This window comes from Vigna radiata, unplaced genomic scaffold, assembly GCF_000741045.1.
Source record: "Vigna radiata var. radiata cultivar VC1973A unplaced genomic scaffold, Vradiata_ver6 scaffold_171, whole genome shotgun sequence".
Lineage (NCBI taxonomy): Eukaryota > Viridiplantae > Streptophyta > Magnoliopsida > Fabales > Fabaceae > Vigna > Vigna radiata.
In genome coordinates this window covers 171151-240145 of record NW_014542551.1, presented here as the reverse complement: position 1 = coordinate 240145, position 68995 = coordinate 171151, and the positions used below count along the sequence as shown (strand labels likewise).

Below are 68995 nucleotides of genomic sequence, written 5' to 3'. Positions count from 1 at the left end.
GTACATGTTTTTATATGCAGGTCTGTTTTTGTGGTAGTGGATATCACAAAAACAGACCTGCAATTTTAAAAAACTGCAGGGGAATATGCCGCGGTTGTGACCNNNACCGCGGCATATAGTGTTTCGTTTTAATTTTTTTTTTTTTAAAAGAGACAAATGGCCGCGGTTAGTGCAAGAACCGCGGCATATAACTGGGTCTTTTGCCGCGAGTGGACAATTTTTTTTTTTTAAAAAAAAAAGGATTTAGGCAGCGGTTCTTTGGACAACCGCGGCATATTACGAAACTTATATACCGCGGTTGTAACCGCGACCTAAAGTCTTTGACTTACTACCGCGGCTAAATATGCCGCGGTTCGTAAACTGCGACCTATAGTGAAAAATAACCGCGGTAAAAGCCCCTCGCTGCACTAGTGGTTGCTAAAGGAGACGAGTTTAGTCTTAATCAATGCCCAAAAGAAAGTTTAGCAATTCAAAAAATGCAAAAGATTCACTATGTTTCAGTGGTAAGGAGTCTTTGATGTATGTGATGGGTGTCTCACCCCATGCAAATTTAATGTGCAATATAGACTAGGAAGTGACTCCTAGGTCGTCTCTCAAGGACCAAATGTGGTTCGAGAATTAAGTCAAACACGTAGTGGGGGGGGTTGTTGAAAAGTTTGTGAATGCGGATAAACAAAATCAAAACACGAATGCAAACAACAATGTAAACACATACGCAAACAGAAAGGTAAACAGAAATGTAAAAATGGAATGTGAAAACGGTTGGTCATTAACTCAATCATTATGCTTCCAATTACAGATTAACGACAAGTACACACTACTCTAATCCAAATCCAACACGAATCACCCAACTAAGCGAAGGCTAATTCGGTTTTTAGAACTGCAAACTAAGCGAATGCAATGCTCAAATCCAATCAGTCATGCATCATACAGTCTAATCAAATAAGCAAAGATTTAACACTGATTAGGCACATAACAGATTAAATATTGAGCCAAATCAGAGCAGCAGCATGGCATAAAAGTGCAGAAGTCTCATGAATAAACTACTCTAGCTTTAATCCAGCACAGCTAACCGACTAAGCGAAGGTTAATCATGCTATCATAATCGCGAACTAAGCGAACGCAATACACCTATTCCATCCAATGTGTTCTATACAGATTGATCAACTAAGCGAAGATGCAATCACCAACTGGGCAACTAAGCGTATACTCGTTGCAAGAACATAGTCAGATTTCATAGAATGTCAGGCAGAGTAGAATAATCACAAGAACAGTCCAATAAATCTCAAGGAAACACTGTAATTTTGCTACTGGCCAACCCAACTAACTTAAGCTAACATTGCAACTAAATTAATAAAATCATACAGAATAGACAACATAGTAAACGGAAACATTAAACCGAACAATGCAATAGATAAATATTGAAATGCAATTAAAGTTGTTAAAATGCAACGAGTAAGCTAAACATTCAAAACAATTCATCACTGAATGCTACTGAAAGAAAAGTGCATTAACAATAAACTAACTTGCAACGTTGAACTAAAAAAGTAATTGACATGTGCATTGTAATTTGGAAACATCGTGCAACATAATTTCAATGCAATTGAAAAGTGAATCATGCTTCATTACAAGAAAAGAAAATTTTGCTTCTGGAATAATAAAAAAAACATATAGTTGCTCCGCTTCTCAAATAAAACAAAATGCTTTTTTTTCCAAAATTAAAATCACCATCATAGCATAAAGAAAGATAAAAATGCATTGCTTTCTTCTCAAAGGAAAGAAACATGAAAATGACATCGTGAGCCTCTATCTGGCTGGACGTGCTGCACCATTCAAGCCGAGACACTTCAGCTTTCTCCAAGACAAATCAATGCTTGTTGTGTGCTTAAAAGAAAAGGTTGGCTGCTGCAACCCTTCATCGCAACCCTCCATGCTCTTCTTCTCCGAGTAATATAATGTGTTAGAAGTCCTTTTGTAGTTAGCGACTCTCCTTTTTTAATGAGGATTAACCACCTTAAAGTGAAGCCCCACCTTCAACCTACTGGACCGTGTGTAGCTGGACCGTGGGCTTTTCTTTGTGCACCTCTTCAAGCAGCTGCTGAACGTGTGTCTCGGTTGTAAGTGGTTGCTGCTTTTCTCCAAGCACTTCCAATTGCTTTTGGATTGAGTGAGAGCTGCTACAGGATGTGTGAGCTGATTCCTTTGCTGCCAGGTGCTCTAGCCCAATTGATTGCTCATGGGCCGTGAAGATGTGAAACTTTTTTATTCAAGAAGCTGGACGTGTTCTGTGGACTTGCTGGACCGTGAAGGTTGATCTCCAATTCCAGCTGCAACCTATTAATTGCAGCCCTTCTTACGTGGATATGCAGCCCTTAAATGAAGATAAATAAATATGCTATGTGCCTTTGCTTTTGGCCGTGGCAGCCAACGGCTTGATGAAGAAAATGGATGAGCTACACTCACTTAATTAATCACTGTTTGCTTCAAAAACCATGCACTGTCCAGCTCCCTTTTTCCATGGGCCATGATGTGCTTTCAACCATTCCAAGTACAAAATACAGTCCGTGATAGCAAGCTTATGGGTCATGACACATTTTCCTTTAGCCCAAGTGATTCATTCAGCGTGCACGACGAATCAGTACATGCTTTTTATTGCAAACATTTTTTTTTTCTTTTCTTCCAAATGTCCCAAATTGTATTTCCAAAATTTTTCCTACAATTCATAATGCAAATAATTAGCTCAGATAATTCAAATTAATTAAAATTAGAATTTCCAATCAAATTAAGCACAATTAGCAAAAACGGAAAAATACCGGACATTTAAGCACAATTCCCTGACTAAATACAATAAGCTAAGTGAAGTCAAGAAAATATTGACTCATTAGTATGTCTAAGGATGTATGCATCCGGATATAGCATACACTATTAGGGTTCTAGGCAGATATTTAAGCTATTCATGAATGGATCTTTGGAAAGCAGCCAATAAAGTTATGAATTTTTTCAAGAGAACAAAAGTTTGTAAGCTCACATATAGAAGGTCAGACCAGTAAGAGATCATCAAGTATTTTGACAATTTTGTAGGATGCCAAGATAGTTTTAAGATCCACTTCAGGTTACATTTTCATGCTAGTTGGTGGTGTAGTTTCTTGGCCTATTACCAAGCAAACTCTTATGGCTTTATCCACTATGATTGCAGAATTTGTAACAACTTATTAAGCATCAAATCAAGGTATATGGCTGATTTATGTCACAAGGCTACGTATTATGAAAGGAATTGAAAGACCAATCAGGTTATACTTGTTGAGATTGTTGACAACAAATTTCTATATCAATCTAGTTTTTGATGATGACAACACATTGCTTAATAACAAGTACATGTTGTTGCTGCATTACATGTTCTTATGCTGATTAAACTATGACATCTGTTGAACATGTGTATGTGTATGTACTATGTTACATGTTCTTGTGTTGATTGATTAATATATTTCTGGAACATGTGTATATGCTTTACTGTGTTGTGTGCTATGCATCATTTCATATGTTTTACTTCACATATTTTAAAGCAAGAAATCACAAACACTTTTACGAACTTATTCTTGTGCTACAAAGTTCTAGTAAAGTCGACTACATTGCTAATGGATTAGACTATGCTAAAACCTTTGTACAGATTTTGAGAATCAGTGCTATGTGCGTTTTTGAGAAGAAAAGAATTTCAAAGTGTTTAACTTTGTGACATTCGACATTGGATTTTACATATTCGACTGTATCTGTTGTTTGTTTTGGAATTCTGTTATGCTCTTGCACTTTAACGGCTATATTTTTAAAAGTTAGTTGAGCATTGATGACTTGGTCAACTGTATTAAATGAGTTATGTTATTTGTTGACCATAGGCTACTATGTTGACTAAACCATTATAATTGTATAATACAGTCGACTAAATTAGTAGCACATTCGACTGAGAATCTGACTATTTAATAGAAATTTATGAATAGACTGAACACTAGTTTGTTTACAAGACTTTTGATGGTCTAACAATTTCATTTCTATTTCAGATTTCTCGTTACTCCAAGAATTCTCCAAGAAGACAGTGGTGATTTTTCTTGAAAGAGATTCAAAGAGGAGATTCAATTGTGCGTTCATTGGTTGATTAACATTTGCACAAGAAGGTGCTTCTGCTATTGATCGTGTAGGCTTGGCATCTTGTGAAGACTGCTGGAATTTATCTGATAGGCTTGGCATCCTGTGAAGACTGCTGGAATTGGACCTGTTGTGATATAGGGGGATAGTTCACTTTGAGGATTGTTCAAAGTGGTGTTGTAGATTGCAAAAGAGGGGATTCTTGCTGCAAGTCTGATTGTGATGTGCAGCTATATTTTGGTTTTGGGTTAGAGAGGAGATTTATATTTTTGACGTGGAGGTCTTCTATAAATTCCTTGTTGTAAAAACCGCAACCATTATAGTGCATTTGCTTCCTGGGTTGGAAGGACACTAGATGTAGGCATTGTTGGCCGAACCAGTATAAAAATTTGTGTTTGCATTTCGCTATCCCTTATCTTTTACATTTCAGTCGACTTTATTCTTTACGCAATCAACTACTTAATTCCCGCTGCATACATATTCTGATTACTTGCAATTCAAGAAATTTCAAAAAGCTTTATACTTTAATTGCAAGATTGCGAAAAGAAAATGTTTTTGAAACAACACCAATTCACCCCCCTCTTGGTGAAATAAAGAAGCCAACCTGCTTTCCAACAATACTGTGACATCAAATCAGTTCTTAAAGAAAAAGTATAAAGTGGATGGATTTCCATAGAACACTTAAGGGACAAACTCCTTGATAATATATCCTCTAAATAAGGCAATTACACTCAAGGTCTTTCATGAGCATATTGCTTATTGATAACGGTTGAAAAACCGTTATTTTTATACTTAATTTTGATATCAAATGCACCTTTGTTGACTTAGAAACTTGCTTTGACTCATGATTTTTCTTTAGTTTTGTGAGTAAAAGAGTTGAGGACATGTTTTATGATTTTATCATTAAATTCTCTTGATTTTGTAGGTTTTTGGAATGAATTGAAAGAAAGGTTGAAGTATCAAATGGTGAGTGTTTCTCCCTCCACCTCCTTGGTCTTGTCCTGCACCTCCTAATTTAATTTTAATTCTTACTGTACCCCTATACCATTAAGGCCTTTCATTATTTTTATAAAAAAATTAGAAGAGTATGCCGCAACTCACAGAACCTTACACCCCCTTTCTTCATCCATTTTACTTGTCTTGCTCTCCTCCTCTGCTAAGACCAAGTTTTTAATCTGCATTTTCTACCATCTCTCTGTTGTTGTTGTTCGTGTGGAGTTTTCGTAGCTGGGTACTACTTCTTCTTGTTTTTTCTCGGTGCAGGTTAGTCATATTCCTCTCGTAGAATGTTGCTTGATCTGTTTTGTATATGAATCTTTGTGTATATATATATATATATATATATATCAACTATGCCAAAATTGATAGGCGGTGTGTGCGAATGGGCGGGAGGTGCGTTCGAATAGGATTGGCAGAGTGTGAATGGGGTGCCGCATATCGAACCGCAAATCGCATTGCGGTTAAGCTGTGCCGCAATACGAACGGCAGTTGGGGTTTGGAGGGTGAGTTTTCGAACCGCAAATGGCCTTGCAGTTAAGCTGTGCCGCGGTACGAACGACGGTTGAGGTTTGGGGGTGCATTTACGAACTGCAAATGGCCTTGCGGTAAAGTTGTGCCGCAATATGAACGGCGGTTGAGGTTTGGGGGGTGCGTTTTCAAACCGCAAATGGCCTTGCGGTTAAGCTGTGCCGCAGTATGAACGGCGGTTGAGGTTTGGGGATGCGTTTGCCGCACCTGGATTGGCGTCTGAAATGGTTTCATTCATATTCACCGCATTTCGAAATGCGGTTGCTGAAAAAAAGGCCGAGGAACCAAAAATTGTCCACTTTCTTTCCTATTTTTTCTCACCTGGCTCCACCAATTTCTTTTGGAGTTTAAGATGGTCATTCATCACGGGTCCCACATGACCACCACCCTATTTTCCTTTGTTGCCTTTTCATTGGCCATTTCAAATTTTCCTTCATCCTTACAAAATCTCTCTAATCTTAAATTTTTTATTAAATGGCTTCACTTGACCAGAACAGGGTATGCATGCCAGAGTTTCCAAGCACCCACTAATTTATACTTGTGTTATTCACTATATATCAATCAAAGAATCACTTCAGTTTTTTATTAACCGCAATACGAGATGCGGTTATAAAGTAAATGCAAGATGAAGTGCAGTAATATATACTTTGACTTTTATTAATAGAAGGATAAATATGTATTTTGGAGGTGCAGGGAGAACGTGGTGAGGTGCAGGGAGAAACACTCTCAAATGGTTGGAGTGCAGAAAAGTCAAACAGAGTGCAAAAAAGTCAACCAGTCAACCAGAAAAGTCAACTAGAATACTGAAGAGTTGACCAGAGTTGACCAGAGTGTTGAAAAGTCAACTAGAATCCAAAAAAAGTCAACCAGAACGTGATTTGATATATTTTGTGCGATTTTTATGATCTGTTTGGCTTAGACCTATTTTCTGTTATTTTTATGTCCTATTTACAGGGCAGAACGTCTTAGGGTTTAGATCTTTTGATGGCTTAGGCACAAAAACACACTTTTCACCCCTTTGGGGGTAGATTCAGAGATGGTGACAGCTCTTCTTTTCTCCTTTTTAGGGTTTCTATCTCTTCCATTCCATTATTCACCTAGTTTCTCCATGACAATGGAGAACTAACCTTATTTGTTGTTGAGGAAAGATGTAACCTCTAAACTCTCATATATTGAAATTCTTGTTTTATTCACATGCTTGTATTATCAATAGTTTGGGTTTTCTTATCCGATTTTCATGCTTGCATCGTTTAACTCATTTGGTGTATTGATCTTTGATTTTTTCGATACGGGAACATACGGGGAAGTCTCGAACTGATAGGAATTCTCTTGGTTAAGCAATACTACCTAGGAATAGAAGTAGGACGGCCAATTGTTTTAAACTTCTATTTATCATGCGTTATTAATTACTTAGGGAGACTAGGAATGGTAAACTAGTAATTGATAATAGGCTCTCTACACCGAGGAATCGGGTTTAGAGTAGATTAGAAAGCTGCATGACATTGATAATAAAGCGAATTTAATAAGAATAGTAGATATATGAGAGTGATTAGGTGAAATCTGAACCCTAGCAACAAATCCATCTCATATTATCAACATCATTCATCCACTTTTGTGTGTAACCTCAATTGATCAAATTGCATTCATGTTTATTTTTCCGTATTTTATATTTAAAAACCCCCCAAAATATTGTTCTTATATTCTTGATTGGTTAAGCAAAAGCACAACAATTTAGTGTCGTGAGTCTCTTGGGAAAATGATATGCGGACTTACCGTTTTATTATTACTTGATACGATCTGGTAGACTTGCCAGGGAGTTAACACTTATATGGGTGTTTTACAGTTTGAGGAATCTTTGGTTCAGTGGGAGTTAGTCATCTTTGTGTGTTTGTGTTCTATGTTTGGTTTTCATGCATGCATACATTTTGGTTTATTAATCTTAGATTACACTTTGTACATTAAGGTTATTGTATTGATCTCATTGAGATAAAGTAAGGACCAGTTGAAAATAGACGTGTACAGATCACCTTCACGTAACTTTTCATGCTACACATTTCATTATGTATCCATGTCATTTGGTTCCGTCAGCATTAGTGATCACTACTGGTTTAGTTGCAATTGTTGCAATTAAAATTGCTTTGGTTCTACATGCAGATATAATCAATGGACGGGACTTTGGGATATACTCAAGGTATATAATGGCAATTTTGAGCTCATAAAGTCTAACACATTTGTAAGGATTTATATGGATTTATATATTTATGACCAGTGGGAGATTGTTAACAATTTGGGTCACTTATATATATAAGTAAATATTAAATGTGTTAGGGTCATTATATTTTATTAGCCAACTTTATAAAGTGATCTAATTAAGATAAATATGGCTAAGGGTATATTTGTCATGAAAGGTATTATGTAGAGACCAACAATAATTATAATTTATTGAAGGGGCCAAATTATAATTATTGAAACTAAAGAATATTAACTATCAAAGGTTATTTAAAGGGTCATAGTCCCCATCTATGAGCACAACTATTCATTCCTGTTTCTTTCTCTTTATCCCCATCAGAAGAGAAAATCTAGAGCGAACTAAAGGGTGCTCTAGAGAGAGAAAATCATGAGTCTTTTACTAAATAGTTTCATCCAGAGATAGATAATTTTAGATTTTGTTGTTAAGTAGAGGCCTAACTATTTTGCAATAGGGTTTAGAAAGATTTAATTTTGTTAAAGTCATGTTTTTTTGTGAATAAATCATATATTCTGTTTCGATTCTTATATAGATGCAGAAGTTGTTTGATGTCAAGAAGAGCCAACGAACATGGGTGGATACACTTACATTTTGCCCCGACTTGTATCTTCAAAATGAAAGTTGTGAATAGAGGAGGTTATGACGATGTGAAATATGTTGGTCGTGCTCCATCTGCAGCCACCGCCACCAGTTTCCTCAAGGTTCACCAGAAGGGGCAGGCTGAGATTGCTGAGAAAGCCTTTCAATAGGAACCAATTGATTTCCCTTACTGAAAAATGCATCCATCTTTTTTCAAGTGATAATAATGCATTTGATTTACTTTATCCACATAAGGGTGGAAGGAAGCTAACTTCATACATTTGCTTGATAGTCTACTCTTGATCGAACTGTTGTTTATTTTATTTAGCTATAAAGTTTAATAACGTTGGGTTTCCAACCTTAGAAGTTTTATGTCCAACAATTCAATTGATAATGTGATGTCTATATAAATCTTATCTCGTTTCTTATAGACAATAAGTAAAGCTTATCCAACATATCGAGAAACAAATATCATTTGAATATGGCCTCTTTAATTTTTTGGAATGACCTGCAATATATAAGATAGAGAAAAATTCAGGCAACTTTTGAGAATGAACGTTGATACTTTCATGAAATAAGGTTTCAGCTGTAGTATACAATATGTGATTATCATTAGTTGGTAATCGATTATTCTAGAGACAAAATGAGTTTTTATCTACTTTCAAAACCTTTATTATAATTTATTATTTTAGGTGTTAATTGATTATTGTAGAGTTTTTTTCCAAAACGGATTTTAAATCATACAATACATGGAATTAAGGTTAAATAACACCTTATACATAAAACTACTAAATTACAAAAGCTTTAACACGAAACAAGTCTTCATGAAGATCTTCTTGCAACATGAGCACTTGAGACTTGACTGAGATATCATCAAAACTTCTAAGCTTCATCTTTATGCTAACAACAATATGCATGGAAAAATAATTAAACACTCAAAATGCTAAAAATCACTCTTGAAACCAGATTTAGCGAAACTTGACAAGTTAAAGTTCATCAACTCTTCAGCAAAAGTGCAATTATGGTCTGATACGTAAGGATGAATTATATGTAAAGTAGATGTCTAGAACCTATTTGAACCAATAGGAATATGCACGAGAAGTAGTGCAACCCTGTACAGAGGAGACTAGACGTAACTCAGCTGGAGCAAACCCATATAAAATCTCTTGTGTTATTCTCTCTTCTCTTTATTAAACAATCCTCTTAGAAAACCTGCAGTTGAGTTTTACATTTGAAAATATAAGAACTTATAGATTAAACGATCCTTTAGTCTTAAAGGAAGTTCTTAGGAACATTGTAGTAGACATATTCTAAATAGCATGACGATTTTATCAATGCATATATTTCAAGTCGAGCGTCTAAGCTTTTGAAAGAATATTTCACGCGTTCGATAATGTGCTATATTAGAAAGGTTGCGAAAAATGTTTTCCAAAAATACTATTCAACCCCCTTCTAGTTTTTTTCAAGTACTTCAGCTTTTGTCATCAAGCGCTATTTTTATCAAAGAGTTATATTTATCAAAATGTTGTAGCAGATTTGCTTAAACGATTGAAAAATATTTATTTGAGAAACTGTAGATTGAACAGAACATTCAAGTCAAGTATTCAACAACTTATATAAATCTTTTAACCCTTGACAACGCTATTAAACTATCTATTTGGAAAAAGGTTTTCGATAACATTATTTAACCTCCCTCCTTTTAGTGTTTTTCAGGTACTTTACCCACCTCTGATTATTTCGAGTTCCATTCAAGTCAAGTTATACCTGTAGTGCTTGGTCAAGAGGGTCCTTCTTCTTCTTCCTCAATTCATGGGCTTTTAATAACTCAACTAACTTGTCCACTATAAGAGTTGTTAGATCCTTTGTTTCTTCAATGGTGACCACAATTGTTGATAGGGGGAGCTACGTGAAAGCTAAACCCAAACCCTTGTGTATTTTTGATGATGACAACAACAGAAATGTTTTAATAGTTTTTTGCACAACAACTTAAATGTTTAGATATGTTTATATGTTTGTTTATGCTTGAAGTGTTTGGTTTGCATACTTACTATGGTTATACATGAGTTTATATTTGTGGTATGCATATTCATAGTTTTGAATGATAAAACTCTTTGTGCAATGCATATATGTATGAATTAATCGATTACAATTTTTATGTAATTAGTCAGATTCATCATATATCAGCAAATGTTTAACTGTGGAAAACTGCAAGTTTTAACCGATTACATTATATGCATAATCGATTAAAACTCGTGTCTTTGCTAATACCTGATTGCTAAGTGTAGTGATGTGTTTTCAGTTGTAAAAGTTTCCAAAATTTCTTAAGTGTTACACTTAACCAATTACACGGTTTTCCTAATTGGTTAAATCATGTGCATTGTGAAAATTGCTATCATGTTAAGTATTAACTACCATAACAGTCATATTTTGAATTGTTTTGACTTACATTAATTGTGAAATCGATTAAATTAAATGTGTAATCTGTTAAATGTGTTTTAATGTAATTTTGGTATAGCGGTATTAATTGTTTAACCGATTAATTAATATGGTAATCGATTAAAGTGCGTGAGACTTGAAAAAACTATATATTGATGCATAACTCTCTGCATAAAGAACTTTTGATCTTTCATCTTTAATATTTGACAAAGTGAGTTGAGATAAGAATTTGCAGGGTTGTTTATTCTCCAAGAATTAAGAAGCATTTAGTTTGGAAGATTCAAAAGATTCTTGAAGGAATTGATGTATGCTTTCATTGGCTTATCATCATCCGCACTCTTAGGTGTTCTGAACTAGATCAATGTTGATTTTTGCAATCTGTGGATTGTGGTTTCCCTATTGCCGGTGGTCAGGAAGAGAACATGATTGAAAGAGACTGGATGTAGGCATTGAGGTTGAACCAATATAAAAATATTGGTTTTTGTCTTTCTATCCCTTATCTCTTTTATTGCATAACATTCTTTATTTGCTTGTAATTCAAGAAAGTGCTAAAGATTTTCCAAATGTTTAGAAAAGAACAAATTGTTTAATACGAACCAATTCACCCCCCCCCCTTCTTGGTTGGGAAATAAGGCCTATCTTTTTCTACAACAACATTCTTGAAATCATCCATCAACGGTCTCAAGATCATTTCTGCAACCCGGTTAAGTGGTATTTCTTCTTTTTTCATTCTGAGCTGGTTGGTCACTTTCTGCACCCGAGTTATGAACTTGGAAACCCCCTTCTTTTCATCCATCTTCATACATTATTTTTTGATAGATTGTACTCGGACTTGCCTCATGTGGGTGTCTCCTTTGTATGTAACCTTCAGAATTTCCTAGGCCTTCTTTGTTGTCACTACATTCACTATTTTTTTAGCCCTGATTTGTCCACTACATTGTACAGAAAATACAACATTGATTCATGTCTCATGCGTGTTTTCTTGAACATAATGGTTTGTGTTGTTGTTAGGTGTTCACCCTCCTCAAGTTCCTCATACCTTTCTTCTACCATATCCCAAACATCCAGGGATCTCAATAACACGGTCTTCTATATGTACCGTAATTGGTCTTTTTCGTCAATTGTGGCACAGTCCTTCCATTTATTACATTTTGCATCTCTCACTCTCATTTTCCCAAATGCTCAAGAACTCATTATTTAAGTCATAGTGTTTGACTCTCGCTCTCTTTTTTTTTCTCACTTGGTACTTAGAGCTTAAAGTTGTGATACCACTTTATAGAAAAATAGAATCGTGGTAGGTGACACATTATGAAAGAAGCACTATAATTTTTTGTTGTGATTTTCATTGAAACTTGACCGCCTTTAAATAGATACAAATAGGACTTTGGATCAAGTAAAAGGAATAAAAACTAAAAACAAAATATCATCGGACTTAAAATAAAAACTACATAATTTATCTTTGTCTCTAACAATAAAATAATTTTGCACCTAAATAATCAAAACTGTCTATCTTTATCAAACTAATATTATTGAACTCAAACTAATAAAATAAGACTCAGACAAAATTACTAATAAACCTTTACATGTTGGTATATAGGGCAATCACACAAGTTACTGTACCAATTTTCGTAATTATGTGATAGCACTTGCACATTACTATCAATTTGGGTTTCAAGTTGTGAATTTAAACTATGCATTTAATTTGTTAGTTAGATTGCTTTCTCATTTCATTGTTTCATTTCAAATCTATTATCACCATTGTATCTGCATTTTACTTTCATTCATTATTTTTTTACATTGGTTTAGCATCTACATTAGCATTTAAGCATTCTTATCAGAGCTGTCTATTCAGATTTAAATTTGATTTCTTGATTTGCATCCATTCATTACAAGTACATATCATATTCCATTCATAAATTTCATTTTAAATAAGCTCAAAGCATTGTTTGTAACACCCTAATTTTTGGATGTCAAGTTACTAATAAAACTTTAAAATTTTAAAACTCACAATACCATAACGAAAAACCAAATTTTATAAGTCTTTAAAATTAATAAAAAATAAAATATAATTCCAATTAATTACAAAAAAAATTCCAAATAAAATAGTTTATTCAAAATAAAATCATATGTTCCCTAACTCTCTTAATCAACTCGTCGCGTTATACAATGTCCAAATTATCTGCATAATCATCTACTCCCATATAAAATGATCAACACGGGTGAAAACCACAACCAGAAACATAAGAGTAAGCTCACTGAGAATCAATCATAAAGAGAGACTGATGAATCATTATTTTTTCTTACTCACTTAGTTTTCCACACCAAATTTAATTAGTGAATTATGCTTCACTATCTATTATTTCTTCAGTTTTACTATTTGGGTTTAATTTAACTATTTTTTCACGTTAGCAACCATTTTCCACCTCAACTATTTATTAATTTCGTTTGTATTTTATTTTGTAGTTTTGGACCAGATTTTAGACTTTGGGCCCATTTTCGATGAATTAGAAAAAGGCTTATTTTCTCAATCAGACTTTTCGGCCTAGGGTTAATGCCCATGCAGCCACAACTTTCATTTTCTATTCCATTATCTGTAAAACTCTTTTATGAGGTTTTTCTATTTCTGTTCGTTTTCCAATTTTAATTTCAATTTAGTTGTGAATCCAATTTCACATTTACTGTTCTTGCTTCAATTTCGTTTTTCAGTTGCATTTTCGTTCTTGTTTTACTTTGTTCTTGTTGTGTTTCTATTTTGATTCAAGTTTCGTTTTCCAGTAGTATTGCTTCGTTTAACTGTTGCATTTTACTGTTGTTCGGTTCTCTACTCTTTCATTTTGTTCTCTGTTTCGTTTCCAGACCTCATGCTTCGTTTTGTGTTTTTTCGTTTTCTATTTAATAGGAGCTTGAGTCTGTTTGGTTGGACACTAGGGAGGTTGCAATGTTTTCCTTGAGATTATTGTTTCGTTTTGATTATGATGTTCTTGCCTTGCACAATGTTTAATCATGTTTTGTGCTTGCAAGTAGGTACACTTAGTTTCCTAATTTGTTTAATCTTCGTTATTTGGTTAGAGGCTGCAGTTGCTTAATCTGTAGTGGCACAAAGTGATTAGATATTTGCGTCGTGGATGTTTAATTCGTATTTTTGAAAACTAGATTAACCTTCGCTTAGTTGGTTAATTCGTGTTGGATTAGAAGTGAGAGAACCGTGTAGTTTATTGTCAATCAAGGATAGGAAACATTGCAATTGAAATAGTAACCAATCGTTTTTAATCACGGTTTTAGTCTAAGTTAATTACTTTGTTAATTTCAATTCGTAATCTTGTTCAACCACCCCCCCACTTGTTTGATCTTTTGACAGAACCAAAAATTGGTCCTTGAGAGACGACCTATAAATCATTTCCTAGTTACTGCATTTAATCTGCAACATTAATTTGAGTCGATCGCGACATTCGACGATCAATAAGCAAAATAAAAGAATCATAAGTGTTAATTATGCATCATAACCAATCGACACACCAATACTAACACACTAACCACTTAAACACAGTTACACAACATTATCACAAACTCAGAGTCTATTCCTTGTATCCTACCATACCACCTATTCTCTTCCTGCATCCACGATCGAAAGAGTCGTCTATGGATTTGCTAGATACAACGAGACGATCTCACAACAATCTATCATATCTCCACACGAATACATTCACAAGGCAACATGCGTATACACAATTCACACACGAAAACAAATCGAGAATATAAAAACTAAGAATAACAAAAGTCAAGAATGTAAGCTCATCCCCTACCTCTAATCCAGCAAAGAGTTCTAAATCTTCTAACAGTTTGATTCCTAGACTTCTTTATTGACAAAAAATAATGCTCTATTCTCAAACCTTATTTTAGGATTTTCTATCTCTTTTTTATGATAATTAGGGTTTTTGTTTTAACATAATATAATTATAAGCATACCTATTTTTATTGAATTTATTTTTCTGAAATTTTATAAAAGCTCATTATCTTTAGAAAATAAATTTATTTCTATCTTAATTAATTAATTAATTATGATATGTCTCCAAATAATATGTTTTATAAAAATCCTGACTAACTCAGTTTTCTAACTAATTTACTTAAAACCTTCTAATTAAATTATTAACCCATTAATGTTAACTTTTATAACAATTATAACAATAATAAAATAATATAATTATATATATATATATATATATATATATATATATATATATATATAAAATCTTATAATTATCATAATCATATATTATTTTATATAAAAATTAAGTATTTATATAAACTATATTTAATATCAAGATTTATAATTTTTTTATTTTCATATAATAATATTTAAATGCTACAACATAATTATTCTTTTATACTTTATTAAAATAATAAATAGATAAAACTATAATCTAATTTATTTATCCACCAACAATTTTAAGACAAAATCCCAAAACAAATTTATTTTATTTTATTATTTTTTCTTATTATATACTTTATTTTATTATTATCTTCTTCGGTTTTTACATTACTTATATAAAACCTGCATTAGCATTCATTCATAAACACGAAATTGCCCTGGACTGCTTCATGATGCAATGAAGAATCCAGTTTTACTTTTCATGCATAACCTTCGTTTTTTAAATCCTTCCTTTCATTCGCATTGCATATTCTATTTTATTAGGACAGGCGAGTCCTATTTCATGCATGGATTCTCCAAAGTTCTCATTTTTAGTTTTTATAGAATTTTCATCAAACAGTTCTAAAAAATACTGTATCGAATTTTATTTCCTGCATTTGTAATTAACCAGGTACATTCCATTGTAGATTCATATTAGAATTAGTTAATCATCTGTCTTTTCTATTCATTGCTGTTAGCATCACATTGCATTAATCATATACATTGTATATGCATAATATTCTTCCATCTCTTGGACTGAGTTCATACAAGCATAACACTCATTTGAATCATTCATTGTATTATATTAGTGGGAAAATCAAGTTTTTGTTTAAATCCTAATACGACGTAGAGTTTAACAATCAATAAATAATAAATTTCATTAGTATAAGTTTCGGATAACTTTGATATCATCTTAAGAAATAAATTAAATGACTAACTTAGCTTTATAAAACAAATTTATAAGATAGAGTTTTCATTCATTTATATATTGTAAATCTGTATTATTTTTAGTCAATGTGATATTCAATTGTAGCATTGCTTGGACCGATAATTTTTAGTTTGATTGGGTTTTTTCTCGTACCACTTTATACTTGGTTTCTCTTTTATCATATTTGTCTTAGCAAATAACTGGCCTATAGCACATTCATTTCTACTCGGTATGTATGAGATGATATGAATATTGAGATTATGCGCAGACATTTGTTTGTGGATATGCTTAAGTTGTTGTTTATATTTAATCCAAGATTGAGTAAGTTTTTAGATCAATAATTTTGAACCAAATTCATCAAGTAGAACAATGTTTTTTTCTTTAATATTTTTTAGTAACTTATTGTATTCATTGATTTGTGTACTGATGTTCTTATCTTCAATCATCTTCCAATAATAATAGCTTTTAATAACAAATCATTATCTACCACATTTTCAATAGTGTATTTAAGAATAAATGGATCCAAATACATTTGAATTCCTTGTAGGAGAAATACTCATCCACGTCTTCAATAATGTATTTAAAAATAAAAGGATCCAAATACATTTGTCTTCCTTGTAAGAGCAATTCACATCGCACAGATTGTTAGATAATGCAATAAACAAAGTGTCATGATATCTTTATTCACACGTAACTAGTGTACAATATACTTTTGCAAAAGTACTGAAGTTGGATTTGGAAGTCGTAAGAGTGAAATTCCATTCCACACATGTCCAACAAAGCATACATACGTTCCTGCCAGCATAAAAAGTTGACCAATGAAACAATCAATCTAAGTTATAGCGACAATGTTAGGCTTCCTTGTTGTAATGTTAGTGTCAATGTTCATGATGTCTGTCTTGTTAGTCCCAGGTCCTTAAAATCATAGCAAACGTCAGAAGATATTATAGACATGAATGAACGTTGTCCTCTGTAGTATATTACATAAACTCCTAGGGATACAAAAACAGGTGGAACCAAAGATCACAAGAATTAACGAGAAAAAGAGTCATGATTAAAGATAGAAGATATCTATTTATGGAAAGTGAACACTCACTAGGTAACGGAAGAGACGGATGAATGTAATAGAGAAAGGAGAAGCAAGGTTCATGTTAAAATGAAAGCCAAGCGTCCCACAAGTCAACCTTCATGTAACGCAAAAGCAAAACGTCGTACAAACCAAGGGTCAAACACTCACAAGACCAATAACAAGAAAATATGGATAAGACTCCAAATATGTATATCATCCAAATACAAAAAGAAAATAAATAAGTAAAACAAATGGTACAAAGGACATGAACCTCCTTATGCACACGGGAAATAGAACAAGAACATCCACAAAAAGCTGAAATGAGAACCACAACTTTATGCGTACAAGACCCATCACTTTTCCTACCCTCTTCGAGTATATGAAGAGGTATTATATGTAAACCTTTTGAAAGTGTCAAAACTAAACAATGTAGTATTAGTTGGCTTTTATAATAACCAAAATGCGTAACAATATCTTGTCCTAGCAAGAGTCAAATACACAAAGCGCAGCCCTCTTACGAAAATGCTTTAACTTTTAAAGTACTCAGTTTGATGTACATTTTAGGGTTGGAAATATCCATGTCTTCCAACGGTATTCGCTGAGCCAAAGGATGTATACTCCGCAACGTCTCCAAGACATTAGATTTATGGACTCTAATTTGAAGTTGAATGATCTGTTCATAGATTGGGAGTGATAGATAAACAACAAGTGAATTTGACAATGAGCTAAGTTTATGTAAAGGAATGTCAAAGAACATGAGATTTCACTCAGTCATAACAGAATATGGAAAAGACATTGTTAAATGTGTCAACATTTATGTTTTCTATAAATAAAAACATGTCAACATTTATGTTAAATGTGTCAAAATCCCAGGTTCAATTTGATGACTATCAGCACAAAACAATAATTTCATCCCCTGTGAACGGAATTCCACAAGACAATGATTTATTTACTCCTGATTTTAACTTTCAAACTCCAATTAACCTTGCCCTCTGGCAGGGGGATGGATCTTGGTAATCGCAGTGGCACCTCATATTCTCCCAACGTNGATAAAGGTGATGGAAGATGCAGGTTATCGNNTGCAATGTTCACGCAGAGTTGTCTCGCCACCTTAAATTAGAATAATATATAAAAGTCAGTAGCATAGAAAGAATGAAGAAGAAAGAAGTAAAAGGAAGAAAGAAGCGTACCCTTCTAGGAATGAAAACATTTGGCATACATTTTGGTATTTTCAGACNTTTGATCTAAATATGATTTTCTTTGAAATAGATCCTAATTTGGTGATAAGACACTAATGTTTAATTAAATTAAATATGGTTTGCAAAAGAAATACAAAGATTTAACACCCGAGAAGAATGATCCAAAGAGAGTGAGAGAATTGGTTAAAGGTGATAGCCATGTGGCAAGCAGTAAAGAAAATAAAGATTTTCGCAAAAGTTCACGCATGGGGAGAGAGAGCATAAAATTGTGTGGATTCATTCAATGAGAAAGTGTGTGGTATGACCCTTCCCTCTGAAATCTTTTTCTTTGACCATTCTCTTTGTCCCCTTTTCTCTGACCTAACCTTTCTTTCTGGAAATTCCTTTTCAGGAATGGCTCTCTCCCAAATTGGCATCCCGGAGCTTATGACCTCTGCAGCCACTGTTTCATTGTTCTGTTTATTTTGTTGCTGTCAACTATTTTTTCGATTGCTGTTTCAGACCCTATTCTCTTCTTATTAATACAAAAGCATATTAAAATTCCCTTCAACTTTAGCACTGTTACATAAGACCTAGGACAAACATGGATTCCTTCAGTTTGAGAATAAGGAAGGATGTTAGAGACAACGACCAGCAAGATCTGTGCATAGCTATTAGACATTTGAGTCGCAAATGAGAATTATTTTCATAGAAATTCTTCATGTGGCAAATAAAGATTATTTTTAGAGGAATTCGTCATTTCCAACACTGTCATGTTACTTTTCCTTCTTTTCTTTTTCACATTACTTTTTCCTATATACCTAAACCGACCCTATTTCATTGATAAAAGAACAAGTAGATCTCTCTCCCTAGTTTTAGTACCATGGCAAGATAAGTAGTAGGGTAAACATTAAAAATATCACAGAAACTGCAATATAAAAAAGTTAGTTGTTAAAATTAAGTGAAGGCAAAGAAGGACAGGAGAAAATAGAAAACTATTTGATGAAATAAAAGACAGTATTAATTCCTGATTACACTGATATTAGACTTCAAATCCTAATTCAATAAGGAAACACATCATGAAAAGTGAAAACCATTCATCAGTGGTCGATATTCCAAAATATTTTTAAGATACAATAATAATATTATAAAATATTATCCCGATATCTAACAATCATTCTCTATTTCTGAATATCGACAAGGGTATACACTCTAACAGACGATACTCTTACTTTTAACTTTTTACTTATAGCTAATATCAGTAAAACATTTCAACTACAAAGAAAAAGAACAAATATTACCTCAGCCACAAGATCGTCTTTTGTCACAGCATAACGTAATTCCAAGGGGTCAGCTTTGGATTCACGTGATTTGGCCTTTTGAACATCAATTAACCTCCGCAAGACCTATTAGATCATCACATCCAGGCCCATATTAAAAACTTAAATACCAATTTGTTAGTTTTAAAATGATATACTATGAAACTATCAACTATACATTTCTATTTTTGAAACTCAGCAAATATAATTTTTCAGTATAATCACAAAAAATAGTCTAAATTGAGGTTTTAATCAGTAATACATAAAAGAAAATGTAAGAGCAGTAATCTGTATTCTCAGCAAATATTATAGAAAATGAAGTTAATTTCCCCAAGGATAGCAGAAATAGTCTAAAACAGCAATGAAAAGCTTTAAAGAGTAGACTACAAACCAGCTTAGCTTTATCAAGACGCAGTGCAGCTCTTTCATACTCTTTCATCTTATCTTCCTTTGATTCTTTAACTTCAGTGAGATCTTCTTGTTTTTCTTCCTCAGTTGGTTGATAGATCTGAATCATTTAAAACATAAAAAATCCAAATGGTGAATACAGAGAAGAAAGTTATGTAGACCGCCTATGCACCAAGAAAAGCTTAGAATATTGACAACATGAACCACACGGATTCACATAAACAGAGAAAGAAATGTAAAGGACACAGTTGTCTTNAGNATCAGATATCTACANCATTATCATATCATGAATTTAAAAATTTATTCCAGAACATAGTAAACTAAATAAAATTGAAAGTGGAAATCAATTTATCTAATGATGAATGGCATTGACCAGGAAGTAGCACATAAAAGTAAGTAAAACTGAGATTAATTTAAAAAAAAAAAAACACCTTGCGCTGCTCGTTGAGAAGATAAGCAAACTTATCAATGTTAGGGAAAGCAAGGAGCTTAGGCATTAGGTGGTTGCGAAAATATCCAGGGGCAACTTTGACAGTATCACCTGCCTTTCCCAGCTTATCTATGTCCTGTAAATTGGAAATATAAACTTTCAGAAAATTGAATTAAATNCAATCNCATTAAACAAGNATCACAACTAANGATAAATATTTACAGTTGTAAGGATGACTTGGAGCTTCCTCTTGTAACGAAGCCCTTGGGAAGCAAACAGGAGTGGGTTCACCACAACATTATCATAACTGATATCTCTAGATCTAATGATCTTCCTAACACCATGTCTTCCAAATTGAAGATAACCCATTCAGATTTGGATTCAGATACACAGTCACCTTTTTCCTCACTGCCAACATCCAAAGACAAATTACTATCAATATGACAGTTTCAAACCAAAAAAACTCATCTCTTCAAAACTAAACGCTTTGGTTGGACATTCTTAAGAATAACAACAGCAATGGATCTTCCCGTGCTATATAATTTCACATAATACTAATGTTATAAGAACCAAACTATAAGTCAAAGACAGTTGGATAACCAATCAAACAACAACATTGATGCCTCACTAGTTTGATATCCTGCCAGTTCCCAAAATATGGTAACCTTACACATTAAGCACACAAATATAATCAGTATCCGAAAACCAGATGTCCGCTGGTAATATTATCGACAGTAAATAATAACAAGAAAAAGTTCCATGCTTTTGTTTTTTATTTTTTGAACCTTGTTTTTGTTAAGTTACTTCAGGTGCAGACATGAAAACAAGAGGTATAGTTACTATAGCATCACAAATTCAACCATCAACCCATTAAGAAACCTTAGTTTATAGTCTATTTCTGAAACGTTCAAGCATTTCATCATATACATGGCATGTGAGTAAGCATGTTCATTAAATCCCCACAGTAAACATAACACCCTTAACTCAAAGCACCGACCAACTCTAGCATGTTCACACATTCTACCCAAACATAGATTGGAAACAAAAATAAATAACAATACAGCACTAAAGTTTGCCAACAAGAATAAAAACCGTCGAGAACACAGATATTGCTACGAACCACTTTAATTCTTCCTGGCCACGTGGAATGTGAGTTGAATTATATATTTTTTTGCGGCAACAGTAGCATTCGCGGGTCATGATATTCATAAAGCGATTAATTTCAAGACACTGATTCAGTGTCGGGTTTCGATGGCAACCAACTAAGATGAACTAAAGCATATTGGATCAATGGAGACTTACCGTAACCAAAGAACTTAATTAGGGTGTGGGAATTCAAAGCCCGAAACCTTCTTCACGGGGCTTCCGTTAACGCAGAGCTTTGAGCTGAAACTGAAAGGTTTAATGGTGGACCTGGTTATAGGGTTTAAAGATGTTTCATTGAAACTTCAAAAAGGTAAAGTCTCTGATGTTTACATGGGTAATTCTATGGGCATTTTATTTTGCAACGTCTACCTTTTTTTTAATTGTTTTTTGAAACTAATTTTAGAATATTTTTATGATAATTTGTAAATGTTCCAAAACTTTGGAATATATTAAGTGTATTTTAAAAGACATTATCATCTACTTGAATAAGTTAATTTATAGCGAGATAAACAAAACAAAAATATTTGCTTATAGGTTAAAATTAATTTATATTTAAATTAAAAATAAAATATAGATAAAATTATTAAAGAAAATTTATGTAAGTTAATTGAATTATATTTTACTTAACATATATGGGAAATTGTCCAAGGGTCCATTATTAAAATATCAAAAGTTTTATTATTTTTTAAATAATCATTAAATATTTTTTAACACTATATTTCCAATAGTTAGATTTCTTACTTAAATCACGTAAATGGCATAATAGATACAACATTCCATAATCAGTAAAACTTATACCTATTCTCTTACGAATAAAACTCATTCAGCATTCGATAAACAAATTCTATAGATATTAAATTTTTAACTTTCATAAGATTAGACCCGTATTCATTAAGAGAAAATATTTTTCATAATTACTAATACATATGCAAAAGTTTAAATTGATATTCACTAAGTGTTTAATTATCATTTTATACTATAAATATTTTCATATTTTAATGAAAAATAAAATGTCAAAAATCACACTAAAAAAGTTGTTTAAGTTAAAAACAATATAAGAAAAACACAAAAGAAACAAGACACAAAGTAGAATAGCAAAACTAAACAATTCATCTCTAATAATCCATAAGTATATTGCAATGTGTATCAAAACCAATAAACTAATTGTTAAACACAAATGATGTCAGCAATGGAAAGTGGAGAACTTGTCGTCGTCGTTGTTCGAGATGGTAAAGCTTCAATGGTGCACGAAAACTTAAATGAATCCATCAAAACTAAAAAAAAAAATCACAACTAAGCGATGAATTATTATTTTGTCCTATTCACTTAGCTTTTCGCACCGAAATTAATTATTGAATTGTGCTTAACTGTCTATTATTCTCTCAATTTTGCTATTTGTGCTTAATTTGACCAATAATTCATATTTTATTAATTTGAATTAAATGAGCTTAATTATTCCCATTATTATTTCCAGGACAAGTTTTTGAATTATAATTGGGACTTCAAGAGGGCTGCCACATCATTTTTTATTGTCCACATCAGCATTGTATTTTAATTTCGTTTTAATTTTGTTTCCTTTGTATTTTGGGACAGACTTAACACTTTTGGCTCATTTTTGGGTCAGACTTAACATTTTTGGCCCATTTGTAGTGTTGATTTACTGACCTAAGGTTAAGTGCCCATGCAGTCACTCATTCTATTTGATTCCATTCATTATGTTGAATGTGAACAATCCTCTCCTCTGAGGGTTTTTTCATTTTTTGTTTTCCAGTTTTAATTGCAATTTTGTTTTTTTGTTCTTGATTCTGCACTTTCATTTCAGTTTCAATTTCGTTCCAAATTTAATTTCATTTCTAGTTTTGTTTGCCTCTGCTATTTTGATGTTTGTAACTGGTTTTGCTATGCTTCAATTCATTTTCCGTTTCTAGTTCCATTTTTGTGTTTTTGTTGTTGCTTAGGTTTTTGTTTTATTGTGTTTTTCTCTATTTTGTTTTCCAAACCTAATGAAATGTCTGTGTTCTTCATTTTGTATTCAATGGTAGCTTGAATCTTTTGGGTTGGACGCCAGAGATGTTGCATTGTTTCCATAAGATTATTGTGTTGTCATTGTGACTCTATTCATCTTTCCTTGCACCATATATAAATTTTTTTGTGCTTCACAAGTTAGGTTCACGCTTAGTGATCCAATTTGTGTTCAATTAATCTTCACTTAGTTGATTAAAACCACATTGCTTAATCTGTGGTAGTGCAAATGTGATTAAATGGGTGCATTGCGTTTGCTTAATTCACATTTATGAAAACATTTTAATCTTCGCTTAGTTGGTTAATTCGTGTTGGATTAGGAGTGAGAGGAGCGGATAATTATTGCTAATAAGGGATTAGAAGCATTGCAATTGGAACTAGTGACCAACCTATCTTTAATTTGTTATTTAATTCTTCTTTAATTTGTGTTTTGAATTCGTAAATCTGCTCACGACTCCCCCCCCCCCCACTATGTGTTTGATCCTTTGATGGAACCAAAATTGGTCCTTGAGAGACGACTTAAGAGTCATTGCCTAGTATATTCCATTTAAATTGCACAATCAATTTGAGTTAAGCGTGACATCGACATCACCAAGGTAATGGAAACACACACATTTGAGGTAAATGGCCCAAAACTAACCTTTGCACTTTGAATCACACTCATCAACAAACTGTTCATTCACATAAAAGTGGTGGAGTTTTAAATCATATTTAGGACATTGATGCTACATGGAAAAACAATTTCAATTGATAAAAAACTAAAGAAAAATCCCATCCAAGGCAGTGGAAACACTTTCATTATAGGTAAGACTCACAAAACTAACCTTTGTTCTTCTTCGTACTCGTCAAAGAAGTTGTTGGTTCAAGTAGAATAGAAAGAGTGAAGAAATAGTGTGGCTGGTTCTGTTTTAGAAAATTTTTGCAGGCCATATGACATCGGATCACATGGAATCGATTGTCTGACATCTTATGTGGCTAAATTTTCATTTTTGCACCTAATATTTTAATGCATTTACCACATTTAGACATTGAATCAATCACCACCGACGTCTAATTTGTACTTTAGCAACTCAAATTGTTACGTATGAGGAGCATTGATGTCTTGAAGTGATTTTGATGATTATACTCTTGAAGACTCGAAGAATCTTTATTATCAATGTTAAAAGCATTCATTGTAGAAATCATTGTATAGGAATCTCTTTGCATTTGTAAAAACATTAAGAAGTTTCATATATAGTGATTCCTTATGTCAATAATTGATTATCCAAGGATATAATTGATTATTAATGGCTAAAATAGAAAAGAATTGTTCGCGACAATAATCGATTATCATAGGGGATAATCAATTATCACTGCTTGGTTTGATATTGTCCAAGGTTCGACAATAATCGATTATCATTAAGGATAATCGATTATCACATTTTCTAAAACCCCATAACGGCCTCAAATAATCGATTACCACTTATGGTAATCGATTATCACTGGCAGTTGGGAGCTGGTTTTTCACTTTCTGACCCCTGGCCTATATATACACCTTTCTTAAAACTTTAAGAGGTTAACTAAGCCTTTTGAGAATACATAATTGTTTTGAGGAAGTTCTCAAGCTTTGTAATGAGTTCAGTCAAGTCTTGTGAAAAGGAGAAGCTTGTGTTTAGTGAGTCTAAGGTCCAAGTTGTTCTCTTCAAGTTGATTGAGTTGGCTTCTTTCCATCGTGTGTCGAAGGAAAGTGTTTTCTATTTCTAAATCTTTGCATTACTTTGTTTGTAATCTGATATTGATTTTGAGTAAGAAAAGTTTATCATTCTTTATATTGATTAACGACTAGACGTAGAATCTGTTGATTCGAACCAGGATAAAATCATTTGTGTGATTTTCTTTAACTCCATAACTCTTGCTTATAAATTGTTCGATAAAAGTTGCGAAAGAAAATCATAATTTTTAAAAGAACTAATTCTCCCCTCCCCTCTTAGTTATTGATTGTATTCACGCTCTCTAAACATTCTGTTGCGCAATACCAATGTCAACAATTGGTATCAGAGCTTGCTTTGATAGTTTTTCAAATATTACGAAAATGGTTAGTCATAACCAAGTTTATGTTGAGGGTGCTTCCATCAACAGACCACTACTTTTTACTAGTGATAATTATGCTTTTTGGAAAGTCATAATGCAAATTTTTATGGGGTCTGTTGAAAGAGGCATATGGGAAGCAGTTGAAAATGGTCCTTTTATTCCAATGAGAACTGTTGATGGTGTTGAGAAAGAGAAACCTTATTTAAATTGGACTTTTGAGGAAAATAGAAGAGCTCAATTTGATAATAAAGCTCGTAATATAATATCTTCTGTTGTGCTTGAAGAGTTCTATAGAATTTCAATGTATAAGACAAAGCAGGAAATGTGAGAAGTCCTTAAAGTCACTCATGAAAGTACAAATGACTTGAAACGAGCTAGAAAGAACACATTGATCCAGGAGTATGAAATGTTTAGAATGCAACCTAGAGAAACAATTGCAGATGTTCAACAGCGTTTCACCCACATTGTCAACCATCTCACAAGATTAGGTAAGACATTTTATATTGATGAATTGAATGTTAAAATCTTAAAGTCTTTGGATAGGTCTTGGCAACCCAAGGTGACTGCCGTCTCAAAATCCCAAAATCTATCCCAAATGTCCATGGTTATTCTTTTTGGAAAGCTCCGCGAACATGAGCTTGAGCTCAACAGATTGACTACAGAAGAAGACCAAGGTAAGAAGAAGACCTTGGCCTTCAAAACCGAAGTCTCCAAAGGAAAAAGTTCAAAAAGGGAGGATGATGATTCTGATGATGAGGAGCACATGAGCCTCATGATAAAGAGATTTGCTAAATTTATGAGAGCAAAGAAAAAAGACAAATTCAGAAATGAAAAGAAGGATAGTCAAGGTTCCTCATCTAGTATAAAGTGTTACGGATGTCGGAAAGAGGACATGTCAAGACGAATGGTCCCAAAAGCAAAAGAAGCGAAGAAAAGAAAGAAAAGAGGTTTCCAAAGAAGAAGAAAGCTTATATTGCTTGGGAAGAAAATGACTTTAGCTCATCAAGTTCAAGAGACTCAAATGAGGAAGCAAATTTGTATTTAATGGCTGACCTTGATGACACTGCAAGTCAAGTAAGTGATTCTAGCTTTGAAACTAGTGAAATTGACTTACAAAAGGCATTTCTTGAATTGTTAAATGAATCTGAAAAATTGGATGTTGCACATGAGAAATTGAAAAGTGAATTTCATGATACTTAAATATTAAAAGGCATTAAATGAAGAAGTAATTCGAAGAAAGGTTAATCACTCTTTATAATGATTAATGACTGAACATAGAATCTGTTTATTTGAACCAGGATAAAATCCTTTGTGTGATTTTCTTTAACTTTATAACTCTTACTTATAAACTGTTTGATAAAAGTTGTGAAAGAAAATCATAATTTTTAAGAGAACCAATTCACCCCTCCCTTCTTGGTTATTAACTGTATTCACGTTCTTTGAACGTTCCGCTACGCGATATCAATCTCAACACAAATGTCTTTTCAGTTCAACTTCGAGCGAATGCAAGCAATTATTTGACGTCAAAATGGAGGATTTTTTACAACAAATGGGTATATGAAGTTGGTGGGTGGAATATTCAATGTCTAGTAGATGGTTTTATTTATAATAATGTCACTAATCATTTTTTATGTTGGTTTTTTGTGGTCTGACATTGAATGTGTGACATTGAAGGCCTTGTTTCACACTAATGAAGAGTGAATAATAGTGTGTATAGGTTCGAGCTACCTAAGGAGTACGAAGTTAATGCCACCTTTGATGTCACTTACCTTAGTCCTTTTACAGGTGGAACTAATGATAAGGCAACCTCCAAATTTGAGGTCAAATCCTTCTCAAGAGCGAGGGGATGATCACATACCTCTAGCCAATGGGCCTACAACAAGAGCAATGACCAAAAGGATACAATAAGATTGAGTTTCTTCAAAGCTTAGTAGGCCCAAGTTTATGTTTACATAGACTAAGGAGGATGTGAAAACTTAGTCTATGACTGTTTGTATTTTTTTTGAGCTTGTATTTGGGTCAAGTTGTATAGGATATTATAGGCCATGTATTTTGGCCTTGTTTGAGCTTTTGGGCCTAGTAGAATAATATAGCCCTAGAAATTGTGGGCTTTGTGTGTAAGATGTGTAAATTTAGGTTTTTTGAGCTAGCTTAGACCTTAAGCAACCCTGATTTTCCATCGAGTGCTTTCCATGTGGTATGTTATGTGCCTTCTACATGTGAGAAGAATTACCTTGCCACATAGGCAAGTCACACTAGAAACATGCTCTCTTTTGACTCCAAAATTCAAATATCCTTTTTGCATATCCCTTTTCTTTTGAAGAATCTTGGCACTCCTTTAATTCTATAAATAGAGAAATCCCTCTTGTAAGAAATCTCACGAATAGTAAAGAAACTTTAATGATATTTCCTCTCAACTTTGTGAGCCACCCTTAGGATAGGTTCTCTCCTATCTTGGCTTCCTCTAGCCTTCTTTAACCTCACTTGATTGAAATAGTTTGATCAATGTTTACCTCACCACTATTTTATGCTCGATATATGACAGGTTATCCTTAGTAAGTTTTTTTTTGTCCTGCTTTTTAGAACGGTTTCTACGACAATAAATATTACCATCATAACCTGGCTTTATAATATAGAAAAATTCATGTCATTCTCTTTCTCAATTTTTCTTCATTTTATTTTTATCTACTATAAGGGTCTCCCAAACATACCCTCTAGATTTAAAACTTAATATGCATATTCAATAAACCCAATATCCTATATTCGATAAATTCCATGAGAGCTTTATGTAATCAATTTTGCCCCGACTAATGAGTTGAAATACTTTTTCACATTTCACCAGTATTTGATAGTAGTCATTTATAGAAAAACTCCATTATTGAAAATTTTGCAAACATCCTCAAATAACATTTTTCTTATTGCTAGGGAGGGGGAGGTAAAGTAGAAAGAAACCATAAAGTAACATGAAAAAGGTTACATAGGACTTTAACCTCTCAATTTTTTGTAAAAAACAATAATAAACCTCTTCCACTATTTTCATGGTTTACTCCTTCGTAATTTGGTGCATAAATATTTTTATCTTTGTATATCATAACATCACATTGTCAAGGTATCAACAAAAAAAAGAATGTGCATTGAAATCATTAAAGTCTTCTGTACTAGAATGTTTATTACAACAATATGAAAAATTAGTAGCTCAGGAAGAATGAGAAGCCAATACAATATCAGTGACCTCAACAACCATGGCGCTTTGTTGACTATTAATGGTAGTCTCCTCTGCATTTGCTGTTATTGTGGTAGTAATTACACTTTTAATACTCCCCCATTGTAGTGTTGAACAAATCCATGTAAAAGATGCACTTGTCCATATATAGATTCTCCTCAATGGTGTCAATGTTACGTGTATATAGTTAGTGAATGTCTCTACATCATTCATGAACACACAAATCATATTATATAACAATGCTAAAATAGAAACAACAGCACAGATGCAAAATAGGCCAAGGAAAGGTTGAAATCCTGTCGATGAACCATCTTTCATTTTGCTTTCTAAAGTAGAGCAACTTGCATTGCCTCCTAACATCTCTTTTTCTAGTTCTTCTATCTCTCCACTCTCTATCACTTTCAGTAATGCCTCAGATATGTCGGTAGCTAGATTGGAACCCTTTGGAAATACCTGAGTAATCAAATGTACAATTTTCAAAAATAGGGAAAACTTCTTTTAAAAACTAGCATATGCAATGTTAAAAAAAGTGTCTAGTGCAAGTAAGATAATGAGTGCTTAATATTGGCAGTTAATACAAGAAAACAATCATTATGTTTAAATTTCAAGTTTCCCTTACAATTACCCTATTTTCCACTAGTACGAAACATATCATAAAATGGAAAGGGAACAATGAGGGAGAGAGACCCACAAAACCTATGCCACCAAGCTTGAAAGTGTTCCCTGCTTTGATGAGACCCCTGCATGAGTACTTTGCCAGAAATACCTTCGTATGAGGCGTACTAAGGAAAGCGGCTTCAATATACTTATTTTGAAAGGCCTTAGGATAATCACTTACGGAGTAAATTTTTCTGATGTTCTCTGGCTTGAACTTTAGTACCTCAGTCAAATACTTCACAATGAATGAATTTCCATTACAGCCAACCGGGGAATTTCTTTTCTGAAGGGTTTGGATATCTAAAACAGATGGCACTAGCTGTGAAAAAGTCATCATGGAAGTCAAACTTGCTGTGAAAGTACTAGTTGCAATGAGGATAACGAATAACCATGGTGCCATTACAGTTCGAGCCAAAGGGCTTCTAATTGGTTCTCCTGCACATTATTAGATTTGGAAATGCTCCAAGAATTAGGGATAGGATTGTGATAGGAAATCTTTGATTAGTATCATGTCATATGTATGGTGAATATTGCTGAGAAAACAGATATATCTCTGCATTTATTTTCATAAATTTATGCCACTATTGCTATCATTTTTTTTGCTTCTTTCTATGTTTGAATTACCATCTCAAGTACCTGAAATGAGTATTCACACACTCCAAGGAAGGAAATTTACTCTTATGAAGTTGAAATTTGTGTTAGAGGACTTACTGTGTGCATAGAATATTACAGTGACTAAAAACCAAAGCATGGACCCCAATCCTTTTAGTTCTGCATTAACTTGTCTCTCAATCAACCAAATGACCAATCCAACGAAAATGTGCAGTGTTGTCATCATCAACCACATCTCTTTCGTGAAGGCATCCAAAAACATCCATGCTTTCTTTGATTTTTTTGATTGCTCTAGAACCACCATGTTTAGGCCAGATTCAAGATATGGTTGTGAGAAGTCCACTAAATGATATCTGTATGCCATTATTGCTGTATCTCCGACAGCAGCATCCAATGTCTACTCCAGAAATAAAAGTTAAGATTTGTACTATGAAATACAAAATTGCAAAAGAAGAAAAAAAAAAGGCAAGAAAGAAGAAATGGGATTGTTGGTACTAGTTAATTGCTACCATACCTTATTGTAGACTTTCTCTACCATTTCATCATAAGAACCATTGAAGGGAACAAACGTGTATTTCAAGTCATAAGGCAAAGTATTAATGGCTGCTTTGAAGACATCAATTGAGAAACCGGTAACAGAAGTGTTATTTGTGTTTTGATCATATGTCACATTTACAAATTGATGAAAGACACCATTTGCAGGCACTGCTATTTGCAATGTCTTCTCCTCAGTGCTGTGAGTCCATCCCTTAGGAACAAACTGCAAGCCACCTGGCCAATAAATTGTACTTAAAACTTTAGTTGAAGCACCATGTGTCTTCATTATCTCTGGTAGCTGTTCTATAACAAGGTTTTTTGTCAAACCTAGTTCTGGAGACCATAATCCCAACTCTCTGTAACTTTTACCTATCACATTAATTATGCTGAAGATTGGTGGTTGTTGTAATTTTCTATTGTTGGAGAGATTAGTTCTAGATAATTGTTCAAGGTTAAACTTCCATTGTGAATTCCTTGTAGCCTGAGCAACAACCCAAGTTGCATCATAAGATTGTAGTGCAAAGACACTCGGGCTAATATTATCTTCTTCAGTGAACTCCAATGCGAACCTTCTTCGAAATTTAAACTTGAATCTCCTAAATTTCTCACTTGTTTCAATGAAATGTGTCTTAAATCCAATAACTCCTTGCATGTTAGAGATAACAGTTGAGTTAACCGAATCAAGAAGGCTAGCAACCCCATCTGGGATAACCCAAACAGAATCTTTTTCCATCAAACCCATTTGTTTTGCTTTCTCAAATAGTATGTTAGCCATCTCCAAAGAAGATTGCAGAATCAAGAAGACCCTGTTACTTTTTCTTTTAAGCTTTTTAAGCCCATTTTCAATGGTAGATTTTGGGTCTGAGAGGTAGGACAAGGAAGGGAACGCTAAATGATTATCAATCTCAGAGCCAACAAGTCTAAGAGAATAGGAAAGGTCAAGTAGCATTCCTGGATCAAAGGAAAACTTGTTATTGAGTTCATAGATTGCTGTCACCTTTCTCCATCTGAATTCTCCTACGATGGCTGAAATGCATTGCATATGAATCTTGATATCATTGCCAAATTGGATGAAGTGTGGCAATTGTGGAGATAACATCTCCATGTTGGCTATGGGGGAAGTTAGAGACAGTATAGGAATGTTCTTTATGGTGTCATTTAACTCACTTGCAATTGTTGCTTCATTGTGTGTTATTGTTCCAATGAGGGCAAGCACTTGCTTGTTCTGTGTGAGATTCAAAGCTATACATATAGAAAAGCATAACAATGTTACAATGTTTCATTTTAACAATGTCATAACTTTAAGCATCTACGTAGAAGAACAATAACCTTTGATTAGATGTTTGTGATCGATTTGTCATAACAACAGTCAGACAAAAGAACTCAATTAAAAAATAAATGAAAGTTAAAAAAAATCCATTGTTAAAAAAGAATCCAAAAACCCATTTTTTGCAATAGTAATTAAAATTTATCAAAAAATTTATTGAATTATGAAATAATTTAACCATTATATATCCAACTTGAAATTTTTCTTCGCTAATTAAGTTGGTCTGTAATGGAACAAACCTCAACCTGTTGTAAGCTCAATTAAATTCACACACTTATAATTAAATTAGGGTTAAATATTTATGAACGGTTGTGTTATTATTTATGTAACCATTACATAGTTCATCTAGTAGTTATTAAAAGGATATTAAAAAATTATGCAGGAACTAAGTCTTACAGGTACATTTTTTAAGTTTTATGTATACGGTTATATGCAAGGATGGTTCTTAAAGTATAATGCAAATTCTAAAATAATATAGAAATGTCTACGATAAAAGTATTAAAATATAATGTAAATTCTAAACAACTTAAACCAGCTTATGATATAGAAAAAATTAATAACATTTATATAAATAAAAATCTAGAACATTTTAAATAGTTTATAGCTAGAATTTTTTAAAATAATCACGTAGACGAGATGGATATATAAATATTTATGTACACAGTTGATGCATGTCAACAACTTACACAATTACAAAAATATATTACTTTCATATTCTATTATCTCCAAATTTTTCATAACCTCAAAATAGTTTCATGGCATTTAATGAAAGAAGGATGTGTTGTGTGGATTTTTTTGCCACAAAAGTATAGTAAATCCTTTTTTATAGATCCTTCAAGTAAAACAAAAGTTCTAGGACTTTCTATATTTTCGTTAGTTACATTTAATTCAAACATGACAGTACAAATTTCATGTATCTACATTAATTATAGTTTTTTATGATTATATTATGGTATGATAGTGAATAATAATCATATTTTTTTATTCTACTTTTTTTTAGTAGACAAAACAAAAAAAGAAAAAATAATCTATATGTAAAAAATCTATTTTGACACCCCTAAAATTTTATCCGATTCTGCCACTGGTGTTGATCATGCTTTTTATATATACGCTCTTCTTCTTTTTTTTCGTGTTGGTTTAATTGATTAAAACTTACAATAATTCATTATATTAAGTATATAGTATATTATCTTAAATGGAAAATCAATTATTTGTTCATCAGTATATTAAAACTTACAATTGATTATCTTTAAATATATAGTATTATCTTAAATGAATAATCAATTATTTTCTTCTTCGGTATATGTTATTTGAAAAATTAATTGACTAGATTTTAAAATAATCAATCGTTTTACTTTGAACACGTCTATTGATTTGCAAAGAATTAACTATAAAGTATATTGATCGATTAAATATCACAATTTCAGTTTTATATTTGAAATGATATAATCTATTAGGTGGGTAAATTATCAAATATTTGAATAATCTTGTATCGTATGACCGTACGCAAGAGACTGGATGATCATCTATTAATATGTGTTAAACAATGTCATTATCACGAGGTTGTTGTTAACGTTAATTAGTTCAAAGCAAAGTATAATGGTCGATAATTGGTTTATAATTAGACAACCATTAATCTAAAATTCATTCTGAAAACTATAAAACAGGTTTGAGGTGAAAAGATAAGTGATTGTATTAAATACACATTAATTGCTATAATGGTCGAACTTTCACTAACTTTGACAAGGAGTACCTTAGGCAGGTAACCTCATAGTTTGACCGAATGGACATTCAGGACGAATGATGATGAAGATAAAGATTTGGACATTAAGACCCATAATACAGTAAACATAAAATCTCGACCCCACAACCAAAACATTGCCCGAGAAAATAAAGGACAACCTAGTGGTGACCATCAAGAACATTAGCACAACTACACTAGGAGAGTCGGGCAAACAATAAGATCCTATGGACTGATAAGGGAGATGCAGTGCCAGATGCAAGAAATGCAAAGGTGCATAAAGCAGAGTTAGCGACATTAAGGGTCGAGAACACGGTCGCATGTCAAAAGCAAACAACCTAGCATTTAGTGTTAGGTAGCCTTTGCCCATCGAACCTAAACAAGCATATAGAAGGACCAACCAAGATGGTCCAAGAGGGGAGCATGAGATCAAGTAAGGGAGCTCCCACATTACAGACGGTTCACACAATCAGTCTGTTACCTTTTACCCAACAATCATGGAGATATCCATGCCTGAACGGGGGACGCTCTCGATGTTTTGAGAAGTATAATTGGTCAACAGACCCAGATGAGCATTTAAGGATGTTCGTCAATGTGATGCCCTTCTACACGGTGAGTGACCTCGTGTTGTAAGATATGGGAAAATACGGGTCTTAAAAATAAAGGAGTTTTAAGACTTTGAATGTTATTTCTTTTATTTTATTTACATTTTTTCCTAGGGACAAAAGAGTATTTTACCTTTTATTAATTAGGTGCAAGAAATTAAACTAGGAAGTTGTAGAAAGGAAAAATATGCAAATTAAATAATATGAAAAACTAATAAAAATATATTATGTAAATCTTTTAGAAGATTTAGTTGTTGTTATTTTAAAAATTAGTTAAATGGAAATTGGAGATATAATCTTGATGGTTTAAAGATTAAAAGAGATATTATTATTAGAGAAAATCATCATTAGGTATTGTTAGACATTTTAAAATATATTTTGAGATATTGCTAATTAAAATATATCTTAAGATATTAATGGATGTAATTAGATATTATTATTAGATAATAATAATAATAATAATAATAATAATAATAATATATTATTGATAGACTTATAATAAACTAGAATAAAATATATTATTATAAGTGAGAAAATATTAGAGATAGAGTTTGGTTGATTTAGAAATATTAAGATATAGAGAGGAGGTGGTGTGTTTTAGAAACCCTAGAAACTTTAAATCAAAGAGAGAAAACAGAAGAAGAAAGGAGATAGATGTTTTTGGGAGAAGAAGACAGAGAGCAACAGAACTCTTAGTGCAAAGGATAATTGATGGTGTTTTGGGATTGTAGATAAAACCCTAATATTGACCAAGATATAAGAAAGCTTACCATTGTGTGTTTGTTGTTGTATGTTATATGTTTTCTTGATTATCCTGATTGATAATCCTTGTTTGATACATTTTTATATGATTATGGTTATGATTATCTGTTTCTATTTATGAGCAAGGGTTCGTGTATGCATGGAATAGGGTTTATGTAATATTTATGTTGGATTTTCCCTATAAATGTATGTATGGTTTGTTGGGTTATCCCAATAGAGGGTTTGATGCTAAGGGAGAACATAGTTATGATGTTTGGGGGGTTTTGTGCAAATATATGATGTAAGGGTGTTGTGATAATCATATGCAGTATATTTAGGTTTGTTGGGGTATAAAATGTATAAAGATTGGGTTTGGATGATTTAAGTGTTGTGATGTAGTATGTGTTTGAGTATGTTTACAAGGGTATGTGATGGTTGATTGCATGGATGATGTCTTAAGCATGCTTTCACGTGATTTGGGATTGATACATAAGGATTGGACCTTAGGGTTTGGTCCAGGAACGTGATTATTCACATGAATAATCGATTGTTTGGGATGATAATCGATTATCCCTTCATGCGTGATGAATTATGACGATTTGTTGTGTGGAACTACTGAGATAATCGATTATCTTAAGTGATAATCGATTATCACAACGTAAATTGTGTACATGTGTATGTTTTAGGAATAATCAATTTTTACTTATGATAATCGATTATCCTAGAGTAATTTTACTAGAAACAATGTGTTTTTATGATGAATGAACGTGGACTAAGGTTGAGGAGCTGTGGAATGTGATGATAATTCAGAGAGTGAGATTAATGGTTGTGTTTAAGGTCAGGCTTGACTTGTGGTTGAGATTGAAGCATGAGTAGAAGATGGAATGCACAAGAGTGTGTGTGGTTAATTAAGAAGATTATTCTACTTCCTATACGTAGTAAATATTGGTTCTATCTGCAGATATGTGCTCCCTTTGGCATTGGTTGTTGAAAAGGGAGGGATATTCTTTTTCACATTGGTTGTTGAAATGAGAGTGATGACTCCTTATGGCATTGATTGTTGAAAAAACAGGGATATTTCCTTTGGCATTGGTTGTTGAAAGGGGATGACTCTATTTGCCATTGGTTGTTGAAAAGAGAGTGATGTTCTTTTGGAAAATAATTGTAGAAAAGGGGATAAATGTTCTGCCTTATGTGATAAGGGAATAGGTCCAAAGCTAGAAGAAGGGTGACTCGAGCGTATTTGTATGGGAAATCTATAGATTGGGTTGTAGGAGCGGCTAAAGTTGGTGAGATAAGGTACATGAGTGCGATTGAGTCTTGTCATGATGAAGTTCATGGTTTAGTGGTACTCATGGTGTGATTCATGGTTGGGATAATCATGATGGTGGTGTACCTATGACGATGATCATGGTATAGAAGATGCTCCAAATTATGTTATATTGATAGTGGTGTTACTATAATGGTTATAGTAAGTAGTTAGCATAGTTGCTAATGAGTGGATAAACCAAAGGTTTATGAATGAGATGTTAGTGATGACATCAAGGGTTAAAGATCAAAGATGAAGGATTGAGAATTGGGGATCAAAGATAGAGAAATTCATTATTATTGAATTGTTTATGTTAGAGGATTAAGAATCTTATTGCTATTACTTTTATGTATGGGGTGTTTGATTATGGTGGATATAATAAGAAGGTATGTATTTTGTTTTGTGTTTTATTATGGTTGATATAATGAGTATGAATGTATCTTGTTGTTATGATAGTTTTATCAGTAGCTTACCCCATACATGTGTATGTTTGTGTGTTTGTGAATAAAATTATCAGCGATGATCATATAATGTGTTATACGTGAGCAGATGATATGACAGATGTTCTAAAGGCATGATAGATTCATGATATGATGGGGGAAAGATTTGGGTTTCTTTAAAATGTTCTTTTGGTATAGACTTTTGAAACAAAGTAATTGTAGTTGTTTTATTTCCTTAGTCATTTAAATTATTTTTGGAATAATGTAATTGGATAAGGCTTTTGGAACTATTATGTTTTGAATAAATTATGCATGTTGAAAGGTTAAGGCTTTTGAAAAATACATTTTCACGCTAAGATAAAGTTTTGAAATTTACCAATTTTTGTAAACCCATGACATCCTAGAATTGACGTTAGGCATTATCCTTGTCTCTGAAGGGAAAGATTCTGGCATGGTTTAACACCCTACCACTCAACTCAGTGGATAGCTTCTTCTCCTTCATTCGCACCTTGTTCATGTAATATACAACTAGTAGGATCCAGAACCTAACCCCCTAGCTTGATGAGCACCAAGCAGGAAAAGGATGAGTCCTTAAGAGCTTTCATGGATCGTTACAACAAGATCGCGTGACAAATCAAAGATGTAAGTCAGGAATTCATCCTGCATCATATCTCGACAGCCTTGGGAGTTGGACTATTTGTTTATACTCTTTGCATGAGGTAAACAAAGACTATGGAAGAGTGGCGGGAACGAGCACCGAATATATGCGGTGAAGTACCTAAAAAACACTAGAAGGGGGTTGAATAGTGTTAATGGAAAACCTTTTTCACAACCTTCCTGATATAGCAATTTCGTTGGTACAAAATTTTTCAAGTAATTTTTAAACGCTTGACCTTGCAAATGATTTTGAACAATGAAATCTTATCACGTGTTATTCAGGATATTCACTACACTGTTTGTAAGAACTTCCTTTTTAATGTACAATTGTTTTGTATGGGAAGCTCTTGTATTTAAAAGAAAAATGAAACTATAGGTTTCATGAAAGAAACATTGAGATAAAAGTAAACAATAAATGCACATATAGCTTTATATTGGTTCAGCCCATCTAAGCTACGATCAATCTCCTTTATCCTTAGAAGGTTTCACTATAATCTTCAACAAGATTACAACTAAGTATTCTCACCACTCCTGCCCTAGGCATTCCTAGTATCCCTTAATACACTGTCTAATTTAGTTTCACCAACTCCTGGTTGTGTAGTATTCTTCACCACTCTTGGTATCCCTAGTCAGTGAATAACTCCTATTATGCTAAACTAGTTGAGTCTCACAACTCCTGGTATCCCTAGGCATTCTTGGTATCCTCTGATATGCTGCCTAGATTTCCTTAACTCGTTTGAGTTTCACAATAAGTATTTTAATTCTCTTTAGAATTGCAATCAACTGATTGCTTACAAGTAATTTATACTATTACTCTCACAAAGAGGATATGTATTTAATATAATACACTCTATAGACTCGCTAGGTGTTTCTCTCTTTTCTCTTTTCCATCTTCTTAATATAGTATGCAAATATTACAACGAAGCTTGAAAGTATTACTTGACTCTTCTTTTCTCTTCTCAGATATTATATTCTCTTTGAGCTTGAGTTTTTCTATGCTTTGCTTCTAAACGATTTTCGTATGATTGATATTTTCGTTGTAAATTATCCTTTTGATTCTTCCTTTGAATAATCTCCAATTTAAAGGATTTTTCAAAAGATATAAGTTAGACTGAGCTCTTAGTCTTGAATCTTGTGTCTTCTCTATCTTGCGTGTGAATCAGCTGTTGGTTAAAGTCAATTTGTCAGAGTATACTTTCTTTTTCATTACTTTACTTTAAGTATGTTGTACTTTCAGACACGTCTTCTTATAAAAAGAACATTTTATGAATTCTTCCTCTAAGGTCTACTTATGGTACATTTCAAATAAAGCATGTGGATGCGTGTAGTAGGTTATATGCATAGGATAGAGTAGATTGTGCATGCAACAGATATGTCTTATCTCTTATCATTTTTGTTGTTTTTTTTTAACATTGGTCATTTAATGACATTTAATTCTTGTTCAAAACAAGAAAGTTCTTTTTACATTCAAGCTTTTGTTTTGAGATACCAAACGTTGAGTAAGAACTTCATCGTTGGACGAAGTAGATATTTTAGCTCATGGTATCGTTTAGTATGTTATAAACACTTTTTGGGATATTTCTTTTTTAGAGGTAGAGCGTTTAGCACATTTCATCTTCTATAAGTTTTTGGATCTTTATGTAAGGCTTTTAGAGGGTTTAGTCAAAGATATTGTCTTGACCCCTTTTCACTTCTTGAGAGTTAAACTTATTACCATTGGGTACAATATAGCTTATGCATTTAGCATAACTCTTTCTTAGATGCTTTGACTTGTAAGTCGTTTATCATTTCATTTGGAAGCTTTAACCTAGTTGTTTTCTAAATGTTTTCCTAAAGCTTTCCCATGTTGTTGGATGATTGGGGATTTTGTTTCTAGCACTTATGTTTCTGCCTATCCTATTCTTCTGGTTAATTTGATTAAACTTCAAAACATGAGAGCGCTTAGACATATAAGTCAAATAAACGATTTTGTCTTAACAATCTACCTTTTTTATGTTTAACATATACACATCTAAATGATATGATTTTTCTTAGTTCAACGCATAGTTGTAGTTTTATATGTTTACAATTCTTAGTTGTTTAAGTGTTTTGCAAGTTTTATCTCTTTTATTGTTTTATCTTTTGCATGCGGGTTAATGGTCACAATCATAATATATAGAAACAGATAAAAAAACAAACTGAAGCTGGTTTTATCCTTAAAACACACATTAGAAGAAGGAAGATGTTTTTAAATTTTTCTTAACCTTGACTTCTAAGCAATGTTGGATTTCTAGACTTACTAAAACAGGCTTATGGAAAGGAAAACAAGGTCTCAAACTCAATCCCTTATCCCTTAGCCCTCAATTGGAAAATTTGTTCTTATACACTCAATAATCCTACATCGCATAGAAATTGAGATTAATGATGCACTTTCCTCTTTCAACCATTTAAGGTGCCTCTTAAGAAAAAAAAAAGCTTTAACAAGCTTTAAGATCCAAAGTGAACAATAGTTCAAATAATATGTGGTTATAACAATGTTATCTAAATAATAATTACAAAAGAAAACTTTATCAATTCAACAGTTAATTATAAAATTTAAAACTATATATTTAACTAATATATAATATATGATTTGAATTAATTTAAAATTTTATTTTTCTATTGTATTTTTTTATATATGATTTAATTTAAAATATAATTAGTAATTTATATATATATTTAAAATTTTGTAAACATGGGAGAAATCACAACAAATAACCATTTGGAGAATCAAATTGATCATTTACCACAAAGAAAAACACGTGAAAACAAAAAAAAAAACAAAAGAAAAAAAAAACCGAAGAAATTAATGTGACCATAAATGCTGTTGTTGAAGTTTGTTCAAAAGAAACAAAAAGTTGGTGAAAAGGACATTACCACTGGATATTGCTGTAGCCGAAATCCCGTTGGAATTTTGTATATTCAATTCCAGCTTTGAGCAACTGAAGCTATTGAGCTCTTGGACTGCAATTTCCATGGCTACTTTCTGTTGCTTACCCATTAGTGAATCCAAATCAAGAACAACACCTATGTTCTTAATAGGAGTGCTTAGGCACTCGTGTGTTGTTTCATTAGCCAGTAGAAACCTTGACCATGCAAACAAATGCAAGACAAAGAAGAAGATAGATTGTGACAAGGGACGAGTCCCTCCCATTGGAGCAATAAAGATTAATTGACTTTAAACATTTCCATTAATATATAGTAGCCCCCACATTTTTTTCTTGACTTCTTCATAATTTGACTCCAATAAACACACCTTAACTAATAATTCATTCTACTTTATTTTGTTTCCCTACTTATAAGACATTTACTTCAACCTGTAACACATATTTCAAGAAATGGAGTTGAGAAAACTACATTCCCATGTTCAGTACGAGTTTTGAAAAGATATTACAAGGGATGGTTGATTTGAAGATTCTTTCTTACTCTTTTCCTATATTGGAAGATGTTTTATTATTATATAGTTTTCTCTTTATTATTATTAGAATAGAGAAATTTAAATCTAATACAATTTAATTAATCCATAACATACATACATACATATATATATATATATATATATATATATATATATATATATATATATATATATATATATATATATATATATACCAAAATTAGTTATGGAAGAAAAAGAAAATTCATACCATTTAAAGGTGTTTGCTTCTAAAATAAGGACCAATCACTTTGTCACATTGAAGTTTGAATTGGTCATTAATTGGAACATTTATTGCTGTTGTTTACTTTGAGTTCTTTTTATTTCTTTCCTTTCCTTCTTTCTTACACATGTATAGTATCTTTTGAATATTCTAGGTATTCAACTCTTCCTTCAATTTTGGGAGATAAGTTAATGTCAATTGGGTTGAGAGAAGAGTAGAAAAGAGAAAAAAAAATGAAACGAAAGTGTGTGGAGAGAATGAAAAAATATAAAACAATGCACTCATTAGAAATTGTTTTATACATAAACAAATCAATATGAAGTAAATTATTTATATAAGTTCTTCAAAATTCTCATACTTAGATGCATAATCTAATTTTAGTTTATGAAAAAAAACTAATTTTATTTTTAAAATATTCAAGACAAAAGTATATCAAAAATCTACCTTAACATTCAAGTCTTTTTATTGTTTAATGTAAAATATGATTTTTCCATAAGCAAATGATTTATTTGTGTGTGAATGCATTGATATACTCATGATGATCATGCATGGGAGAGAATTTTGCAGTTAATTCTCTGGATTTGTTGTATTAGAAGTCGAGTGAGAACAAAATGACTTTCAAAAGGAAGTCATAGGGGTGCAAAACAAAATCCAATTTCAAATTGGATGTCTTGTAGGGGAGGTGCACAACTCTTTTATTTTGTAGTCAATTATAGTTTATGTAATCCATTATCCAAGGATTTTAACATTCAATGGAATAGGATAATCAATTACATGGAGCAATATAATCTATTACCAGGAAAATAAAGTATGGATAATATGTAGTAGATCATAGATCAATTAAATAAAAAGTGTAATAATTTTCACATGCGGATACATAGTTGAAATGATTATGTTTTCCATATTTGTTAGTAATTAAGATATAAATTAAATACTTAGTGTTTGTAGGTTGTTGGACAAGTCGTTTAGGGATTTTATGGGGAAATGTTTTAGAAGTTGTGGGAAGTGATTTGGTGGAGAAATGAGGAATATTTGAGGAACAACCATGGAGATGGTGTCGTTGAAAAAAATTAGGTTTTTATGTGAGGAGAGAGAAAGTTGGGTTTTTTTATAATCAAAGATGATTTGTAATTGATTACAAGGTTGTACAATGGATTACCTTTATAGATGACCAACAAGCTTCTAGAGTCCCAAGAAAATTCCACAAGTACAAAAGTCTTGTTCTCACAAATAATAAAAACACGATTAGGACAAACTCTTAGAACCACTTAGTAGCATAGAGTCTTGTAGAAGACTAAGAACTTACATGCAAGCTTAAATGATTCACATACATGAAAAAACGCACAAACTAAAAAGAAGAACAGAAATTAAGATACCCTTTTACACAAACTAGTAAGTTAAAGTAAAAGAAGTTATTTCAAAAACCACTCAAACGGTCTCTAATCTTCAAACATATGAATAAGGAGTCAAAAATAATAAGAGAGAAGATAAAGAGTTTTAATAACATAATTATATATGATTTTAAATAATAAAACTTATTTATAAAATTTTTATTTTATATTTTAAATTTATAATAAAAATAACTAACTTTTATTATTTAAAATATTCTATTTCCTAAAGGTTTGGGTAGAAATATGAGGTAATGAATTAGATTATGGATATGTAATACAATAATCTTTTTTTTTAAATTATTGAATTTAACTTTAATTAAAATTAAAAAATAGTTAAAATTTTAGATAATGCTTATTTTGATTTGAAAAGGCATTTAACCACATTTAGAAAAACAAAGTTAAGAAATAAAATAAAAACCCATAGTTTTAACAAAAGAAATATTTATTTGCATTTGTTAAGAAGTTAATAAATTACTTAATCTTTTAATTGAAAAATAAAATAAATCTTTTAAAAATATTTTACTTTGATACGTAAGAAGACAATTAACATTTGACAAACAAAAGCATACTATAGATAGAAGTTAAAAACTTTTTTTTTAAATAATAATAATTGTAAGGTGTGACATATTCTATGTTTTTGACATAGTTTTAAGTCCAGTTAGGATAATGATACTTAGACAACATTTTTTGACAACATTTGAACATCATCCTACGTGTCATTCTGTGATTGGTCCATGGTGGTGTTTATGATTATTATTATTGATTGTGGAATAATTTTGGACCAATCACAGAATGACACGTAGGATGTTGTTCAAATGTTGTCAAAAATGTTGTCTAAGTATCATTATCCTTTAAGTTATATGAAATTTTTGTATATAATTAAAGGAAAATGATATATAGACAATAAGTTTGGACAACACTTAGACACAGGACGCATGTCTAAATATAATTGGTCCACGTGAAAATTGATTTTAAATTCGACTGCTAACGTGGTATGGAGGGAAGGGGTCAGATTTGAATCTGAAAATCAATTTTTCCATTTGCGCTTCGACACATTTGAGAGAGAGAGACAAGCGAAGTGCGTTCTAGAACCCAGCCATCACCATCATAGTGACGATCTCGTTCGAATCGGCCTCCACTGACGTCGAACTGCTGCCACCGGAGACCCGTCGTCCGTCCGCTGTCTTTCCTCCACGTAGCCACCCAGAATGGCGTTCGAGCCGGCTTCGAAGAAGGCAAAACCTAGACGCCGAAGGTGCACCGTCATCTTCTCTCCTCTAAGCCACCGTACCGCCGCCGTTGAGCCGTCGTTCGAAGATAACATCTTGTCGTCGTCCCAACCGCCCAGTGCCGCCGGAGTGTCGCCGGAGGTCTGCCGGAGTACCTTTCTAAAAGGTATTTTTTTCCTTTTAACAATGATTTGCATGAATATCTCCTTTGAGTTGTTTTCTAGTACTGTTGTTGTATGGTTATAAGCAAAGCCTATAGTAGAGAAACACCCACTACCCTATAGTAGAAAAGCCTATAGTAGAAAGCCTCGAACTTGTCACAGGATAAATCATGGGACTCAATTGGTTCGATTATTCTCGATTTCTTTTTTTAGGTTTTGATTATTATCCTTTGTTCTTTTTATTTTTTAGCTTAATTGCTTGATATCAGAGCTCCAGTAGAGATTAGGCGATCCTTAGATTTTGGGAGTATGAAGAAGAAGGCAGCGTCAATTGCTTATAATGGTGATGATAAGCCAGGCTTCCTTAAGAAGACAGACAAAATCTAAGGTTAGATCATCCCAATTTTGCAATTAATGGTGCGGGAACTAAATTCCTACCACCATTCAAAGGTTGTTGTGTTATTTTACCAAGAATATCTGTTTTTTCCTATTGCACTTTTTAAGAAAGTTTCTTGAAGCTAATTGAGTAAACTTGTGGTGGAAGCCAGATTTGACGGGAACTCTAAATTGATTGCGTTACCGTTAATGGATTTAAAGTTACTTATGCAATTAAGGATGGTTCGAAAGGACCGAGAGGATGGAAGGTATTTCCTCTCCCTTTTCATTTTACTGTTTTATAGTTATAACTTTTTAATTTAAAATGTCAATTTTTTTCTACTCTTTAGTGTTCTAACACGGAATGGAATTCTGCAGAGTAATGGTCTTCCTTGGTTAACACCAAAGAAGACATTGAGTTTGGATAATCTAACGCATGCTATATCTGAAGTAATTAGAGTAAGTATGTTGATTTTATGTAATTGTAATTGTTAGTCTCAATGTTGAAGCATGGGAAAATACTACTATTGCTTTTCATATTGTAAACTAGTATGCATTTTCTCTATTTAATTTAATAATACAGATATGGTATTTAAATTGCTTTTGGGAGAAGTAAAAGTTTGATCTTTCAAATTGAGAATTTTAGTTTGCAAGAAAGGAAACTAACCAATCAGGGAAAACGAAGAATGAATCATTAAATGGACTTGCTGATTATAAAAAAGAAAAATGAGAATGAGATGTTTTTTTCAAGAATATGGTGGTTGATCCATTTATATGTGCTTGATTTTAAAATAAATATATTTTTGTTCATGATCTTGTTAGAGTATTTCTCTGTGTTTCTAATTAATGGAGGATCATTGCATGATTCATCTGATGATGTTGCTGTTACTCCTGGGATTGCTGCAGTGGCTGCTGGACTGAGCCTGTTAGCTTTTTCTGAGGTTAATCCTAAGTTATCAGTGACATTTTATTCTCTTTCCAACTTAGTTTTTAGTCAATTATTTGTCGCAAAACATGTTTTATTGCTCCACCACATAATCATCATCATGAATGTGTTTTCTTAATAATGTTATTTATCATTAAATCACATTTTACGATCATTAATTGAATGAGCACAGAACACAGTTCGAAAAGTATTGACAGTCCTCATTTTCCATTGCTTGCACGGTTGTTCTGGTGCAGTTTTACTGAGCTCCAAAACCATGTAAACTTTTTTGTTATTTTATATTGTTGTAGTACATTTGGATATCTTGATTTGATTTGAGGTTTTAGAATGTCTTTTTTTCTTACAATTATATATTATGTGTTGTAGGAGACTGGCTCTGCACTGGTTATTCTTGTTGTTGTTATGCTCTTTCTTGCAATTGTTGGATTCTGTACGTTTCTTTTATCCTGTTTTAATACTTGTTTCTTCTGTCTCTAAGATAAGGATTTTTGTCGTCTCATGTGATTGTTTTTGTAGTCACAACTTTCTGAGTATTATCAATATTTGGTTTGGAAGTTCTTGTATACTTGTAAGTTAAACTAGCTGAGCATTTTTCTAATCTTTTTTTATTTTTTGACTTTGTAATTCTCAATCGTTACTTTTGGAATAAGTATTTAATTATAGTAATTAAACTTGCACAAGTAGAAAATTAAGTAACCTAGAATAAACATAGTGCCAAAATACTCCCTCAATTTTTAATGGCTAAAGCTATTATTATATATTCAATGGTATTGTTGTTCATGGATTTTTATAGTGGCTAAAGCTATTATTATATATTCAATAGTTTTTTTGTCTTAAATGAACAGGTTTGGAGAGACCAAATGCTACTTTAGCATATGTGGTGCAGTCCCTAGAGTTCATTTTAAAGAGAGTGTGTTGGAAGCTTTATTAATGTCTATTAATCTTGGTGGTTTGAAAAACTTTTTATCATTGTAAATGGTTTTGACAACTTAGATTATTAAATTTGTTTATTATGAATATATATTAAAATTGTGGTTATTGAATAGGTAGCACATTGTAAATGGTTTTGACAACTTAGATTATTAAATTTGTTTATTATGAATATATATTAAAATTGTGGTTGTTGAATAGGTAACACATTGTAATATTACTGTAATTGTTTAAGAGTTGTTAAAGAATAAGAATGTTGGTTGAGTTAATTGAGTTAATCAATATTTATTACATAATTGAAGGTTGATTTTTGTATTTTGGTTGGATTGACCGTTAGCATGAGGACAATGCATCCTTGTCTTAACAAAATGTTATTAGACATGATATTCATTTTTGTGAGGTTGAAAAGTTTTGAAGACAAATTTTAGATTTAAGACGTCTCTTTTCATCATTATGCTCCATTGTTGGTGTAAAAAAATTTGTTATTACTTGGAAATAATTATTTTTTATAAATTTAAAAGAATAAAAGAAATTAAGAACGTAATGATTAAATATTTAAATTACATAATTTATTTCTATTACTATTGGAAGTTTAATTTATTTAAAAGCTTAACAAAAATTTCCCATTTCATTTTATTCATATTTTTAATGTAGTTAGTAATAAACCTTTTATTTATTACAAGATTTTAATACATGTTCCAAATAAATTATTGTTGAATATTATAACAAATGTTATATTGGAAGACTTTTAATTATTTTTTTATATTTAAACATACCAAATGAAGTTAAGTTAAAAATAATTTAGTTGAAGTAAAACAATGGTCTAAATTTGTATTTTCATCATTTAGGAGTGTCTAATTTGTATTTTTATCATTTTTTCTAATTACAAGTAATTTGGAACCCATTTTCATACAATTTCTGAACAAACACATGACAAAAGATCCATATTTATTCAAACCCATGGTAAAGGAAAACAAGTGGTACCACAGGTTAAATAAGTGGGTACTTCAAGTGAGGTTTTTGTACAGAAAGGTCAACTGTGAACATGATAGTCATTTAAGAGTGCCTAATTTGTATTTTCATCAATTTTTCCAATTACAAGTAATTTGGAACCAATTTTCATAATATTTCTGAACAAACACGTGGCAAAAGATCCATATTTATTCAAACCCATGGTGTAGGAAAACTAGTGATACCACAGGCTGAATAAATGGGTACTTCAAGTGCGGTTTTTGTACAGAAAGCTCATTTGTGAACATGATAGTCATTTAGGAGTGCCTAATTTGTTTTTCATCATTTTTCCACTTACAAGTAATTTGAAACCAATTTTCATACAATTTTTGAACAAACACGTGATAAAAGATCCATATTTATTCAAACCCATGGTGCAGGAAAACTAGTGGTACCACAGGCTAAATAAGTGGGTACTTCAGGTGCGGTTTTTGTACAAAAAGGTCAACTGTGAACATGATAGTCATTTAGGAGAGCCTAATTTGTTTTTCATCATTTTTTCCACTTACAAGTAATTTGGAACCAATTTTCATACAATTTCTGACCAAACACGTGATAAAAGATCCATATTTATTCAAATCCATGGTGCAGGAAAACTAGTGGTACCACAAGCTAAATAAGTGGGTACTTCAAGTGAGGTTTTTGTACAGAAAGGTCAACTGTGAACATGATAGTCATTTAGGAGTGCCTAATTTGTTTTTCATCATTTTTTTCACTTACAAGTAATTTGGAACCAATTTTCATACAATTTCTGAAAAAACACATGGCAAAAGATCCATATTTATTCAAACACATGGTGCAGGAAAACTAGTGGTACCACAAGCTAAATAAGTGGGTACTTCAGGTGAGGTTTTTGTACAAGATCGTCACTGTGACGGTGGTGGCTGAGTTCTCGAACGCGTTTCGCTTCTCTCTCTCAAATGTGTCGAAGCGCAAATGGAAAAAATGATTTTCAGATTCAGATATGACCCCTTCTCTCCATACCACGTCAGCAGTCGAATTTAAAATCAATTTTCACGTGGACCAATCACATTTAGACACGCGTCCTGTGTCTAAATGTTGTCCAAACTTGTTGTCTATATATCATTTTCCATAATTAAATGATTGGGTGTGTTAATATTTATTAAGGGTTAAATATGTTTTTAGTCCCTATACTTTGAGGCGATTTTGGTTTTAGTCCATTTTCAAACTATGGTACAATTTAGTCCTTCAACTTTAGAAAACTCTGGTTTTAGTCCTTTTTATCAAATTTTTTTTAACTTTATTTGTTGTTTCAAGCACGTTTTATCATAACATTTAGATTGTTTACACTGTTTGACACATTTTTACTTCAATGTTAACTGAAAAACGCGTTTGAAATAAGAAATAAAGTTAAAAAAATTTGGTAAAAATAACTAAAACCAGAGTTTTCTAAGGTTGAAGGACTAAATTGTACCATAGTTTGAAAATGGACTAAAACTAAAATCGCCTCAAAGTATAGGGACTAAAAACATATTTAACCCGTTTATTAATAATTTGGTGATTGAAGTTGCCTAAAAGGTTTAAGGTTAGGAGTCCATCACTGCGTTACGTTCATACAATTCATATTTTAACATTTAAAAATTATATAAAAATCATCCCAAAAAAGAAACAGCGTTGACGAAGTGGGAGAGCATTGCCATTTACAGTGTCGCGAAACCGTACCTTTCCCCAATTGCTCAAAATCGTTGCCATTTGCAACTCTTTCTCCGAATCCTATTCCTTAACCTCTAATAATAACTTGAAAAATCCCCAATTCGCTCACAATAAATATTTTTGCAGGGTAGTTTGTTTAGCACACAAGGTGTTTGTACAAATGCTTATGCTAACCTTTTTTTTGGATTAGTTGTTAGATGACTCATACTTATCTTCTCTTTTTTCAATTCCCTGTGAAAATTTTAATGACTTCTGATGTGCTATTATTACGCTAAATTATTTTAATAATTTGAATACTTGACAAAACAATCTTTGTTCAATTACTCGTTCAAGGCTAAAGAGAAAAGACAAGGGATAACAGTAAATGTAATTTGCGTAAATTACTCACGTTTGGATAATTTTGGGTTGGCTTCCTAATATTTTGTGCTATCTTATCTCCAAAAAACAATTAAGGAATGAATTTTGAATTTTGGTGCAGGATTATGATCTAGCAGACTTCAAATATTCCACCTCATTTTCAAGAATTGCTGGTTTCCAGCCATTGCCACCAAACCACCTTTCACGTGTGAGTGACTTGGGCACCTGAATGTTGCACCTACACCAATGTCTCCAGTCCTGGCTCCCATGCAAGTAAACCCACCACTCGTTCTTTTTAGGTTTATCTTAATTTGGGTTCTATCTTATTTGGGTCATTCTTGGCTTGTTTGTTTTCTTCAAGGGACTGCATAGCTTTATTGGTTTCTTTTCCTCTTAATTTCACCTTTCGGTTACTTCCATTGGGTATTGGATTCCTTATGCCGTTCATGCCCTTATTTCCCCCAAAACCTAGGGTTTGCTAAGAAAAAGAAAGAGAAGAGAGGGGACGGGAGAAAAAAAAACAAGGAAAGACGAAAAGAGGAAATGAGCCTCCTGACTTTAATTACCCTTCTCCACTTGTGGGCTTCTAACTCTGACCCAAAAACAGAAAAAATTGATGCAAAAAAAAAAAAATGCAAGATTTTCATTAGGTTGTATTCACATCCTCCTTACAAGTGTAATAGTCTGAACAATTTGCAAAAATCATTGATTAGAATTATGAAGAGAATTAAAACACTTGTTAAACACAGTTGAGTTAAGAAAATTTAGACAAGGTTATTTAGTACTAGAAGTGGTACGAATACTCATTTAATCTAGGATAATAGGAGGTTATTGGATGACTGAGAAGACTAAGATTGGTGAGAATACTCATCCAGTCTAGAGTAAGAGTCACTGACTGAGAAAACCAGGAGTGGTGCGAATATTCAATTGTAATCTTTTTAAAGATTATAGCGGAACCGTGTGCAGGGAAGACTGGGAGAGACTGCGTAGCTTAGTTAGAGTGAACCAATATAAAAATATCTATCCATTTTTTATCTATCTCTTGTCTAAACACATCTCTTATAAAACCTGCACTTGCATTTTTATTTTTAAACACAAGAACCTTCTACTCCAAACAATTCTTATTCAATTGAGAAAGTTTTTACAAACTCTGCAGTATACGTTTTATAATCATTACAACGTCGAGCATTTAAACACTCATTTGATAAATTCAAAAACTCGACGAATGTGTTATATCAGAAGGATTGTAAAAACAATTTTTTCATTAACATTATTCAACTCCTTTCTAGTATTTTTCAATTACTTCACCCACTATTTTTATTAAGAAAATATCACAACTTATCATGAGTGGATTTCATATATCATAAGTCGTTATAGAATAATGTTTTTCCAATAATGTCTTAAACCTAATTTATTAAAAACAATGGTATAAAAAAAATAGAAAAACTTTTGCTCTTGATCTTTTTTTTTTTTTCTTATAAACAACTTCGTCTTACTCACACACTTGAACTATAACATCTTTTTCTATTGATTTACGAAGTGCTTGATCATTTCCAAACTTATAGCAATCCATTTCAGGTAGTAAAACTAGAGGTTTCTCTTAACAACTCTTTTGTAGCTAGGGACAATATTGATATTCTAAGGAAGTAATGAACAGGAGAGGACATTGATTATGTCTACCTAGAAGAAAGCAGATGGAGTGGAATGAGTAAGATGAAATAGAACAACGAAGATAGAGAAACTACTAGAGTAACGTCTGCGTAGAGAAAGAAGCATAAAGAAGGAAGAAGATGGAGAGTGAGGAGCACAACTGAAATAAGGAAACGGAAAGTTGGAGAGAAATTTTTTATGAAAATATAAGGTTTTATTTCATTATTTTGTAAATAGAGAGAATGAGAAAAAATATCAGTTTTTTAGAATATTAAATCCTCATTAACATGGAGAGTAACAACGTACTCAAATTCCTTTTCTAGGAATGATAAGAGGTTGACAATAATTTAACTTTCATTGCTTAAAAAGCAATTCATGTAGAACCTGTAACATTAAATTTGTTGTTTATTGTAATAAAAGTCATTCAGTTGCACGTTTCAAACTTATAAACGTTTAATATTTTAAAGATTATAAAAATAAGGAAAATGATATTTTAATACCTTTTTTTGACACTTGCACATGTGTCAAAATGTGATTGGGCGATTTCAAATTAAAAAAACAAATTTTGGTTTTTCTCTTCCAAATATACCTCTGTCTGAATTTTTTTAATTTGAAATCGTCCAATCACATTTTGACACGTGTGCAGTGTCAAAATGGTGTCAAAAAATAATGTTAAAATGTCATTTTCCTAAAAATAAGGCGCGAAAGCACGTAGAAGCACCAAGTAGCTGAATTCTGGTCAACTATAGTTGGCAATGCGTTGTATTGGAGTTTACTTGAAAATACGGAAGAAAAAGTCAAAGTCGTGTTTGTTATGTGTGGACTAGGAACACTCTTACATTATGTAGCTTAGAGTTTTCACATTACAAAGTTTCTGTATAATTTCGCATTTTGATCAAAGTAATCACAAGGAACACTCGTGCATGACTTAGCTTAGTGTTTCCACCACAATTTCTGAGTTTGATCCAAGTCATGACTAGGCTGCAATATCTAGTGGGTGGTTGGGTAAATTGAAATGTGTCAACAATATTTGACAAATAAAAAAATTTATAATTAATTTAAAAAACTTATATCTATTTAGTTTAAAAATTAAATTGTGTCCAAATTTGATATAAGAATTATACTCTTAATTTTTATGCTTATTCAGGCTTGTGTTTGAGAAAATATGTTAAAAATTCAGAATTCATAATTCATAATATATAAATAAAAAATAGACTATTATTCTAATAAATCAAAGTTTGGAAAAATGGAATTAAATTTAAATTTATTCTTTTAATATATTATTACACAATCAAAGTATGTCAATCACATCAATCACTTATATTTAATATAAACACCTCAGAGAAAGTCAATTATGTTGAATTAGAAATAAATTTTCCTATCTTAATTAATAAAATTCTATGAAAACTTTGTTGTGATCGTAAAAGATTGCTTTAGATTATCAATGCGTAGTGTTTTCTCAAGAAGAATTGCTTAAAATTCTATTTTTCACCCTCTAAGTTTATTTAACTTGAATTCTTTATTTTGTTTTTAAATTAAGTTGCCGAATTTAGTTTATACTGGATTCATCTAACCTCTTGCACAATGCTTATTAGGTACACGACATTATATTATTAAACGAAATCTTAAGATAAACAGAATAAAAAATTTAATTCGTTATTCCACATTATTTTAATTTTTCCTTGCTTACCGTCGGTTCTTCCTAGTCATTTCTTCTTATTTGATTTGTAGTTCCAAAGCTGGTGAAACATAGTGCATAACACGGTGTGCAAAAAACAATATTTTAAAGATACTTTTTCAGTAGATATTTTGTGGACCGAGATACTATTTTTTCTCACACGACTTCGATACTTTGAGTTGTGTGTTCCGTTTGTCTCTTCCAGTTTAGGTCATTCGGTTGCCTTTAGTATTGACCGTTCGGTGGACTTCAATCTTGATCGAAGGGAGAGGTACCTACAAAGGTACTTCGACAATCAAGTTAGGCGTATATGTTGAAGGAGCTTTTGCTCATAAATGAATGTTTTGTATATTTATTATAATTGAGTATTGTGAACTCAGTGGAACGTACCTGACTTTTGGCCCTGACCTTGTATTTATAAGTTGTCTCATGGACCCTAAATTGACAGAGGCCCAATAAAATATAAACAAACTTATCTTAAAATTCGGTCGGCTACTCATAAACCGCATATCAAAATCTTTAATCAGATATCTTTGATTATTTTATCTTCTACTGGACATTTGACCTAATAATAAGCATTGGTCCAATTATGGCCCAACATCAATAGAACCGTTTGATCTGGTTGACCATTGTTGTGGAGGTGACCAAACGACCTTGAGTGGATGGACCGAACGGTCCTGGATGGTAACCGTTCAGTCCATACTATATATACCATACAAATACTAAATCTAATATAACTGTATTATTTTACAAAATAGATTCGCATTTAGTGAATTTCACTGGTTTCGATTCTTTTGAATGATTTTATTTCCTTTTTATATTTGACATTCGATTATGTTGAGAAAACTAAGGATTTTTTTTAAACTAAACCACTTCTGCAATCTCTATTTTTGTTAGATTTTCTCAAATAAGTCCTTTTTATTTTATTTTTTTCCAATTAGGTCCTTAAAAGTGAAAAATTGAAGCAATTGGCTCTCTTCGTTAAATTGGATTATCGGGTTAACTTTCTCCTTAGTTATCGGTTTGACGTGGAATATTTTAAATATATGGCCATTATGTTAGATTACGTGACATATGCAGAGCAGGATAGTGGAATATATAATTAAAACATAAAAAGAAAAATTTTCTGAGAATTGAAACCCAAATTAGGGTTCATCACCTTCAATATGCCGAACATCAAAATGCCAAAAATTTGAGAATTAAGACAAACATCATAAGAAGATGGTGAAGTTCAGTACACAATATGTTGAATCTAGTATACTTACAAAAATATCATATGCAAAGTGACTCAAAACACATCAAAATTATGACTCACAGGTGATAATTGATCAAAATCACAAATTCTGCATTGGATAAAGAGCCCACTAGAGAACATTGAAGGAAAGAGGACAAGGAAAGTCACCTGATTCCAAACATAAGTGGGTATGAAGAATTAAAGTACCCAAAACTCCAAAAAGGAAACTTTATTTAATGGGGTTCAATCATATGTCGTCACGGTGAGGGAAAATGAGACATCAGATCTTCCTAAATTTATTATTGTTGTAGAACTTGGGATGAAGAAGAATGGAACAGTGGATAAAACCCGTAACCTCCAACGAACCCTGACTTTGTTTTCATTTTCATTTTTTTTTTTGGTTGTGGCGAAGGTGGGTCCTCCCTGGTGCCGGTAGTGAGGACCACTACTAGGGCGACGACAACACCGTCGAGGGATCTAGAACAACCAGTTATCGGGCCAAGTGCCTCTAGCTTTTTGGACCCTTACTAGGCTTTAGTTTCTTGAAATGTCCAACAACAAGTTTAAAGGTTCTGTCTCTGACTCCATCTTTGCGGCATTCACTAAACTCATTTTCTGATATGATCATAGATGGGACAACAATTAAGAGTTTTCAGAGTGACAAAAAAGCAAAATAAGAGTAGAATGGGTTTCAAAGGCTTGTATTTGCCTCTTTGGTTTCTTTTCGTTAGTTCTTGTAGAATAAACGCTTATAAACCCTTCTTTATTGTTGGAAAAAGAATGACTCAGTTTCAACACTAAGAGGGGGATGAATTGGTGAGGTTCAAAATCAGAGTTTGTTTCAAATCTTTTTCGCAAAGTGTAAACCTTTCAAAAGTTTCTTGAATTTGAAGAAAAAGATAAATCAAGTGCAGCGGAAAATAGTTGACTATGCAGAAAGTAAAGTCGACTTGAAAATAAAGAGTTCAGGGATAGAGAAATGCAAACACAATTTTTATACTGGTTTGGCCAAACTGCTTACATTTAATGTCCTTCCTGTACTCGGAAGCAAATACACTATAATGGTCAAAGTTTTTACAACAAGGTTTCTATAGAGACCTCCACGTCAAAATATAAAACACTTCTCTAACCCTCTAACCAAAATATAGGCATACAACACCCAAAACACAGCAGCAAGATATCCCCTCTCCTACAGTCTTTGTCAGCTTTGAACAATCCTCAAAGTTATCCCAGAATGCAGCAGATCCTCTTCCTGTAATCACAACAGGGCAGCCACAATCTTCCAAAGATTGAGAGAAGTAGATGATCACGTTTCCAGTACACCTCAATGTGCAGTAGGATCAAGCTTTTCTTTCAGCACATCATTGCTCTTCAAGCAACTATCCAAGACAGATCTCCACGGTCTTCTTGATAAGTTCTTGAAGCGTTTTCACAAAGATCAAAATTTGAAATAACAGAATGGAAGTGGTACAATAACCACAATATATGTATAACAGAATCACGTCTATTTATAGTTTCTATAAAACATACGCTCTTGTAGTCGACTTTACTACTGATCTAGTCGACTGTAACCAGACAGTTATGACAGTTAAAACAATTAGTAGTAGTCAGACCAACCAACTTGATTACACATTTAAAACAATTGACTTGCAATTAATGCTTGAACACAAAATCAAAATATAGTCGTTATAGTTCACAAGCATTAACAGAAATTCAAAACATAACTAACTAAGTCGAGTTGTCTGCGCATATAGTCGACTAAGTCACTTCAATGCAGTTTTGAAAATCATTTCTTTGCAAAATTACTCACAACATTGTTTTTGAAAATCTGTGCTAAATCACGAGTTTTAGTCGACTTACTTCATAATGAAGTCGACTTAAAACTTACAATTTTGCCACATAATATAGGTTCAACCAAGTGCATGTGGTTTTATTTTCTGAAACATATGTAATGCAATCACAGATGATATTTCATGTAGAAAATCAGTGAATAAGCACACATATATAGAATTATCACAAACATGTTCTTCAAGAATTCATACACAATAAAGATTTGAACATGTAACACATATCAATACATGTGTTATTAATAATGTTTGTCATCATCAAAAACCATAAACACTATTAGATTAAGGTTTAGCTAAATCAGTGCTTCCCTTATCAACAATTTAAACATTTTCCTTTAAGCATAAGCAATGGGGGAAGACTTTTTAGAGTGACAAAAAAAGCACAATAAGAGTATAATAGGTTTCAAAGGCTTGTATTTGCCTCTTTGATTTCTTTTCGTTAGTTCTTGTAGAACAAGCGCTTATAAACCGTTCTTTTCCTTTAAGCATAAGCAATGTGAGACTCTCAACGACTTGGTCTTAAAAGAAAAGAAGAAGAAGTAGGCGTCTTAGCTTATAGCGCAAGGTAGCATAACTAGTTTTCATTTTTTGAACTTTAGGAGAGCTAGGTGGCTCATAAACCCTTTTGGAATGAGAGAATTAAGCAATGTGGGACTCCAAGCACTTAGGAGACGTGCTGCAGCTGCTGGTCGGCCCTTGGAGGCTTCAAAGTCCCACATCTCTTAAAACTATCACCCAAACTCATTCCAAAAGCTATATAAGAAGCTTAGGGGGTCTCCTTTGTACTTACCTTTGAATTGAATGAAATTTTGAGTTGAATTGCAATCTTGCATTCTTCTTAGAGATAGTCTACTATCTCTTAGTCAATTTTGACAGACCTTATCTTAAGCAAATCAAGTGGCGGTCCTTCCTCGACATTTATCTTGGAGTCCTCTCTCAAGTGGTGTGACTACGAGTCATAAGTTTCCTCTTCCTTTCTCTTTTCCGCTTTTATTTTCCACTCATTCTTCTAAATGTCATTAGTATATTTCTCTCTAGGCATGCACTTCCCCATCATTTTGTCTGTTAACTAATTTTCTGGCAAATTCCCAACGCGAATCTGCTAACTCTCTCACCTTCTAGAGATTGACGTCAACAAGAATCGTAAGACCTGGGGATTTTAATACAAGTCTAGGTATAAGCTAGTAATTGAAATATTTTGAGTAAAAGTTTATTTTAATACCCACTAGGTAATTAGAGTAGAATATATGATGGTAAACGTCTTGTGTACATGCTTTTGGTGGTGTGAAATAATTAATCATTTGAATTAAAAATGTGAAAATAAGATAATAGGCAAAACAAAACTAAGTTAAATAGAAATAAAACGAGTATGATATCAGGGAAATTGAATTGGCGTAGTGGTGATGTGTTATGCACAAATGAGTGATGTGTGCGGATGTGAGTTCGAAATCGGTTAGGACCAAAAGAAAACTTGGTCCATGTCTTTTAGCTGCAACTATATTTACTTATTTATTTATTTTGGTTTGTTTTTGAAATCATGGACTGGGGATAGAACACATGAACGGAAATCACGAGAGAGGGGGAAGAGTGGCTTAAAGGTTAGTTTCTTTTTTCCTTCTCTTCTATATTCCTTATTTCTATTCTTCTTCCTTCCACATATAAAATGTGAGGGTTAGAGTGAGATTAGGGGAAAAAGGAGAAAAACAGAAATCAATGCTCTGGTGAGAAGGGAGTTATAGAAGGCGACATTAAAGGTGCATTATTGGAGGCAAATATTTGAGATTAGGGGAGAGTAATTGTAGGTTTTCGAGTGTTGGTGGGTATATCGGTGAAACCTATAATAGGAGCCTTAGGGGTAAGGGTAGAGCACGAAACTCTGAGAGAGTAGCTTGGGGGAGAGCGAAACAAGCTTGACGAAAGGGGAGAAGATGAATTCAATAAGAAAGGAACCATCAAGGTATGGGGAGTTAATTTGTATTTGATTGTTTAAGTGTTTGATAATCTGAAAAATTCTAGGTTTTCTTCTAGTCGATTGATTTGTGAATACTGTGTGGTTTTTGGTTCGAATACAATATTTGTGAAATTGGTAGAATGTGGTGGCTGGGATTTAATTGGGGCATATCATGTTGAAAGTCATATTTGATGACTTAAGTTGTTTTTGGATAGCACCGTGTGTGTGAAATTAGGTTCTAAAAAATAATATTGGTATGTTTTTGGTTGGCTGTTTGAATCTTTAAGTGCTAGAAATTTACATTTAATATTGTTTTGGGTTTCAATATGAATTAATCAAGCTTTTACTAGTCTATGGATGGTTGTTTTGCAGTTATAGTTATTTTGGTATGCCTTTAAAGTTGAATTAAATGTATTTCAAATAATGCTTGTTGAATATGACTATTTGGATGTATTAACATTTTGAAAACCTTTGTTTAATTCTAATTAGATATTAATTTGGTAATGATTTTGTGAAACCTGAAATAAGTTTATCTTTGGATTCATGTTTGTGAACTTTGTAATAGTTTGAATATATCATGTATGTTCAGTTGTAGAAAGTAATGCTTAAATATTATAGTTCTTGAATTGATTATGATTAGAAATTAGTCTAGTCAATTGAAATATTTTTGAACAATCTAGGCTTGAACTATAATTAAGTATTTTATTTGTGAAAGTGGGAATTATGTATTATGAAGGTGTGTCACCTTGTTTTAATCTATATGTTCAACTAATCAAGATTGTACTAGAAATAAGGATGGATGTATTGGAAAATAACTAATTGATTATGAATTCAAAGAGAATTAAAATTGGTTAGAATGAGTACAACGATAAAACGTTAAATATTTCTATGATGTTTTTATGGTATCGTTTATAGTTTCATAATGGTGATTGTTTTTGCTATAAAATAACTTGTCCAAATAATTAATAGTACTGAAAGTAATTGAGTACATATATTAGTATCTTAATTTTGGTATTGGTAGTTAGATTGTTGGTTTGGATCTTGGTGTTATATAGATATATACATATATGTGTGTGTTTTAGATTGAACTCAGGTACATAATCAAGAATGTATATAAATGTGTGTTGTCATATGATAGTTTCCATAGAGATGATTGTCAAATATTTGGTTAATAATGTTATTTGATTATGCTAAATTGATGTTTTATTACTAAGATTCTCCAGTGTGAAATGCGTAAATTATGAGAAATTAATTGAAGTTGATTTAGTTGTGGTATGTTGAACTTTATGAGTGATGGTTATTAGCATTGTTGGAAATTGTATACGATATATTGTTTGTGTATATGTTGTAAACATTAGCTCATTCATACATCTCTGTTTGCTTGTTTGTGTGTACCTGTGCAATGATCATATAACGTATGTTATACGGGAGTTCAGATAGGAATACATATGATTTTGGAGCTGCTAATTGACGAGAGGGGGATCTACTATGGAAATTTGAAAATGATGTTCTAGAAATGTCTACGAATGATGTTTTAAATTAAGATATGAACAATTATGTTTGAAGTTATAATAAATTAAGTTTCTTTGAAATTCTCAAACCTTATCTTGACAATTTCTTTAGTAATTGATACGCTTGATTTAAGTGTTCTTATAATAAAATTTTCAATTTATTTCAACTCGAGGAAATTTTAAATTTGGTTTAATAGGTTCGGAGGTCCCTATATTTGGAGGTTTGTTTCAATTGGGTCCTCCAATTTTTGAAGTGATCAATTAGGTCCCTAATTTTGTCAATTTGAATCAATAAAAGCCTTTCTGTTAAATGCAGTTAACGCCGTGAAGTTTTTGAACATGTGGCACGCTGACGCTTCCACGTGGCATCGTTTCAAGTGCATAGGTGGATTATAAAAGGGTGAAATCCCTAAATTAAAAGGGTGTATTTGAAGGTGAAATCCCTAAATTAAAAGGGATTTCACCCTTTTATAATCCACATATGCACTTGAAACGGTGCCACCTGGAAGCATCAGCGTGCCACATGTTCAAAAACTTCATGGCGTTAACTGCATTTGACGGAAAGACTTTTATTGATTCAAATTGACAAAATTAGGGACCTAATTGATCACTTTCAAAATTGGAGGACCCAATTGAAACAAACCCCCAAATATAGGGACCTTCGGACCTATTAAACCTTTAAATTTTTGTCTCTTTTTCGTGACTCTAAAAAATTAGGGTGTTACATTATGGTATCAAAGCCTAGCCTCTCCCAGTACGATGTGGTTTGAGGAGGAACCAAGCGGAAACTGGTGGACATGTGACACTCAGGCACTGACGAGGGCGGGGAGTGATCGCTAGTGCAAGAGGCACGAAGTGCAAGAGGCACAAACAAAGAGCGGCTCCTGGCAGGCTTCTAGTGGAAGTGGCACATGGATGAATCGAACATACACCGGAATGAGAGGGATCTAGAGATTGTATAGGTATGGGACTATACAATTGAATGATAGCTTAAAGGAATTGATTTGGCTACTCATATCAACAAATGCATTTGCTTTTCAGTAGCCTAACCCATAAGAACTTCATGGTTAAGCGTGCTTAGCCTGAAGTAATTTAAGGATGGGTGACCTTCTGGGAAGTTTTACCGGAAATTGTGTGAGTAAGTTAATCTCGAACCTAAATTGATTTTGATAAACCCTAATTTGGTGGTGTTTAATTTCATATTTCATAAACTTTTTGGGTTTCACAAACCTAATTTCATGATGAACCCTGAGCATCAATAGTTAGGGTTGAAGATGATGAAAGGTAAGTTTGAAGATGATGAACCCTAATTTGGGTTTCAATTCTCAAAAACTTTTTTTTAATTATATATTCTACATAACCTACTATGAATGTGCCATGTCATTTCATGATTCCACCTCACACTTACAAAGCTAACCCGTTAACCTGATTTAATAGCAGGGAGCAATTGGCTTTAATTTTTCCCTTTTAGGGACCTAGTTGGGGAAGAAAATAAGAAAGGAACCTATTTGAAGAAACTCAACAGAAATAGGGATTGCGGAAATGATTTAACTAAGGTTGGGCAAAGTTAACTTAAAAAACTTAAACTATAATTTATCTGTACTTTTTTATACTTAAAAAACTTAAACTGAATTTACTGAAAACTAATTAAACTGAATAATAGTTCAATTTAAAAAAAAAAATTGAACTTATTTTATATTCAGTGCAGTTAACTAGTTAACTGTAATTTAGACACTTTCTTCCATCTGAGAGAAGAACGCCTTTGGACACCTCAACTTCACCCATACTTTCTGCAAAAGGGAACCCACTCCGGGAACTTACCGGCCTCTTTCATACTGTATAAAGTCACCGGACAACCACCGTCATCATCGGACAGATACACTGCCAGCTTATCAGAAGGGTAGTCCATGGCAATGGCGGAATCAGTGGACTCCCTGATTCTATTTGTGAGCTTCAAAGTTTGCAAGAGTTGGACCTTGGTGGATGCATGGAGCTAGAAGCATTACCCAAAGGATTAAGAAAATTGGTCAGTCTTCAAGATTTTTTCATAATCACAAAGCAAATTGTTTTGCCCGAGAATGACATTGCAAACTTAAGCTCTCTTCAGTATTTGATTATTCAATATTGTGATAATGTGGAGTCTTTATTCTCAGGGATAGAACTTCCTTATTTGAAAGCATTGAGTGTTATTAGTTGTAAGACACTGGCGTCTTTGCCACTTGACAGTAAGAGAAGGGTCTTTGTAATAGTTAACTGAGCTATGATAGTGTAACTGAACCATAAAGTAGTTCAGATCAGTTTTTTTGAATTGTTTTCTAGTTCAGTTTAGTTTATGTGAACTCTTTTATAGTTAATTATAATTATCTATGGTTAAGTGCATTATAGTACTCTTTGCCCACCTCTAGATTTAAATTTTCTTTTATTCATAATGCATGAGGAAGTACATAATCCCACTTGACTTGATGGACAAAAAACAAAGAGTTCTCAGTTTTTTCTTCATTAAATTAGAAATGGCTTAAAAGAATGAATCTAGTACTATGAGAATCATTTTATTTCAATTTTAAAAAAGAATTAAAAACTTGACTTTGAAAAATAGAAAATAATAGTTGTAAAACTTTTAAATTATTTCATGTATATAAATATACATACATTTTAATAAAATAATATTATCTTTCAATTTTTAAAATTATAATTAATATTTCAAAAATTAAAACACATAATGTAATGATCTTAAAAATGGTATTTTAAAATTGATTATGGTTTTAAAAATAATAGGACTAATTTATTTTAATATTAAAAAGAATTTATATAAATAGAAAGTTTATAAACGAATGTCATTATTTTAAAACACATTATTTCTCTACAATACATTTTTTTAGTACTTTAACTTCTCCATGATCTTCACAACGAACTCTTCAATTTGTATCGATTAGTTTCTTTAATCATGTAAGTCGAGTTTTCTGCTTTATCCGCCATGCATATATTTTTCACTTTCACTCATGTGTTCTTTGAATCATCAATATGATTCTTTATTGATCAGTGATCCTCTCGATATTAATTGATTGTTTATGTTTATTCCTAAGTATAGATAGAGCATGTGTGGATTCAAAAGCGTTTTTGTGTCTTAGAGATCTTTTGACAATTTTGTTAGGTGAGAGAAATTAATTAAAGCTTTTATATGTTGTGTTTTCACTAAAATCATTGGTTGTGACTTGTGATGTTGTAGTCATGACAATTGATATTGTTGCTTTTTTGGAATTGTATTGGCTTTCTTATTGAATCTGATATAGTATATGTGATTATTAAAAATTATTATTTTTATTTGATTAAGAAGCAAAAGACATAGATAAAAATAAATCATAATAAGAATCGAAAGAACAAATAAATTTATTTTTCTAACCTAAAAATTCAGTTATAGCAAAATCGACCTAGTGGCTTAACAGTGTATGAAATCTATAAATAATATAAAAACAGAAGAAGAAAGGGTGGACAACATGAAAGATAATGGAGAGAATGAAATTAAGTCCCCTTAAGGGTTTCTAAGCTCTTCTAATGTGTTTCCTCATATATCTTTATATAGAAAATTTGGACTAGGGTTTGTTTGGTTTTTCTGTTATTTTAATCTTCTTTCTTATAATGTAATAACCTCCAATTATTTTCTAAATAATCCAATATCTACAAAATATGTTTGACTGTTGTGTAGATCCACTAGTGCAAAAACGCTGTTTAACGTCAGTTATTTTGGGCTTTTAACGTCAGATCCCGAACCAACATCTATTCGAGTGACGTTAAATGAGACGTCGGACCCTATAGGTCAGACGTCTATATAGACGTCGGACTATATAGGTCAGACGTCTATATAGACGTCAAACTCATAGATCAGACGTCTAAAATGTCGTCAAATTTGATAGGATCTTTCTCCGCTTGAGGCCTCTCGAGTTGCTCCTAAGTCATGGTGATTCAAGTTTACAACTTTATATTTTAGTTGAAGAGAATGGATTGTATGTTCTTATTTTGTATTGGACGGTTTTGATAATGTAGTGGAGGGAATTGGAGGAGTGCAAAACGCAAGAAATCGCCGTCCAAGAACGCTGCCTANGGACATGAGCAAAACTGCACAAAAACTCAATGAAAATGCATTTTAATCGGTTCAAATGAAAAATAATTCATCAAAGAGTAATGTAATCGGAGTAAAATTAATTTTAAACAGTGCAAAAGTGAGAAAACGAACCTGAAAAACGTAGCCTGTGCAGAGAAAACGCGAGGAAGATGATGAACAATGAGTGCGCGTAACTACTGCCTCGTGTTCGTAGTGTTTTAATGCAGACATTTAGACGTCGGTTCCCGACGTCTAAATTGCTTTAGAAGTCGGAGTGGCGGGATCAGACGTCTAAATGGAGTCAAAAAGTGACTTTGTAAATTTTTGAATTTAGGGTTTAGATGTCGGTTCCCTTACAACAGACGTCTAAAGTGCTTTAGAAGTCGGAGTGGCGGGATCAGATGTCTAAATGGAGTCAAAAAGTGACTTTTTAAATTTCTGAATTTAGGGTTTAGACCTCGGTTCCCAGAGTAACAGATGTCTAAAGTGCTTTAGAAGTCGGAGTTGCGAGATCAGACATCTAAATGGAGTCAAAAAGTGACTTTTTAAATTTTTGGATTTAAGGTTTAGACGTCGGTTCCCAGAATAACAAACATCTAAAGTGCTTTAGAAGTCGGGGCTTTCCCAACTGACGTCTATATGTCTGACAGGTAGGTGAATAACCATTAATTTCCGCCAAACGTCAGAGCCCCTCCTAACTAACGCCTATATGACTAAAAGAAATGACTTTTCACCCATCTGTCAGACATATAGACGTCAGTTAGGAGGGGCCCTGATGTTTAAAATATTATAAACGTCGGGGCACTTTCTAACTGACGTATACGTCGTGCTTACCCTTAACCGACGTCTAAGGGGTGACGTTAAATAGCGTTTTTGCACTAATGATCTAAATATATTTGAGAAAAACTTTGTTAAATTAAAAAAGATTTGATAAATATTATCTTTTCATATTTACAAATATAGTTAAATAAGGTAATTATTTAAAAATATCAAATAAAATTTCGAAAAATAATTTTTTTTTGTAAATTATCTTTTATCATAAATATTTATCAATTATCAAATCTTTTTTAGAAAAAATAGAAAAAACTACAATGTCTAATTTTTGTTAGCCTTCCCTTTTTTTGGTTTAGTTAAATTTCTTCACTTTTGATATTTTTTTTTTCTTCTTCATGTAATACTTTGTTTGACTTCATGTATAAAAAATCTCAATTAAAGTATTCTTTTAAAATACAAAACACAAATTAAGAATTCAAAATTAAAGATTAAATGAAAACGTAAATATCCGCCTTATCACCAACACTAATTAAAAATCCATCGGAAAAGTTATAAATAATGGTTTAAAATCAGTCAATAATTCTTAAATGTCAATATATAGTGTCTTTTATATTAATGCTCCAAATAGTTGGAACAATCGGTTCAACCCAAAACTTGGATTTTCAAACAATTGTCAAACCTTAGACGACTCATCACAGTTTAGATCACTTACCTCAACTTATACCATTTCCGAAACAAAATTATATTTTAATTACAGAATTATTCAAGGAAACATAAAAAGATGAATAATTGTAAAAATATCATGGATACAAAAAACTGAAACTTGTCATCCAGAACTAAATTAAAAGCAAAGGCTATAAAGTAAAATATAAAACTAGAGTGAATCTCAGCGGAAACTCTTGAACATTTATCCAAAACGAAACTGCAGCTCGTCATTTTTCTTTTTTCTTTTCCTAGAGTAATAAATAATGATATATTTCTATTTACAAGCTCTTTCTTTTGATGATGAACATGAGATTCACAATAACTTTTTTCCAAAAGCTAGATTTTCCTTTGTTCTCATCTGAATGTGATGTGCCCAATAATCCTAAAGTAATCGAAAGAAAAATGAAAATAAAGGCAACATTCGTTTTCATTGCCGTATATGTTGTACTAAGTCCTTCACATGACCCATGCAAAACAAATAAAGCAAACTTAGCCTTTCACATGACTCATGAAAACGAATATAAATAGAAGCTTTATATTCAAAGTTTTTATGGCACATAGATAGGCCCCCTTTTTCTATTTTAATTTATAACACGATATACATATTTGGTGTTCTTTTCTGTTTTTCAATTTAACCTTTTGAATTATTATTTTTTAAATTTAGTTAACTATTCACAATGAAAGATTATTTTTTCAATTTTACCATTTCAATAATTATTTTTTTGATTCAAATAACTACTCATTATAAAAGAATTATTTACTCTTTTATTTAGTAATTATTTTTTTAAATTTAAATGATTACTGATATTTTTATATATACAATATTACATATAATATGTTTTATTTTAATAATTAAAATTTATTTTATCTATAGTTATATTTATAATTATATATATTTTTATTTTTTAATTTTATTCTTTTAATTATTACTTTAAAATTTAAATAATTTATAAATAATTAAAAAATGTGTACCGTGCAATAGCTTCTGTGTTTATCTTATTAATATATAAACCAATTCGTGAGTTGAAGTTCCGTAACGATAATTGCATGCATTAAATTTTCATTTTACAGTCTAATAGATTATGTTAGATTCATGTAACACACCCACTAACGACGAATAATGTGTTCGAATAGATTACATTGTTTACAGTGATTAGAAAAGATGGATGACGATTTTAAATCGTGTTCGTTTTAACGAATAAAAAGTGATAGATGCAGATGGATTTACGGGATGAAAGATTTATTATGTTTTTGCTGAAGCTATGTGATTTGTGTAGATTTGATGTGAAATATCTCCTTTGCCCCTTCCATTTCCATTTCACTGAGAAAGATATTATAATTAATTGAAATGCATGTAATATGGAATCAAATCTAGGGAGGCAGGGAATCGATTCCAATGTGAATGAAAAAATAGTAGACCTATTGTTTGGTCACGTGCATTGAAAGGATTGGTCATGCTTTATGACTGTCAAAGCCAGAGATTCCTTCTTGAGCAATTGAGGCTAGCCAAGAGTGATGATTCTGTCATTTGAACTCCACTTTGACTTGATGCACGAGCCATTAAAAATGCAATTGGGGTTGGTACATGATATTGTTGCTCACAACTCGTGTTGGTGCATAAGAACGTAACTCATAGCTTGTGTTGATGCTCGTAGCTTTCATGCTTTTGTGCTGATGCTCCCATTTCATGGTTGTGTGGTTGTGCTCGCAGCTATGGTGGAGAAGGAAGTGGTGCTCACGTTGTTTGCGGTGAGTGGTGATTGATGGAGAATGTTGTTTCATGATGCAGGTTCAGGGTTTCTCACACCCTCTATGGTTGTGTGAGGGAGTGGATGTTAAGGACGAAGGCCATGGAAGAAGATGCAACAATGGAAGTTCATCAACGAAGAATATGAGTTGAAGAAGAAGAGTGTGTATCCGAATACATGGAGAGAGTGATTCAATTCTAGGGAGAGTTGTATTCGGTTCCACGGAGAATGGGTTCGGTTCCACCCGTGTGTGGAAAATGTTGAAGGCTCGTATTCGGTTCTAGTGAGTGAATTTGGTTCCAACTCTGTGTTCAAAGTGTTGAAGGCTGGTATTCAGTTCCAGGGAGAATGGATTCGGTTCCAACTCTATGTGTAAAGTGAACACAACACCATATTCGGTTCCTAGTTAGGGGATTCAATTCCAACAGCTTTACAAATGGATAAAGATCTCATATTTGATTACGAGGCTCGTTGTAACCGAATACAGCGATTGATATTGGATTCTAATGGATTTGGTATTCGATTACAGCCATTGAGTACCTGATTTTCATGGCTTTCTCACTTGTTTCTTGGTTTTGCAAGTGAAAGAAGGAGTTCCCAAGTTGGAAGGAGAAGGTATACATGTTTCTTGGTCACTCTCGTTTTTGATTGCATGGTGGGCATAAGCAAGGCACAGCTGTTGTGAACATGGAGAAGTTGGATGTGTGTTAGTTTAAGGAATAAGTGTTTTTTGTTTTGGTTGTGATTTTGGTCGTGGTAGGGTGGAAGAGGTGGTTGTTGGTATTCTAAATTTTTGTTTTAATGTGGTTTTGTATGACTTTTGTGGTGTTCTTTGTAGATTTACGAGCACTTCGAGTGGTTGGTCATTAAGGTGCGAAGAGTGTAGGAGGATTACTCTTGGCTCTTTGTGTGGTGGTGGTTGTTGTGATTGTTTGGACCTTGCTTGTAGATTGAGTTTGGTTTGATGCATTGGTGGTTCACTGGTGATTAGAGTTATTGCTTTGTTTACATTGTTGGTTTATTGTGATTGGAGTTGGTGATTGGTTCCAAGAAGCTTTGTTTATTGTTTCCTTACAACCTTGTTTAATACTTATTTTGAAATTTGGAGGATTTGTTGGTTTTGTTGTACTCATATATTAGGAATTGGAGGTCCTTCCTTTTCTTTGGCTCATATTTTGCGAATTGGAGGTTCTTTGCATTTTGGCCTTTGAATCTGTGTTGCTTGTCTTTAGAAACATCCTTGGTGTTATATTCCTCCTTCAAAAGTCTTCAAGAGGTATGTGTTTTAATTGTAGTAAATGAAGAACTATATATTTAGTTGTATGTTTTTTAAATACGTATGTGTGTTAATTGGATGTTTACTTAGTATATTAAGGATTATATGTTTATTAGTATGTGTTTTGAATGTATATATGTGTTAAATGCATAGGTAAGTTGTATGTAAAGAATTATATGGGTAATAATTGTGAGGTCAATATAGTATGCATTGATTATTTAATTTAAATAATTTTAAGTTTAATATAGTATGCATTATGAATGTATTATACATTACTTAAATTATAACATTTATGTTAGTTTAACGTATGAAGTTGTTAAAATGTTAATTGGACTTTATTATTGTATTGTGATGTTGGTAATAATGTTTATATTTCTTTAAGTAAATATAGATGAAAGAAGAACTAGATCTCTCTTTTTTGGACGGTGAAGATATAGATGATGATGTGATTGATGTAGACTTCAATATAGTCGCAATGCTACATCAAAAATTACAAATAACCACCTCACTGGCGGCACTAACAATGTTATGCATTGTTGGACCATCCAACATTTTCCAACTAATTCTTTGAAGAGGTTGAACATTGTAAATGTCAATGGCATTTGGCAGCACGACATCAGTGATGATGAAGTCGAAGAGCAACCAAAACATCATAGTCCTCAACATGATGACCTTGTGCAACCTCCTCCCTATCCTTTAAATCCTAATAAGATGACTCAAATGTGGGAGGGAGTACAAGACTTGCAACATAGAATGTAGGATATGGAACAAATGTAAGGGTGGGTTCAGCGTATTGAAGATAACTTGGCCAACTTATCCCTCGGCATGAATCGACAATTTGTTAACCTCAACAATAATGTTAACTTAATTCTGCACCATTTAGATGATTAAGTTCTTTACTATATAATGACTATATTACATGATTTATTATATTACATTAATTTATGTCTTTGATTTCTTACATTAGCTATATTTCAATTGTACTTGTTTTCACAACAATTGTCATAGTTTTATTTATTGTGAATGTCACATTAATAAACTGCAAATTAGATGGATTCTCAAATAATTGATAAATTGGAAGAGGGAAATACTGAAACAAGAAGACTTTATGCAATTGTTCAACGACAACTACAAGCCATGAATCATAGAAATGCGCAACAACTACTCATTCAACTACTTAGCAGTAAATTATATTACAAAAATCTTATATTTTAAACATAATTATTTCAATTTCTA

General features: G+C 32.4%; 3 protein-coding genes and 1 long non-coding RNA gene across 4 annotated transcripts; 1 reads left to right on the top strand and 3 right to left on the bottom strand.

Annotated features, from left to right (window-relative positions):
• Positions 1 to 16632: 16632 nt before the first annotated feature.
• LOC111240904 lies at positions 16633 to 17895 on the bottom strand. The gene is made up of 3 exons (XM_022776941.1): positions 17671 to 17895; positions 17141 to 17228; positions 16633 to 16839 (listed from the first exon to the last, which is right to left on the bottom strand). The coding sequence occupies exons 1-3, from the start codon at positions 17868 to 17870 to the stop codon at positions 16729 to 16731; spliced, it is 399 nt and encodes a 132-aa protein (XP_022632662.1). The 5' UTR covers positions 17871 to 17895; the 3' UTR covers positions 16633 to 16728.
• On the bottom strand, positions 17858 to 21899 carry LOC106780265 (50S ribosomal protein L9). The gene is made up of 6 exons (XM_014668539.2): positions 21751 to 21899; positions 20671 to 20856; positions 20450 to 20584; positions 20002 to 20118; positions 19593 to 19697; positions 17858 to 18223 (listed from the first exon to the last, which is right to left on the bottom strand). The coding sequence occupies exons 2-6, from the start codon at positions 20815 to 20817 to the stop codon at positions 18059 to 18061; spliced, it is 669 nt and encodes a 222-aa protein (XP_014524025.1). The 5' UTR covers positions 20818 to 20856; positions 21751 to 21899; the 3' UTR covers positions 17858 to 18058.
• A 6852-nt stretch (positions 21900 to 28751) lies between these two features.
• On the bottom strand, positions 28752 to 40758 carry LOC106780250 (glutamate receptor 2.5-like). Its single transcript, XM_014668512.2, has 5 exons — positions 40431 to 40758; positions 30693 to 31957; positions 30278 to 30575; positions 29601 to 30001; positions 28752 to 29362 (listed from the first exon to the last, which is right to left on the bottom strand). Exons 1-5 carry the CDS (start codon positions 40705 to 40707, stop codon positions 28883 to 28885), a joined length of 2721 nt encoding a protein of 906 aa, XP_014523998.1. The 5' UTR covers positions 40708 to 40758; the 3' UTR covers positions 28752 to 28882.
• Positions 40759 to 44278: 3520 nt separating this feature from the next.
• LOC111240905 lies at positions 44279 to 45985 on the top strand. The gene is made up of 3 exons (XR_002666543.1): positions 44279 to 44637; positions 44747 to 44827; positions 45681 to 45985. It is a non-coding gene; the product is annotated as an uncharacterized LOC111240905 (long non-coding RNA).
• The last annotated feature ends 23010 nt before the right edge of the window (positions 45986 to 68995 follow it).

What these genes read in the sequence shown, in the direction of transcription:
- LOC111240904 (XM_022776941.1), bottom strand. Translation starts at nt 17,870, where the DNA reads ATGTTCTTTGACATTCCTTTACATAAACTTAGCTCATTGTCAAATTCA. An exon ending in GATATTTCCAACCCTAAAAT is followed by an intron (nt 17,229 to 17,670) that starts GTACATCAAACT and finishes CGTTACATGAAG; the next exon opens with GTTGACTTGTGGGACGCTTG. An exon ending in TCCGTCTCTTCCGTTACCTA is followed by an intron (nt 16,840 to 17,140) that starts GTGAGTGTTCAC and finishes TTATGCTGGCAG; the next exon opens with GAACGTATGTATGCTTTGTT.
- LOC106780250 (XM_014668512.2), bottom strand. Translation starts at nt 40,707, where the DNA reads ATGGGAGGGACTCGTCCCTTGTCACAATCTATCTTCTTCTTTGTCTTG. An exon ending in TAGAGAAAGTCTACAATAAG is followed by an intron (nt 30,576 to 30,692) that starts GTATGGTAGCAA and finishes TTTCTGGAGTAG; the next exon opens with ACATTGGATGCTGCTGTCGG. An exon ending in TGTAATATTCTATGCACACA is followed by an intron (nt 30,002 to 30,277) that starts GTAAGTCCTCTA and finishes AATAATGTGCAG; the next exon opens with GAGAACCAATTAGAAGCCCT.